Here is a 72,089-nt window from a genome sequence, read left to right as displayed (position 1 = left end):
CCCTTTGGATCTTCTTTTTGCCAAATTCCTGAGCTTATCATTGCCTCCTGTAGCCTCTGTTGATTAAATCTCACCCTTGCAAGTTCCTGCTCTTCAAATATCTTGCGAGCTTCATTGAAGGTTTTAATTTGTGGGTTGAGTAATGGGGGTGTGGAACAGAGGTAACTGAGCTTTTCTTGGGTGCATATATCATAGTCAAGTCTGTCTTTATGCCTGGCTTCCCTGAACATTCTGCTTTCATTGAAATCTTTGTGAAATGTATCATGTCTAGCATCCAACCTATGGAGAAGCTCCCTTTGCTGAGCTTGCTCTTTCCTTAGTTGAGCTTGTTCTTGTATTACTTTCTCCATGGCTTTTCCATATTCAACAGTTGAATTGTTGATGGCTTCATGCATCTTGGCATATTGTTCTTGTTGTAGTTCCATCATGTGTGCTTGGTATTCATTTTGTTGGTTCATCCATTGAACTTGAACCCCTCTTTGTTGATCCATCAATTGCCAAAGGTCCCTTTGTTGTTGAGCTTGTTCTTCTTGGCTTTTTTGAATTTGTGAATATTGCCCAGAAATTCCTTCTAAAGCGGCTTGGAGTTGATTCATGTTCAAGGTGTGGGATTCATCCATTTCTTGAGGCTCCTCCTCTTGTCTTACTTCTTTCCTTTTCTTCCTTCTTGCTAAAGGTTGCCTTTCCAATTGGGTTGTGGTGATAAATTCCAACCTTTCTCGGGTGAGAGGCTTTCCAATAGAGACCACATCAGTTTCTTCAAATTCTTCCAGAGGCACTCCAGCTTCTTCACATAGGCGCAGAATAGTGCTAGGATATCCTAGCCAGCTGTCTTGTTTGACCTTTTGAGCTATGTCAATGATGTTCTTGGCTATAATGTCTCCAACATTGATTTCCCCTCCTTTCATTATGCAATGGATCATTATTGCTCTATTCACCGTTACCTCAGAATTATTTGAAGTGGAGATCAATGATCTCCTCACTATGTCATGCCATCCTTTTGCTTGAGGTATGAGATCACCTCTCCGAAGTTTGAGTGGTTGTCCATGTGAATCAAACACCCAATCCGTGCCTACCCTGCATAAGTCGCTCACCACATCCATGTATTTTGGGTCATTTTCAACCCTTTCTTCATAGCTAGCTCGTTTGAACTGTTTTGCCTTGACCTTTAGCACCCTGTTGATGGTGTCCGGGCTAAAATCAACAGTCACACCTCTTACATAACTCATGTATGGTTCTTCATCATCATATTCTCTTATCACATTAGTGTAGAACTCATGGATGAGAAGCATGCTCACTTCTTGAGGTTGGTCACAAAGAAGCTCCCATCCCCTTTTTATGATTATTTTTTGTATCTCAGGGTATTCATCTTTCTTTAGCTTGAAAGGTAACTCCGGGACAACATCCTTGCTTGACATCCAACTAAAGATGCGCTCGTTGTGTTTGGATTTGAATCTTCTTTGATCAAATTCATCTTCTCTCCTATCCCTTGATGATGAGGCCATTGAGATTCACTTGCAAGGGTTGAATCTCCCCAACACCAAACTTAGGTGAATGCTTGTCCTCAAGCACAAGGAAAATGGTTGTGAATGGGAGAGATATATGACCACAACGTGACTTAGGCAAGCTAGAAAATGATGGTGAGGGGAGGTGGAGTGTTTCGGTTATGTAAGGGGATGTAGTGCTTCATGAGTTTTGTTGGGTAAAGATTAGGCCTAAGGCAAGAATATAGGAAACATGGAATGAGTTAGGGGTGTAGTGTGACTTCGGGTGATGAAATGAGGTTATGGGGGTAGAAGGATGAGTGAGGAAAAGTGAGGTTTGATGAATATGGTTGGAGTATTTAAAGTGAAATTTGGTCGGAATGCATGGTTCTAGTGGTTTCCGTGGTGAGATGCTCGGTCATAGCATGGGGAGCATGCTTCCTTGTGCCCAATGCATGTTGAGTTGTTTTTCCCATGCACAAAGTTCAAGCCTCATGTGACTTTCTTTCCTTGTGTATCCGTGACCTCACTCTCCAAGATTCCCCATCACTTCTTTCTTTCTTTCATTATATGCTTCCAAGATTCCCCATCACTTCTTTCTTTCTTTCCTGCAACAAAATTCCAAGAGCTTGAGATTCTTAAAGTGACATTACTAGCTAACAACTTATGATGCTATTCCTATGCAAAATTGACTAAACTAAAATTAAAATTTATGAATTGATTCCCTAATCTATTTTTTCTAGCATTAGTAATGTAAGTAAAGACACCAAACTTAGTTTGTGACTAAGTGTTCTATGGAATTAATTCCAAAGATAGCCATATCAAACTTAGTATTTTACCTACATTATATGCTATTTCACGTTTTTTTTTTTTTTAACTAAAATAGATGACTATACTTTTATGGTCTAGCATTTTCGTGTATGTATGGACACCAAACTTAGTTTGTGGCTAAGTGTTGTAGAACACACTTTTACCATTACTTCAAGATTGGCCACACCAAACTTAGTGCCTTGCATACACCATGTACTAGTCTACTTAATCATTATTGACTACTAAAGTATGAAAATAAAAGACTCCCTGTGCATGGGTTGCCTCCCATGAAGCGCTTTGTTTATTGTCCTTAGCTTGACACTGCAACTTCTTTGCTCATGTTAAGAGTTGCACACTCACTTCCTTGCTCCAAGGGCCACCAAAATAGTGCTTCACCCTATGTCCGTTAGCTGTGAAGGTTTGTTTTGAGGCTTCATCAAGTAATTCGACATAGCCATGAGGTGATACTTTGGTGATGGTGTATGGACCAGTCCATCTAGACCTCAGCTTCCCAGGGAAGATCTTCAATCTTGAATTGAATAACAACACCCTTTGGCCTGGTTCGAATGTTCTTTGAGAGATTCTCTTATCATGCCATCTCTTTGCTCTTTCTTTGTACATTTTGGCATTTTCATATGCCTCCAATCTGAACTCCTCAAGTTCATTGAGTTGTAGCAACCTCTTCTCTCCTGCTGCTTGAGCATCTAAATTCAGAAGTTTGGTGGCCCAAAAGGCCTTATGTTCAAGCTCCACAGGGAGGTGGCATGCCTTTCCATACACCAGCTGAAATGGAGATTTTCCTATGGGTGTCTTGAAGGCTGTCCTATATGCCCAGAGTGCATCATCCAGCTTCCTAACCCAATCCTTTCTTGTTGTTCCCACAGTTTTCTTCAAGATCCTTTTTAGCTCTCTGTTGGCAAGTTCAGCTTGCCCATTGGTTTGTGGGTGATATGGTGTGGCAACTTTGTGGGTAACACCATATTTGTGAAGTAGAGAGTTTAGTTGCTTGTTGCAGAAGTGGCTTCCCCCATCACTTATGAGTCCTTTGGGCACTCCAAATCTAGTGAAGATGTTCTTCTTGAGGAATTGCAAGACCACGTTGGTATCACATGTGGTGGTGGCTATTGCTTCTACCCATTTGGAGACATACTCTACTGCTACCAAGATGTATTTGAATGTGTAAGATGGAGGAAAGGGTCCCATAAAATCTATTCCCCACAGATCAAAGAGTTCCACTTCCAAAATGAACTTTTGAGGCATCTCATTTTTCTTTGACAAACCCCCTGTTCTTTGACATTCATTGCATTGACTCACAAACTCTCTAGCATCCTTGAAGATTGAAGGCCAATAGAAACCACTTTGAAGGACCTTTGCAGCTGTTCTTTCAGCTCCAAAATGACCACCATAGCTAGAGTTGTGACAATGCCATAGTACGTCCTTCATCTCACCTTCTGACACACATCTTCTTATCATTCCATCTGGGCATCTTTTGAACAAGAATGGTTCATCCCAGAAGAAGAACTTAGCCTCATGTAGCAGCTTCTTGACTTGTTGTTTTGTGTACTCTTGTGGAATGATTCTCCCCGCCTTGTAGTTGGCCATATCTGCAAACCAAGGGACATGTTGAATTTGCAAGAGGTGCTCATCTGGGAATTCTTCATTTATTAATGGAAGGTTGTCTTGGCATGCATCTTGTGGTACCCTTGATAAGTGATCAGCAACTTGATTTTCATTGCCCTTTCTATCTTTTATCTCAATGTCAAACTCTTGTAGGAGTAGCACCCATCTAATTAGCCTTGGTTTGGCATCCTGTTTTGACATAAGATACTTAATAGCAGCATGGTCAGTATACACTAAGACTTTGGATCCAATCAAATATTGTCTAAACTTATCAAAAGCATATACCACAGGTAGTAGCTCTTTCTCTGTTGTGGTGTAGTTTCTTTGAGCTTCATTCAATACCTTGCTTGCATAGTAGATAACATGAAGCTTCTTTTCCTTCCTCTGCCCCAACACAGCACCGATTGCAAGGTTGCTTGCATCACACATGAGTTCAAAAGGTAGTCCCCAACTTGGGGGTGTGATGATTGGTGCTGTGGTGAGCTTAGCCTTTAGAGTTTCAAAAGCATGTTTGCATTCATCATCAAAGATAAAAGGATTGTCTACCACCAGCAAATTGCTTAGTGGCTTTGCTATTTTGGAAAAATCTTTGATGAATCTCCTATAGAATCCAGCATGTCCTAAGAAACTTCTAACGGCTTTCACACTAGTTGGCAAAGGAAGTTTTTCTATAATTTCTACTTTTGCCTTGTCAACTTCTATACCCTTTCTTGAAATTTTGTGACCAAGAACAATGCCTTCGGGTACCATGAAATGGCATTTCTCCCAATTCAAAACTAAATTGGTTTCTTGGCACCTTTTCAAGACTAGGGTAAGATGATGCAAGCAAGTATTGAAAGAATCACCAAAAACAGAGAAATCATCCATAAAGACTTCAATAAATTTTTCTACCATGTCTGAGAAGATTGATAGCATGCACCTTTGAAAGGTAGCTGGGGCATTACACAGTCCAAATGGCATTCTCCTGTATGCAAAGACTCCAAAGGGACAAGTAAAGGAGGTCTTCTCTTGATCCATGGGGTCAACCACTATCTGATTATACCCAGAATATCCATCAAGAAAACAGTAATAGGCATGGCCAGCCAACCTTTCAAGCATCTGGTCAATGAAAGGTAGAGGAAAGTGATCTTTTCGTGTGGCATCATTCAGCCTCCTATAGTCTATGCACATCCTCCACCCTGTCACTGTTCGTGTTGGAATAAGCTCATTCTTCTCATTAACAATGACAGTCATCCCCCCTTTCTTAGGTACTACTTGCACTGGACTAACCCATGGGCTGTCAGATATAGGGTAGATGATCCCAGCTTTACACAACTTCAGGACTTCCTTTTGAACAACCTCCTTCATTGTGGGATTCAATCTTCTTTGGGGTTGTACCACTGGTTTGGAATTCTCCTCTAAAAGTATCTTGTGCATGCATACGGCAGGGCTTATGCCTTTCAAGTCATCAATGGTCCATCCCAACGCCTCTTTGTGAGCTTTCAAAACCACAAGGAGCTTTTCTTCTTCCTCTGCACTCAATGTGGAATTGATGATCACTGGGAAGCTGTCCTTCTCACCAAGGAATGCATATTTAAGATGAGGGGGTAGCGGTTTCAACTCTTGTTGTGGTGCCTCCTCTTTCATAGCTTCACTTGGTTCCTCTGATGCTTCCAATTTGTTCTCTTCTTGACCTTTAACATTCTGGACTTCCTCCTGTTTCACTTGATGGTTTGTGTCAAGTACCTCTTCAACCAACGAATCCATTACATCAATCCTCATGCAACTTTCTTTCTCAACAGGGTGTTGCATTGCTTTGAAGACATTTATGGTCATTTGCTCATCATGCACTCTGAAAATCATCTCTCCTTTTTCCACATCAATGATTGTTCTAGCTGTAGCCAAAAAGGGTCTACCAAGAATGACTGAATTGTTTCCCTCTTCATCCATGTCTAGGACCACAAAATCAGCTGGGAATATGAAGTTTCCCACCTTTACCAAGAGGTTCTCAACTACTCCATTTGGTATTTTGATGGATCTGTCAGCAAGTTGGAGTGACATCCTTGTGGGTTTAAGCTCTTCAATCATCATTTTCTTCATCATGGTAAGGGGCATTAGGTTAATGCTTGCTCCCAGGTCACAAAGTGATTTGTCCACGGCCATGCTCCCAATCGTGCAGGGTATGAGGAAGCTACCAGGATCTTTGAGTTTTGGAGGTAGCCCTTTTTGAATGATGGCACTACACTCTTGATTGAGAACCACCGTTTCTTTTTCTTGCCAACTTCTTTTCTTGGTGATCAATTCCTTAAGAAACTTTGCATATAGTGGCATCTGTTCCAGAGCTTCTGCCAATGGGATGTTGATTTCAAGTTTCTTGAAGATTTCTAAGAACCTTGGGAATTGTTGGTCCTTTGCTCCTTTATGTAGCCTAGTTGGGTATGGAAGCTTGGGTACATAGGCTTTTACTCCTTCATTCTTGTTTTCTTGTTGTTGATTCACACTCTCCTTGCTAGCATGGTTGCTTCCTTGAGTGGGAGGTTTGCCTTGTGGCTTGACAACCTCTTTGCCTTTGTTAGATGTTGAATCCTTTTCCTCATCCTGCCTTTCCACTTGTATCTCCTCTTTGGGTTTTGTTGCTTCTTTATTCGAACTTTCACCAACTACCTTGCCACTTCTTAACTGCAGAGCCTTACATTCTTCTCTTGGGTTGGGTATTGTGTCACTTGGGAGAACATTGGTTGGTCGCTCGGCTTGTTTGGCTAATTGTCCCACTTGTCTCTCAATATTCTTCATGATGACCTCATTTTCCTTGTGTCCCTTAGCTAACGCTTGAGTGGTTTGAGCAAGTGCTTGCAAGGTTGCTTCAAGACTTGAGATTCTAGTTTCATGATGGTCAATTGGGGGTATGATGGGGGTTGATTGTTGTTGGAAGTTGTTGGGTGGATTAGTGTGGTAATTTTGTGAGTTGGATGATGGTGCAGAGAAGTTGCTTTGGTGAGTTTGTGAGTTATTATGAGGGTGTTGATATGTGTTTTATGTTTTTCTATATTGGTTAGTGTTGTTGGCATGGTGATTTTGGTTATTTGTGTTGCGGGTGTGATTGTGGTTGTTGTTCTTTTGCCAATGGTTTTCACCCCACTTTAGATTGGGATGATTTCTCCAAGATGAGTTGTATGTATCACCATGAAATTCATCCTGAGAATTTGAAGTATTCTGCATGTATTGAACTTGTTCTTGTGGTTGTTCAACAGTGGTCCCTTCACCTTGGCCCTATTCAAGTGACGATTGATTTGTTGTGTTCACTGCTGCAAGTTGAAAACCATCCATTCTCTTTGTTATCATCTCCATTTGTTGTTGGATTTGTTGGTGCATTAACTTATTTTGTGCCAAAATAGCATCAACACCTTCAAGCTCCATTACACCTTTCTTTGGGGACGGATTATGCTGCCTCTCTGATGAGTAATAATATTGATTGTTTGCCACAATCTCAATGAGGTCTTGAGCCTCCTCGGCAGTTTTCATCATGTTGAGTGATCCTCCTGATGAGTAGTCTAGTCCTTTCCTTGCTTCTAAGTTTAAACCTTCATAGAAGTTTTGGAGTTTGACCCAGTCACTAAACATGCCAGGTGGACATCTTCTCATTAGTGCCTTATATCTTTCCCAGGCTTCATACAATGACTCCCCCTCCATTTGCCTGAAAGTTTGAACCTCTGTCTTCAACTTGATGATTCTTTGAGGTGGGTAGAACTTTGCTAGAAATCTGCCCATCAGGTCATTCCAATCATTGAGGCTTTCCTTGGGGAATGATTCTAGCCATTGAGTGGCTTTATCCCTCAAAGAGAATGGAAATAGTAACAACTTGTAGACATCTGGATGCACTCCATTTGTCTTCACTGTATTGCATATCCTCAGAAAAACAGATAGATGTTGATTTGGGTCTTCAAGAGGCCCCCCTCCATAAGAGCAATTGTTCTGTACCAAAGTGATGAGCTGAAGTTTCAACTCAAAGTTATTGGCCTGAACTGGAGGAGTGGCAATACTACTCCCACAATGTCTTGGATCAGGGATGGTATAAGAGGATAGCACCCTTCTAGGTGGTCCATCATTGTTGTTGACCCCTCCAGGAGGATTGTGCATCTCATCCTCCATGACTTGATCTTCTTCCTCTGACTCCTCTTCACCAACTATTCCCTTTCCTCTTTCTGCTCTTCTTCTCCTTCGGAGGGTTCTCTCGTCCTCAGTATTAAGTCTATTAGCTCCTGACATACACAAACAAACCAAAATCACAAGTGAACTATTCTAGAACTAGAGTGGAATTGGAGTTAGTGAAACAAAGTATCAAACAGTTAGTGGGCTTAACAAAAACACAAAAAAATTGCTTAATCTAAACCACCTTTCACTTAATCATTGTCAATCTTTTCCAATCCCCGGCAACGGCGCCAAAAACTTGATACGTAAAAATTTAATTTCACGTAATTTCCGGCAAGTATACCGGATCGTATCAAGTAGTAAAACTCACTTAGAGTGAGGTCGATCCCACAAGGATTGGTAGATTGAGCAACTTTAGTTAAATGGTAAATTTAGTCAAGCAAATAGGATTTTGATTTTATGAGTATTGTGACTTTTGAATATAATTGCAAGAATTTAAATGGCAATGAATTTAAGAACAAGAATATAGAAATAAAATGAAAGTAAATAACTGAAACTTAAATTGCAAGAAACTTAAATGACATCAAAGATAAATGGCAAGGAATTAAAGGGTGCAGAAAATTAAAGAACATAAGAGTAAATAGCAAGAATTAAAGGAACAAAATGTAGATGACAAGAATAATAAATTGACAGAATGTAAAAGGGAATTGGGTTAAGGGTAATCAACCAACTAGAAGCAAAAGAAATAAGAAGTAATGATAGAGAGAATCATTAGGGATCAGAGATGCTAGTTTTCATGAATTGATGTTAGTCAAATCCTTCTCAATCATGGGTATAGATCCATGGCAAATGGGTAATTGAATCCCAATCTCTTGGTGATTCAATTTCTCTCAACATAACCAATTGCCACTCTCGTGATCTAATTGTTCATGAGAAGAGATGAAGCTCAAATCTAATCCAGCCACACAACTCCCATAATCTCAACCAAGGAGAGTTACATCTCACATACTAACCAAGGTGTATTGATTAAACGAATCATGAAAGGATGAACTCTAAACTGAACTATGTGGCTCATTCCTCAAATTCACCACATAATTCATATAGATTAACCCCTCTCTCGATGGTGGTTGAATCTTTGAAGAACAAGAGTTCCCTCTTTAGATCAACCACTAGAATTGAGGAGGAAAAGATGAGTTCACCAATACATTCCAACAAGCAGAGCTCTTCCCCCTAATGAAAGTGGGGTTTAGTGAGTCATAGCTCCTGTTCATACCCTGACCGAGCTCTCCTAAACTCGGCTATACCACAGAAGGTCCGACCTCGTCCCAAAGGCCTACGCCTGAGGTCGGACCTCGGACCAACAAAGCAAAAGGCCCATCAAAAGGAGCGAAGCCCAAAAACCTAGAGGCCGAAAAGGCCTGGGAAAGGCGGTTCCACGAAGATAAAGATAAAACTCCCTAAAGATAAGATAAGATAAGAATATCTTATCCAGGGATGATCACGGCCAACTACTATAAATACACTGGAGCACCCAGGTATAACTCATACTCTAATTCTACTCGATATCTGCTTGGACCCATGCTAACTTAAGCATCGGAGTGTCATTGCAGGTACACCCCCCCGTCGTTCAGCACACCAAGCTCGGGTCACAGACCCCTACCTCGGACCTTGCCTGAACGACCGAGCTACACGTTTCAGGTAACCCACGGAACATTGGCGCCGTTGCCGGGGAACCTGGAAGTCATCCATGGCGGACGACCCTCCCAACAATAACCACGCTACATCAGAACAAGAAGAGGAAGTTGACACCGGAGAACGGCCGGACAGCCCTCTATCACCACGCACTCCAGGGGGAAACAAACAGAATCACCCAAAGACATCACTCCTAGACAAAGATCCACAAAATCCCGAAAAAGAAAAGAGTTCGGAGATTCTGGAAACAGTACAAGCGCAGCAAAACCGGCTGAAACAGCTCGAAGAAGACATAAAGAAGCAGAAAGAAACTGAACAAGATCTACGAAAGATAGAGGCCAACCTGAAAAATCGGACGGAACGCGGCACCACCCCCGAAGGCAATCATGATCCCTTTACGCAAGAGATCATGAAAGAAAAGGTACCGCGAAACTTCAAACCGCCCGATATGGACCTCTACGACGGCACCACCGATCCAAGCCACCACCTCAGCAACTTCAGAAGCAGAATGTACCTAGTCGACGCCTCCGACGCGATTCGATGCAAAGCCTTCCCTACCACTCTTACAAAATCGGCCATGAAGTGGTTCGACAACCTGCTGCCAGGATCAATCTCCAGCTTTGAGGACCTGACCAAAAAATTCTTAACAAGGTTCTCTATTCAAAAGGATAAGGCAAAACATGCCCCCAGCCTACTCGGGATCAAACAAGGCAACCAAGAAACCCTCCGAGAATACATGGAGCGATTCAACAAAGCCTGCCTGGACATACAACACTTGCCCACTGAAGCAGCCCTCATGGGACTAGCAAACGGCCTAAAAGAAGGACCGTTTAGCCAATCCCTATCCAAACGATACCCGACCTCCTTATACGAGGTGCAAGAGCGAGCAGAAAAATATATCAACATGGAGGAAACTTCCCAGATAAGGGACTCTTCCAAGAAGGAGTCAACCCATTCATTCCGAGATCGAGATCGGGAACAGAAAAAGAAAGAAGAATCCAGTTCGGACAGGCCACGGAAATACCACAGCTACACCCCCCTCCGAGTCGCCCTGGTAGACGTCTACAGAGAGGTGTGCCACACCGAAAGAATCCCACCACCCCGACCTCTAAAGCACAAGAGAGCAGGGAGAGATCGGTCCGAGTACTGCGAATATCACAGACTCTACGGCCATCCTACTGACGACTGCCACGACCTAAAGAATGTTATAGAAAAATTAGCCAGAGAAGGAAAACTCGACAGATACATAGCAGAGAAAGGAGAAGAGACCAGGAAGAGGAGACGAGGAGATAACGAAGATCGGGCCGAACCGACCCCACGAACCCCTGAAAGGCACGTACACATGATAAACGGAGGTTTCGCAGGCGGAGGAACATCCAGATCCTCGCGAAAGAGACACCTCAAGGAAATATATCACGTCCGAGAAGACAGTCCCCTGCCCGAGTTACCCACCATCTCATTCACCCGAGAAGATGCCCAAGGGATAATACCCGGGCACGACGATCCAATGGTGATCACCATTATTCTAGCAAACGCCAACCTACATCGAACCCTGATCGAACAGGGGAGCTCAGCAGACATCCTGTTCAAAACAGCCTTCGACAAGCTCGGACTTGAAGAAAAAGAGATAAAAGCCTATCCCACCGACCTGTTTGGACTAGGAGATACCCCGATCCGTCCCTTGGGATACATCTCGTTACACACTACCTTTGGAAAGGGCGAGCAAGCCAAAACATTAAATATCGACTACATTGTAGTCGACGTCACTTCGGCATACAACGCCCTCATCGGACGACCAACCTTAAACAGACTAGCAGCTATAGTCTCGACCCCACACCTCTGTATGAAGTTCCCTACCGCAAAGGGGATCGCTACCCTAAAAGGCGACCAAAAACTAGCACGACGATGCTAAACGAAAGCCTGAGCCTAAAAGGGAAAGAGGTCAACACAATAGAACTCGGGCGAGTCCAGGCCCGAGAAGATCTTCGGCCACAACCAGAAGGAGAAACCGAAAAGATCCAAATCGGGAACACACCCGAGAAAGTAACAAACGTAGGGGCAAACCTCGAAGCAGGCCTAAAGGAGGAACTCACAACTCTCTTAAGGGAGAATTCCGACCTCTTCGCCTGGAAAGCCTCCGATATGCCAGGCATAAGCCCCGGCCTAATGTGCCATAAGCTATCAGTATACCCGGGATCCCGACCTGTCCAACAAAGACGCAGGAAGCTCGGGCCCGAACGCATGCAAGCAATAGAAGAACAAGTACAAGCACTACTAGATGCAGGGTTCATTAGGGAAGTAAAATACCCCCTATGGCTCGCAAATGTGGTCCTAGTAAAGAAGCCCAATGGAAAATGGAGGATGTGCGTCGACTACACGGATCTCAACAAAGCCTGCCCCAAAGATCCATATCCACTACCAAACATCGACGCCTTAGTCGATGCAGCTTCGGGCTACAGATACCTCTCCTTCATGGATGCATACTCGGGATACAATCAAATCCCGATGTATGGACCTGACCAAGAAAAGACCTCGTTCATAACCCCAAAGGCAAACTACTGCTATATAGTAATGCCCTTCGGGCTGAAGAACGCAGGGGCAACCTACCAGAGGCTAATGAACAAAGTATTCTCAGAACACATCGGGCTACAGCTAGAGGTGTACGTCGACGACATGCTGGTAAAGACACAAGAAGACAAAAACTTGGTGGCCGACCTCAGCAGTATCTTCGACACCCTCAGGAAACACAATATGAGACTTAACCCGACAAAGTGCACCTTTGCCGCGGAAGCCGAAAAGTTCTTAGGCTTCATGCTGACTCAAAGAGGCATCGAAGCAAACCCGGACAAATGCCAAGCAATACTCAATATGAAAAGCCCGACGTGTGTCAAAGAAGTACAACAACTGAATGGAAGGCTAGCCGCCCTATCAAGATTCTTGGCAGGATCAGCGATAAGGTCACTACCTCTCTACTCACTCCTAAAGAAAGGGAAACCCTTCTCATGGACCCCGGAGTGCGAAAAGGCCTTCCAAGAATTCAAGGAATTCCTCGGGCGGCCACCAATCCTAACCCGACCTCTAAAAGGGGAAGAGCTCGTGCTATACCTCTCAGTCGGACACCGGGCAGTCGCCTCGGCGCTAATACGAGAAAATGAACAGGGGCAACACCCCATATACTTCGTAAGCAAAGCACTACAAGGGGCCGAATTAAACTATCAGAAAATAGAGAAATTCGCCTATGCACTAGTATTCACAGCTCGAAGACTCCGCCCCTACTTTCAAGCCCACACCATCAAAGTCCGGACAAACCAACCCATGAGACACATCCTACAGAAGACAGACATGGCAGGACGAATCCTACGATGGGCGGTGGAACTGTCCGAGTTCGACCTCCACTATGAAGCCCGGACTGCTATAAGATCTCAATATCTAGCCGACTTCGTCGCGGAATACACTGAGACCCCAGGAACCCCACTCTCATGGAATCTGTATGTCGACGGGTCCTCAAACAAAACAGGAAGCGGAGCCGGTGTTATACTCGAAAGCGATCAAGGAACACGGATAGAGCTATCCCTAAAATTCGAGTTCCAGGCCTCAAACAACCAAGCTGAATACGAGGCCCTACTAGCAGGACTAAAGCTAGCCGAAGAGGTCGGAGCCAAGAGAATCACGATCTTCAGTGACTCCCAGGTCGTCACCTCACAAGTAAATGGAAGCTACCAGGCCAAAGACCCTACTATGAAAAAATACCTGGACCAAACACAGGCGCAATTACGACACTTCCCGGAAATACAAATCCAGCACATACCTCGGGAGCAAAATGCTCGGGCAGACGCCCTCTCAAAACTTGCTAGCACCAAGCCCGGAGGGAACAACAGAAGTCTCCTCCAAGAAACTCTACAATCTCCGTCCGTGTTAAGGGAGGAAGAAATACTAAACATATCCGACCAACAACAAGGATGGATGACCCCCATACTCAGCTACCTGAAGTCGGGAACTCTCCCCGCCGAAAGAAGAGAAGCTAAAAGGCTTACAAAGGACGCCCAGAATTATACGCTAATCCATGACGTATTATACAGAAGAGGATTCTCAAACCCCCTCCTGAGGTGCGTCCCGACCTCAGAAACAAAGAGCGTCCTCGAAGAAGTCCACGAAGGCATGTGTGGGAACCATCTCGGAGCTCGGGCCCTATCCAAGAAAATAGTCAGAGCCGGATTCTACTGGCCGACCTTGCAAAGAGACGCGGCGGAGTTTGTGAAAATATGCCCCCCTGCCAAAAGCATGCCAATTTTCACAAAGCGCCACCCGAAGACCTCATAAGCATCACTGCACCATGGCCCTTCGCAAAGTGGGGACTCGACCTACTCGGCCCGTTCCCACAAGGACCGGGCAGGTCAAATACCTCATAGTAGGGGTCGACTACTTCACAAAGTGGATCGAGGCTGAACCCTTAGCCACTATTACGGCCCAGAAAAGCCGTAAATTCCTATACAAAAACATTGTCACGAGGTTCGGAGTCCCCTACTCCATCACAACAGACAATGGAACACAGTTCACAGACACAAGTTTTCAGAACTTAGTGGCCGACCTAAAATCAAACAACAGTTCACGTCAGTCGAACACCCACAGGCCAATGGACAAGCAGAGGCTGCAAATAAAGTCATCTTGGCCGGATTAAAACGAAGACTCCAAGAGGCCAAAGGGGCATGGGCCGACGAACTCCCCCAGGTATTATGGGCATATCGGACAAGCCCACACTCTACAACGGGAGAATCCCCATTCCGACTAGCTTACGGAATGGAAGCAATGATTCCCGTCGAAATAGACGAAGGATCACCCAGAGCCGTCTTCTACAACGAAGGAGGCAACCCTCAGGCACAAAGGGAAGAACTCGACCTCCTCCCCGAGGTCCGAGAAAGAGCCCGAATCCGAGAAGAAGCCTTAAAGCGGCGAACGGCCCTCAGATACAACCAAAAGGTAATAAAGCGAAGCTTCTCCATTCACGACCTGATCTTAATCCGAAATGACATCGGAACACAAAAGTCGGGAGAAGGAAAGCTAGCCGCAAATTGGAAAGGGCCCTACAAGGTAACAGAAGTCTTAGGGACAGGCTACTACAGGATATCCGACTTAGAAGGCAATGAGCTGCCCAGAGCCTGGCACGCCTGTAACTTAAGACGGTACTACAGCTAGAAAAACTTAACCCAAGGTGTACTCTTTTTCCCTACAAGGGTTTTTTAATGAGACACCCGGTTAAGTAGGACACCCGACCTAGTCAAAGGGGTAAACACTTTGTAAATACTCTTCTTTTTTAATACTAATCAAATTTCTTTATTTTCTCTTCTTCGTGATGAAGCATATCCTAGAAAAGTACCCACCAAGGCGCATTAATTTATGCTCGGCAAAACGCAAAAAATCATTTGCCAAAAGGCCATACAAGGTCGGCAAAGATGAAGCGACGAGGTTCAAATTAATGTGAGAAGTTATAAAAGTAACTCTGAAATGGCTCGAAAAGCCAAATAGAAAAGAGGTTACAAAAATAACTTAAAGGGCCGACCAAACGACGAAGTCGGACCTGACTAAAGGAGGTACTCAAAGGATCCCGAGGTCCGAGAATAAACTCGGACCCAAGAAAGAAAGCCTTAAAACGGCAAAAGAACCAGGACTTCGAGAAAACGCTAGCTAAAAAGTTGTTACCCAAAAACAACTAAAAAGCAAAAAAGCGAAAACGAGAAGCCAAAACGCTAGCTAAAAAGTTGTTACCCAAAAACAACTAAAAAGCAAAAAAGCGAAAACGAGAAGCCAAAACGCTAGCTAAAAAGTTGTTACCCAAAAACAACTAAAAAGCAAAAAGCGAAAACGAGAAGCCAAAACGCTAGCTAAAAAGTTGTTACCCAAAAACAACTAAAAAGCAAAAAAGCGAAAACGAGAAGCCAAAACGCTAGCTAAAAAGTTGTTACCCAAAAACAACTAAAAAGCAAAAAAGCAAAAACGAGAAGCCAAAACGCTAGCTAAAAAGTTGTTACCCAAAAACAACTAAAAAGCAAAAAGCGAAAACGAGAAGCCAAAACGCTAGCTAAAAAGTTGTTACCCAAAACAACTAAAAAGCAAAAAAGCGAAAACGGGAAGTCAAAACGCTAGCTAAAAAGTTGTTACCCGAAAACAACTAAAAGGCATAAAAGCGGAAAAAAAAAAAGCCAAAACACAGAAGCATGGCATAATAAAAGCTACAGAGTAGCTAAAGTAAAAAAGATGTCCAAAATGTTTGCAGAACACATCCAAAAAACAAAGAAGCCCACAGGCCGGGCCAACCACCAAAAAAGATCACAGAGGATCAAGGACCTTCCCGGTCTCCGCATCAACAGAAGGCTCCGGAGGGACCATCGAAATCGGGACCGCAGGAACAGCACCATCCCCCCGGCTTGGAACTTCCACACCAGATCTATCCTCGGCCAAAGGGGAAGTCGGGTTCACAACCAGAACCTCGGGATCGGACGCTGGAGCCTGGGGGTCGGACACCGGAACCTCATCCTCAGCAGGAGCAGGAACAATCTTTCCCTCCACAACCATGTTATCAGTACTGAACAAGCTCAGATCCAGGTCGGGAGCAAGAACCCGGACCTGATCCCTCAGATTCACAAACATAGCATCCATACCCTTGGCCACATTATCCTCCAGCTCATAAAAATCATCTCGAGCAGACTGCAATTTTTCCTTTGCCTCCACAAGCTCGGCATACAGCTTAGTGTAGTTCTCCGTCGCCACCCTCGCCATCTCCTCAGACGTCCTCGCCGCCGCCACAGCCGCAATAGCCCTAGTCTTCTCTACCTCCAAAGAGGCCTCCAGCTCAGTAATCCTAGCATCCTTCAGTTGACTAATTTTATCAAGGTCAGACCGTGCCTTCTCAAGTCGGGAGCTGGTCGCCCCAAGGGGAGCTTTCTTGAACTCCCGAGCAATGGCGGCATGAAGACTAGCCATCCGAACACAGCTCCGCGCCATATACTGAAAGTGATGCTCCATAGACGCATCATCAGTAGAAATATAGGTTTGGGGAGAATGTGCTGCTCAACCCAACCAAGAGCGTCAAAATCCTTGTCATTAAAGCCGGCAAGCTCTCGGGAGGTCTTCTGTTTCTTGGGGGGAGGACCCGAGGTCAAGGACGGGGAAAGCTGACCGGGTCCGGAGGACGGAGGATCCTGAGTTATAGCTCGGAACTGAGGGGTTGGAATAGTCTTCGACCGAGTCTGAACACCCACGGTAGTCTTCTGCGGGGAAGGTCGGGCAGAAGCCTCAGCCTCAATATTCCGAGCTGCAGCGGACTTCTTCGACCGACGAAGAAACTTCATAGAATCAGCCTGAGAAGACATCTCTGCAGAAACAAAAGAAAGAGACTATCACAAACAGAAAAACCAAAAACGAAGCCAAAATACGAAAAAGGAAATCTCAAAGAGAGGTCGGGAACTACCTAACTCGGAACGGAGAAGGCTTGGATCTCCCAACATTTTCTTCGTATCCAAGTGAGGTGCCCGACCCCATAGACTGCTCAACACACCAACAAAAGCCTGTTCCACCTCATCTAAACTCTCAAAAGTGTACTTAACCGACACCACATTCTCTTGCCAACAAAGAGGAAAAGAAGGCTCCCCACTCTCATCTAAAAAGAAAGGTCGGACATCTCCAAAAGCCCGAACTTTGAAATAATAGTTCTTGAAATTATGAAACGACTCATCATACAAAGTACAAAACTTCTTTCCGGCGTTTGCCCTAAAAGAGACCCAAGACACCTTCCCTCCACCCGAGCCCGGCTTCGTCAACACAAACAGATAAGAAAAAAGGGAAACAGAAGGAGAGACGCCCAAAATCTGACACAAAAGTTGAAACAGCTTTAAAAATGCCCAAGAATTCGGATGGAGTTGCGTAGGGGCAAGGTTACAAGACCAAAGGACCTCGGATTCTAAGTCGGTGAAAGGAAGTCGGACACCTAGCTTAGAGAAGAAACAATCGTAAGCATAGAAGAAAAGTTTCTCGGAACTCTCTAAAGGCGGGAAACATACCCTCTCCTCGGACTCCGGGGCTACTAGCTCATAATCTCGCTCAGACTCCCTGTTCTCACAAATACTACACTCCCTACGGAACCTAATCAAGTACTCAGAATCTACAACAGACGGGACCCTTAGAGGAGCAGGATCTACCCAACCTAGACCACTCGGAATCTTGGTCGACATTGCTTGAAACACCTTTCGAGACATAAAAAATCTTGCCTACAAAGAAAAAATACAACAGCAAGGCAAAAATCACACAAAGGCAGAAAAAACCCATTTCAGCAGAAGCAAGAAAACAAAGTTCTTTTAGGGAAAATACAGCAACCCGAATAGGCAAAGTAATCAGAGAAAAGAGCCCCCACCACACAACATGCAAACAAACAGTGGCGGCACCTCTTTCCGGGGCAACCCAAACATAGAAGAAAAGAAACAGAAGCATACGTACACAGCAAAAGTGAAAGACGAAAACAAACCTGGAAAAGAAAGGAAGACGACGGCGAGCTCCAACGCAAAAAGAGCGAGAACGGCGGCACAGAAGAAACTCCAAAAAGAACGCACAGAAAAACTGGAGAGAAGAACAGAGAGAAAAAAGGAAGGTGCTCGAAAAGAAAGCGACGAAAAAACTCAGAAAAGGAAAGGAATAAACGAAGAAAAATGAGGAAAGGGGCAAATATATAATGCCTCCACAGAGCGCCGCACGGAAATCGAGGAAGAAACGGTAACAAGCAATAAATGCTGAAACGACCGTTTTTTCAAAATTCAAAACTACTATGCCCGAGCTCGACCTCTCCAAAGGACGAACTCGGGCAGGGGCACTGTTCATACCCTGACCGAGCTCTCCTAAACTCGGCTATACCACAGAAGGTCCGACCTCGTCCCAAAGGCCTACGCCTGAGGTCGGACCTCGGACCAACAAAGCAAAAGGCCCATCAAAAGGAGCGAAGCCCAAAAACCTAGAGGCCGAAAAGGCCTGGGAAAGGCGGTTCCACGAAGATAAAGATAAAACTCCCTAAAGATAAGATAAGATAAGAATATCTTATCCAGGGATGATCACGGCCAACTACTATAAATACACTGGAGCACCCAGGTATAACTCATACTCTAATTCTACTCGATATCTGCTTGGACCCATGCTAACTTAAGCATCGGAGTGTCATTGCAGGTACACCCCCCCGTCGTTCAGCACACCAAGCTCGGGTCACAGACCCCTACCTCGGACCTTGCCTGAACGACCGAGCTACACGTTTCAGGTAACCCACGGAACAGCTCCAATTTCAACAACAATTGCCATAAACCAAAATTAAACTCAGTGTAAAGAGAAGAAGAAGAAGAGTAAGGAAATGCTTAAAGCTTAAGAAAATGAAGAAGAGAAGTTCCAAGAAGAACCAAAAATGCTTTCCGGGTATCCTCCCGGAAGTACCAAAAGAGTTCTCAAAATAAAAGTGCTAAGAGTCTGAAATTCTAAGTGTCAAAAAAGTCCCCCCAAAGTACAAACTCAATCTCTATTTATACTAGTCCTAAAACTCTTTCAAAGATCTTGAATTGGGTTAGCAATATGGGCTTCCTCTTTGTTGAATTCTTGGCTCAATTGGAAGAAGTGTTGCTAGCCTTGGGAAGGAAGAGTTCATTCATCATGCTTCTGGCCCATTGGCTTGGCGTTTTTGTCAATAACGCTGGCCTTAATGCACGTTGGCAATGTGCATCACAATTTCCTGGAAGTGAAGTTTGAGACTTGGGCGTTGCTAGCCCAAGTTGTTGCTAACAACTTGCTTTTCCTCTTCTTGGCTCTACTTTCATGCTAAATGTAGCCCAGAATTTGAGTGTCAACCTTCTGCTTCAATATGGACTATTATACATCATTGGAAAGCTCTTGATGTCTTCTTTCTATTGCCACTAGAATCACCTCATTTGGACTTTCCTACCTCAAGTTATGCTTCCTCAAAGAAGGTAAGGTCAAGCTGCCAAGTTGTTGCCAAAAACGCACCTTCACTCCCAAGTTGGCAACGTGCCCGTGCCTAGCCTCCCAAGGCAGGGACTTGGGACTGGCGTTGTTGCAAAACACGCCTTCTTGCTAGCACGTTGGCAACGTGCTCGTGCCCCCCTCCAGGGCTCATCTCTAGCCTTCTTGAATTTCAACTTCATGACCTTGTTTTTAGGGCCTAAAGATGACTCTGGTTTGGCTTCAATTTTGGACTCCACCATAGACTATTATATATGGTTGGAAAGCTCTGAATGTTAGCTTTCCAACGCAACTGGAAGCATTCAATTTGGATCTCTGTAGCTCAGGATATCTTCCATTGAAGGAGGTAAGGTCAGGCTGTCTTGTTGGAGTTGTTGTGGATAACGCCCCTATATTCCAAGTTGGCAACGTGCTCTTCACCATCCAAAGCTTCCTGGCGTTGTTACCAAACACGCCAATGCTTTCTTGGCGTTGGCAACGCCCTCGATGCTCTTTCCTAGCTCCAAATATTGCTTCCCACGTTGCCATTGAACACGCCTATAGAAGCTGGCGTTGGCAACGTGGTTGGCACTATCCCCTGGCGTTGGCAACATGAATGGCGCTCCTCCCTGGCGTTGGCAACGTGAATGGTGCCTCTCCCTGGCGTTAGCAACGTGAATGGTGCCTCTCCCTGGCGTTAGCAACGTGCATGGTAGCATATTCTGGCGTTGGCAACTTGGCTGGCAGCACATTCTGGCGTTGGCAACTTGGCTGGCAGCACATTCTGGCATTGTTGATGAACACTCCTTCTCTTCAGCACGTTGGCAACGTGCTCGAGCCTTCCTCAAGGCTCCATATTTGCTTCCTGGCGTTGCCTTGAAACACACCAATGATAGTGGCGTTGGCAACGTGGTTGAGCTCCAAAACTTGGTGCCAAAGTTGCTTGGCGTTGCCTTGAATAACGCCTATGGTTCTTGGCGTTGGCAACGCCCTCGAGCTCCTCTTCAAGGCTTCATTCTTGTTGCTCGTGTGCGTTGTCCATAATAACTCACTCCTTTCTCCAAGTTGGCAACGCCAACTTCTCTTCCAAGGCTGCCTGGCGTTGCCTTCAACAACGCAGCCTATTCCTCAAGTTGGCAACGCCAACTTTGCTTCTCCAGGGCTGCCAAGCTTGCTTCACAAATTGGCGTTGGCAACGCCCAAATTTGCTTCTCCAGGGCTGCCTGGCGTTGTCCTCAATAACGCACCCTATTCCCAAGTTGGCAACGCCAACTTTTGTTCTTCAAGGTTGCCTGGCGTTGTCCTCAATAACGCCCACTATTTCCAAGTTGGCAACCCCAACTTTTGTTCTTCAAGGTTGCCTGGCGTTGTCCTCAATAACGCCCACTATCTCCAAGTTGGCAACGCCAACTTCATCTTGCCCAGCTTGCATCATTCTTGCTTCCATGCTTTCTTGTTTCATCACCTATCATCAACAAGGGAAATAGCTTCAAAGTCTTACCAATTCATGCAATAATTTCATGAGATTCATTCATACTCATTCATATATACATTCCTTAAATCAATTGCATGAATTTGGCTAGAATCAACATGTTCCTTGGTATTCTCATGCATGAAGATAAAACTCATAAAAGGACTTATTTATTTAGAGAAAATGAGTGAAATTAAGCTAAAACCAACTAAACTAACTAGCTAATATAGTAAATATGCACTTGCATCAGATTCATTCCTTGTTCTTTATTTCTTTCTGTTTTTCGGTTTTTAATGTTGTGTTTATCTATGTTTTGTGTCTTTATTTCATGATCATTAGTATGTAACCATGCCTTAAAGCTATGAATAAAATCCATAAATCCTTCACCTCTCTTAAATGAAAAATGTTTTAATTCAAAAGAACAAGAAGTACATGAATTTCGAATTTATCCTTGAATTTAATTTAATTATATTGATATGGTGACAATACTTTCTGTTTTCTGAATGAATGCTTGAACAGTGCATAAATTTTGATCTTGTTGTTTATGAGTGTTAAAATTGTTGGTTCTTGAAAGAATGATGAACAAAGAGAAATGTTATTGAGAATCTGAAAAATCATGAAATTGATTCTTGAAGCAAGAAAAAGCAGTGAACAAGAAAAAGCTTGCGAAAGAAAAAAAAAGGCAAAAAAAATAGAAAGAAAAAGAAAAAGCAAGCAGAAAAAGCCAATAGCCCTTAAAACCAAAAGGCAAGGGTAAAAAGGATCCAAGGCTTTGAGCATCAATGGATAGGAGGGCCCAAGGAAATAAAATCCAGGCCTAAGCGGCTCAACCAAGCTGTCCCTAACTATGTGCTTGTGTCATGAAGGTCCAAGTGAAAAGCTTGAGACTGAGTGGTTAAAGTCGTGATCCAAAGCAAAAAGAGTGTGCTTAAGAGCTCTGGACACCTCTAATTGGGGACTCTAGCAAAGCTGAGTCACAATCTGAAAAGGTTCACCCAGTCATGTGTCTGTGGCATTTATGTATCCGGTGGTAATACTGGAAAACAAAGTGCTTAGGGCCACGGCCAAGACTCATAAGTAGCTGTGTTCAAGAATCAACATGCTTAACTAGGAAAGTCAATAACACTATCCAAAATTCTAAGTTCCTAGAGAAGCCAATCATTCAGAAACTTCAAAGGAAAAAGTGAGATGCCAAAACTGTTCAGAAGCAAAAAGCTACAAGTCCCGCTCATCTGATTATAATAAATATTCATTGATATTTTGGAATTTATAGTATATTCTCTTCTTTTTATACTATTTGATTTTCAGTTGCTTGGGGACAAGCAATAGTTTAAGTTTGGTGTTGTGATGAGCGGATAATTTATACGCTTTTTGGCATTGTTTTTAGGTAGTTTTTAGTAAGTTCAAGCTACTTTTAGGGATGTTTTCATTAGTTTTTATGTTAAATTCATATTTCTGGACTTTACTATGAGTTTGTGTGTTTTTCTGTGATTTCAGGTAATTTCTGGCTGAAATTGAGGGACTTGAGCAAAACTCTGAAAAAGGTTGACAAAAGGACTGCTGATGCTGTTGGAATCTGACCTCCCTGCACTAAAAATGGATTTTCTGGAGCTACAGAACTCCAAATGGCGCACTCTCAACGGCGTTGGAAAGTAGACATCCAGAGCTTTCCAGCAATATATAATAGTCCATACTGTATTCGGAAATTGACGACGTAACTTGGCGTTGAACGCCAAGTACATGCTGCTGTCTGGAGTTAAACGCCAGAAAAACGTCATGATCCGGAGTTGAACGCCCAAAACACGTCATAACTCGAAGTTCAACTCCAAGAGAAGCCTCAGCTCGTGGATTGATCAAGCTCAGCCCAAACATACACCAAGTGGACCCCGGAAGTGGATTTATGCATCAATTACTTACTCATGTAAACCCTAGGAGCTAGCTTATTATAAATAGAACTTTTTACTATCATAATCTCATCCTGGATTGTATTTTGAATCCTGTGATCACGTTTTGGGGGCTGGCCATTCGGCCATTCCTGAACCTTTCACTTATGTATTTTCAACGGTGGAGTTTCTGCACACCATAGATTAAGGGTGTGGAGCTCTGCTATACCTCAAGTTTCAATACAATTACTATTACTTTTCACTCAATTCTCTCTTATTCTTATTCCAAGATATACGTTGCACAACACTTTGATGAATGTGGTGATCCGTGACACTCATCATCATTCTCACATATGAACGCGCGTGATTGACAACCACTTCCGTACTACCTTAGGCCGGGCGCATATCTCTTAGATTCCCCAACAGAATCTTCGTGGTATAAGCTAGATAGATGGCGGCATTCATGAGGATCCGGAAAGTCTAACCTTGTCTGTGGTATTCCGAGTAGGATCCTGGGAATCCGGAAAGTCTAACCTTGTCTGTGGTATTCCAAGTAGGATTCCGGTATTGAATGACTGTGACGAGCTTCAAACTCCTGAAGGCTGGGCGTTAGTGACAAACGCAAAAGAATCAATGGATTCTATTCCAACCTGATTGAGAACCGACAAATGATTAGCCGTGCTGTGACAGAGCATTTGGACCATTTTCACTGAGAGGATGGGATGTAGCTATCAACCAAGGGTGATGCCTCCAGACGATTAGCCGTGCAGTGATAGCGCATAGGACCATTTTCCCGAGAGGATTGAAAGTAGCCATTGATGATAGTGATGCCCTACATACAGCTTGCCATGGAAAGGAGTAAGAAGAATTGAAGGAAGAGCGAGTAGTGAAGTAGAGTTTCAAGAGGAACACATCATCTCCATACACCTATCTGAAATTTCCACTATTGATTTACATAAGTATTTCTATCCCTTTTTATTTTCTATTTTATTATTAATTTTCGAAACCATAAACCAATTTAATCTGCCTAACTGAGATTTACAAGGTGACCATAGCTTGCTTCATACCAACAATCTCTGTGGGATCGACCCTTACTCACGTAAGGTTTATTACTTGGACGACCCAGTACACTTGCTGGTTAGTTGAACGGAGTTGTGAATTCAAATAGAGACAATTATTAAATTTCATACAAGTACAAAGACAATAGATCACAATTTCGCCCACCACTAAGCATTTCCCCCGAACCATTGTAAGTCAATTCCTTGGGTTTGGGTTCATGCTTTTATCATGGTTCCAAGTGATACATGCATTTGCATAGAACTCTTGAACCGTTAAGATTCTGACTTGTTGAATTGGATTGGAGAGAACATCCAATCCTCTTCCTCTAATCTCTTGTTGGATCTCCGGATATTTGCCCTTTTTGAGCTTAAAAGGGGCCTCAGGGATCACCTTTTTCTTTGCCACAACTTTATAGAAGTGGTCTTGATGGGCTTTTGAGATGAATCTCTCCATCTCCCATGACTCAGAGATAGAAGCAATTGCCTTCCCTTTCCTCTTTCTTGAGATTTCTCTGGCCTTAGGTGCCATCAATGGTTTTGGAAAAACAAAAAAGCTATGCTTTTACCACACCAAACTTAGAATGTTGCTCGCCCTCGAGCAAAAGAAGAAAGAATAGAAGAAGAAGAAGAAGATATGGAGGAGAGGGAGAGAGGTATGGGTTTCGGCCAAGGGGAGAAGAGAGGGTAGTGTTGTGTGAAAATGAAGAAGGATGGAGGGGTTTAAATAGTGGAGGAAGAGGGGTTTGGGTTCGCTCATTTAGGGTGGGTTTGGGTGGGAAAAAGATTTTGAATTTGAAGGTAGGTGGGGTTTATGGGGAAGAGTGGATGGATGTGATTGGTGAAGGGTATAGTGTTATTGGATTGTGTGAGGAAGAGAGAAGTGGGGTAGGTGGGGATCCTGTGGGTCTACAAATCCTGAGGTGATCCTATGGGGTCCACAGATCTTGAGGTGTCAAAGATTTCTCATCCTTGCACCTTTTAGGCATGTAAAACACCTAAATGTAGCCTGTTTCTAGCGTTTAACGCCAGCCTGATGCTTGTTTCTGGCGTTAAACGCCAGCTTGGTGCTTGTTTCTGGCGTTAAATGTCAGACAGATGCTTGTTTCTGGCGTTTAAACGCTAGACAGTTCTTCCTCCAGGGTGTGCTTTTTCTTCTGCTGTTTTTGATTCTGTTTTTGATTTTTCCAATTATTTTCTGACTCCACATGATCATAAACCTAATAAAACATAAAAGAACAATAGAAATATAAATAAATAAAAATTGGGTTGCCTCCCAATAAGCACTTCTTCAATGTCAATAGCTTGACAGTGAGCTCTCATGGAGCTTCACAGATGTTCAGAGCATGATGAGGGCCTCCCAACACCAAACTTAGAGTTTGAATGTGGGGGCTTCTCAACACCAAACTTAGAGTTTGGTTGTGGCCTCCCAACACCAAACTTAGAGTTTGATTGTGGGGGATTTGTTTGACTCTGTATTGAGAGAAGCTTTTCATGCTTCCTCTCCATGGTTTCAGAGGAAGATCCTTGAGCTTTAAACATAAGGTAGTCCCCATTCAATTGAAGGACTAGCTCTCCTCTGTCAACATCAATCACAGCTCCTGCTGTGGCTAGGAAGGGTCCTCCAAAGATGATGCATTCATCCTCATCCTTCCCAGTGTCTAGGATTATGAAATCAGCAGGGATGTAAAGGCCTTCAACCTTCACTAACACGTCCTCTACCAATCCATAAGCTTGTTTTATTGACTTGTCTGCCATCTCTAATGAGATTCTTGCAGCTTGTACCTTAAAGATCCCCAGTTTCTCCATTACAGAAAGTGGCATAAGATTTATACCTGACCCCAGGTCACACAGAGCCTTCTCAAAGATCATGGTGCATATGGTACAAGGTATTAAGAATTTACCAGGATCTTATTTCTTTTGAGGTAAAGTTTACTGAACCCATGTATTTAGTTCACTAATGAGCAAGGGAGGTTCATCTTCCCAAGTCTCATTACCAAACAACTTGGCATTCAGCTTCATGATAGCTCCTAGCTATTGAGCAACTTGCTCTTCAGTTACATCTTCATCCTCTTCAGAGGAAGAATAGTTCTCAAAGCTCATGAATGGCAGAAGGAAGTTTAATGGAATCTCTATGGTCTCTATATGAGCCTCAGATTCCTTTAGGTCCTCAATAGGGAACTCCTTTCTGTCTGGGGGACGTCCCATGAGGTCTTCCTCATTGGGATTCATGTCCTCCCCTTCTTCTTTGGATTCAGCCATTTTGATAATATCAATGGCCTTGCACTCTCTTTTTGGATTCTCTTATGTATTGCTTGGGAGAGTACTAGGAGGAGTTTCAGTGATTTTCTTACTCAACTGACCCACTTGTGCCTCCAAGTTTCTAATGGAGGACCTTGTTCCATTCATGAAACTTAAAGTGGCCTTAGATAGATCAGAGACTATGTTTGCTAAACTAGAGGGGCTCTGCTCAGAATTCTCTATCTGTTGCTGAGAAGATGATGGAAAAGGCTTGCTATTGCTAAACCTGTTTCTTCTACCATTATTAAATCCTTGTTGAGGCTTTTGTTGATCCTTCCATGAGAAATTTGGATGATTTATCCATGAGGGATTATAGGTGTTTCCATAGGCTTTACCCATGTAATTCACCTCTGCCATTGCAGGATTCTCAGGATCATAAGGTTCTTCTTCAGAAGATGTTTCTTTAGTACTGTTGGATGCATTTTGCAATCCATTCAGACTCTGAGAAATCTTATTGACTTGTTGGGTCAATATTTTGTTCTAGGCCAATATGGCATTCAGAGCATCAATTTCAAGAACTCCCTTCTTCTGAGGCGTTCTATTACTCACAATATTCCTCTCAGAGGTGTACATAAATTGGTTATTTGCAACCATGTCAATGAGTTCTTGAGCTTCTGCAGGCATTTTCTTTAGGTGAATGGATCCACCTGCAGAATGGTTCAGTGACATCTTAGAGAACTCAGATAGACCATTATAGAATATATCCAAAATGGTCCACTCTGAAAGCATGTCAGAAGGACACTTTTTGGACAACTCCTTGTATCTTTCCCAAGCTTCATAGAGGGATTCACCATCTTTTTGCCTTAAGGTTTGAACATCCACTCTAAGCTTGCTCAGCTTTTGAGGAGGAAAGAACTTGGCCAAGAAGGCCGTGACTAGCTTATCTCAAGAGTCCAGGCTATCTTTAGGTTGTGAGTCCAACCATGTTCTAGCTCTGTCTTTTATAGCAAAAGAGAAAAGCATCAGCCTGTAGACTTCAGGATCTACTCCATTAGTCTTAACAGTATCACAGATCTGCAAGAACTCAGTTAAAAATTGATAGGGATCTTTTGATGGAAGTCCATGAAACTTGCAGTTTTATTGCATTAAAGCAACTAGTTGAGGCTTCAGCTCAAAATTGTTTGCTCCAATAGCAGGGATTGAGATGCTTCTTCCATAAAAATTAGAAGTAGGTGTAGTATAATCACCAAGCATCCTCCTTGCATTATTGTTGGGTTCGGCCATGTCTCCTTCTTTTTCGAGATTCTCTGTAAGGTTTTCTCTGGATTGTTGTACTTTAGCTTCTCTTAGCTTTTTCATTAGAGTCCTTTCAGGTTCAGGATCTGCTTCAACAAGAATGTCCTTGTCCTTGCTCCTACTCATATGAAAAAGAAGAGAACAGAAAAGGAAGAGGAATCCTCTATGTCACAGTATAGAGATTCCTTTATGTGAGTAGAAGAAGAAAAGAATAGAAGAAGGAGGAGAAACATAGAGGAGAAGAGAGGGTTCGAATTTTTAGATGAAGAGAAGAATTAGTAAATGAATAAATAAATAGAAGGAGGTGAGAGAGAGGAGTTTTCGAAAATTGTTTTTGAAAAATGGTTAGTGATTTTCGAAAATTAAGAGAAGAAATAAAATTAAAATTAAAATTTGAAACAATTAGTTAATTAAAAGAATTTTGAAAAAAAGGATGGTGATTTTCGAAAATTAGAGAAAGAAAAGTAGTTAGGTGGTTTTGAAAAAAGATAAGAAATAGTAAAACAAACAAAAAGTCAATTAGTTAGTTAAAAAAAATTGAAAATCAATTTTGAAAAGATAAGAAGTTAGAAAAGATTTTGAAATTGATTTTGAAAAAAAATATGATTTGAAAAGATATGGTTGAAAAAGATTTGATTTTTAAAATTGATGACTTGACTAACAAGAAACTAAAAGATATGATTCTAAAAATTAAAGATTGAACCTTTCTTAACAAGAAAGTAACAAACTTCAAATTTTTGAATCAATCACATTAATTGTTAGTAAAATTTTTGAAAATCATGAAATAAAGATAAGAAAAAGATTTTGAAAATCAATTTAAAAAAATTTTCGAGAATAACAAAAGGAAAAAGAAAAGATTTGATTTTGAAAAAAGATTTTGAAAAGATAAGATTTTTAAAATTGAAATCTTGACTTGACTAATAAGAAACAACTTATTTTAAAAATTTTTGACTAAGTCAACCCAAAGATTTCGAAAATTATGAGTAAAATAAGGGAAAGATATTTTATTGATTTTTTAATTTTTAATGAGATGAGAGAAAAACACAAATATGACCCAAAACATGAAAATTTTGGATCAAAACCAAATGCATGTAAGAACACTATGAATGTCAAGATGAACACCAAGAACATTATGAAGATCATAATAAACATCAAGAACTTATTTTGGAAAAATTTTCAAGAAAAGAAAAAACATGCAAGACACCGAACTTAGAAAATTTTCATGTTTAGACACTATGAATTAAAAAATGCATATGAAAAACAACAAAAGACACAAAACAAGAAAATATGAAGATCAAACAAGAAAATATGAAGATCAAACAAGAAGACTTACCAAGAACAACTTGAAGATCATGAAGAATGCAATGCATGAATTTTTCGAAAAAATGCATAAATTTTAAAAACATGCAATTGACACCAAACTTAAAAATTGACTCAAGACTCAAACAAAAAACACAATTTTTTTTTTATTTTATGATTTTATAATTTTTTTGTATTTTTCGAAAATTAATTGTGGAAAAATAAAAAAGAAGAAAAATTTTGAAAGATTTTTGAAAACTTTTTGAAAAAAAAATAAGAAGAAAATGACCTAATCTGAGCAATAAGATGAACTGTCAGTTGTCCAAACTCAAACAATCCCCGGCAACGGCACCAAAAACTTGATAGGCAAAATTATGACTCATACTTTTCACAACTCGAACAATTCCTAGCACTGGCTCCAAAAACTTGATGCACAATACTATGGTTCACACACATTCTTCACAACTTCCCACAATTAACCAGCAAGTGCACTGGGTCGTCCAAGTAATAAACCTTCCGTGAGTAAGGGTCGATCCCACGGAGATTGTTGGTATGAAGCAAGCCATGGTCATCTTGTAAATCTTAGTCAGGCGGATTCTAATGGTTATAATGGTTTTCGAATATAAAGATAAATAAAGAATTAAATAGAGATAGAGATACTTATGTAATTCATTGGTGGGAATTTCAGATAAGCGCATCAAAATACTGTGTTCCTTCTGAAATTCTGCTTTCCTACTGCTTTCATCCAATCATTCTTACTCTTTTCCATGGCAAGCTGTATGTTGGGGGATCACTGTTGTCAATGGCTACCGTCCGTCCTCTCAGTGAAAATGGTCCAGGTGCGCTGTCACCGCACGGCTAATCATATGCCGGTTCTCGATCATGTATGAATAGGATTTACTATCCTTTTGCATTGTCACCACACCTTACAGTCGAGAGTTTGAAGCTCGTCACAGTCATTCAATCCCTGAATCCTACTCGGAATACCACAGACAAGGTTTAGACTTTTCGGATTCTCAAGAATGCTGCCAATGGATTCTAGCTTATACCACGAAGATTCTGATTAAGGAATCCAAGAGATATTCATTCAAGCTTATTTGCATGTAGAACGAAAGTGGTTGTCAGGCACACGTTCATAAGTGAGAATGATGATGAGCGTCACATAATCATCATATTCATCAGGTTCTTGGGTGCGAATGGATATCTTAGAATAAGAATAAGCGTTAATTGAATAGAAGAACAATAGTACTTTGCATAAATACTCGAGGTACAACAGAGCTCCACACCTTAATCTATGGTGTGTAGAAACTCCACCGTTGAAAATACATAAGTGATAATGGTTCAGGCATGGCCGAATGGCCAGCCTCCACAAAAGTCTAAGATAGCATAAAACTGATCAAAGATATAAACACAATAGTAAAAAGTTCTATTTATACGAAACTAGTTACTAGGGTTTACAGAAATAAGTTTAAGTGCAAAAATCCACTTCTGGGGCCCACTTTGGTGTGTGCTTGGGCTGAGCCTTGAGCTTTCACATGTAGAGACTTTTTTTGGAGTTAAACGTCAAGTTGTAACGTATTTTTGGCGTTTAACTCTGGTTTGTGACGTGTTTCTGGGGTTTTACTCCAGAATGCAGCATGGAACTGGCATTGAACGCCAGTTTGCATCATCTAAACTCGAATAAAGTATGAACTATTATATGTTGCTGGAACGCTCTGGATGTCTACTTTTTAACGCAATTGAGAGCGCGTCATTTGGGTTTTTGTAGCTCCAGAAAATCCATTTAGAGTGCAGGGAGGTCAGAATCCAACAGCATCTGTAGTCCTTTTTCAGCCTCCTATCAGATTTTTGCTCAGGTCCCTCAATTTCAGCCAGAAAATACCTGAAATCACAGAAAAACACACAAACTCAATGTAAAGTCCAAAAATGTGAATTTTGCATAAAAACTAATAAAAACATCCCTAAAAGTAGGTAGATCCTACTAAAAACTACCTAAAAACAACGCCAAAAAGCGTATAAATTATCTGCTCATCACAGTTCCTTTGGGGAAGTGGCCGAACCCCCTTCCTTTGGTTGTCCCATCAGTTACCTCCAACATTCCCTTCAATTTCCTTGCAAGACAAAAGAAAAGAGAGATTAGTTTGAATTGTGGCGGAAAAATAGGAATGGGAATCTAACTATTTTTTTTATTATTTTTTTTAATTTTTGCTTTTGACTAACTAAGTGCCATTCATGAATGCTAACCAACCGACCAACTAAGTGTTCATGCATGCAACATTGGTGACACCAAACTTAGTTTGTGACCATGTGGTGTAAAAAGATTTGATTAAGGCTCTAAGATTGACATAATATGAATTGTGTTCATGCCCTCTTAGTGTGCCTTGAACACCAAACCTGTTGTTCACTATATGTTGTATACAAGAATTCATCTAACTGTTTGTCAAAATTGATTTGGAATTCATGAACTTGCTTTATTAACTACTATTAAAGATTTAAAGGAAAGGATATAAAACATGGGTTGCCTCCTATGAAGCGCTTCTTTAGTGTCATTAGCTTGACGTTTAGCCTTTGTTAGGGTGGTTGGTAATACTTCAAATCTTCCCCTCTTGCAATAAATCTGTCTCCATTGGCTTTATTAAGAAGCTCCACATGTTCTAAGGAAAGAATTTTACTGATGGTGTACACTTGAGGCAAATGAGATGGGATGGTGGGGAGATGAGGTGGAATAGGTGAAAAATAAGCAGAGATCACTTCATCTCCTAGAGAGAAATCCTCTGTAGGGATCTTCTTGTTCCTCTATCCCCTTGGGGCCTTTTTCCTTGTTTCCCTTGATGTTGCCTTGCTCCTTGTGGTCTTTTTTTCCAAGAAGATTTTGTTGCTGGTCTCATATGACTCTGGTGGGTCTAGCTCCTCTTGGGTTATACTTGGCTGTTGTTCCTTCTGACCATATTGCTTGTCAACCAGAGGGATTCTCAGGTGTATTATTTGTGCTTCCGTGCTTGTTTCTTCCATCAGTGCCTTATTGTGCTTTTCCCTTGATTCTTTATTTTCTTGATCTGCTTCTTGTGAGGGTTTGAAGACATTGAAGGTGAGTTGTTCATCATGTATCCTCAATATTAGCTCTCCTTGCTCCACATCTATAAGCGCCCTGGCTGTGGCTAAGAATGGTCTCCCTAGGATGATGGGATTGATGTGATTCTCTTCCATCTCCAAGATAACAAAGTCTATGGGAAGGAAGTAGTTCCCAACCTTCACTAACACATTTTCAACCACTCCTATTGCCTGTTTTTGAGTTTTGTCAGCCAATTTGATGATTACGTCCGTGGGTGTTAGCTCATTGATTTGAAACTTTTTCATGAGGGATAGAGGCATTAGGTTGATGCTTGCTCCCAGGTCACAGAGTCCCTTATCAATCATTGTTTCTCTTATAGAACAGGGGATGTGAAAACTCCATGGGTCCTTCCTTTTTGTAGGTACCCCTGTTTGGATGAGAGCACTGCACTCCTTATTCAGCACTCACTACAAGAAAAATACCCATTCAGCCACACTTTTTTTAAGCTACATTTGAAAAGCGTAGCCTATTCTATGAATAGGCTACACTTTTCTCCGTGTTGCCTTTTTATAAGAGAAAAGGATACACAATTATGGCATCATTTAAAAAGTGTAGCCTTAAGTATTATAGAAATCACTTATAAAGCGTAGCCGTAGGTTGATATCTATAGGTTCACTTTTTGTATCAAAGGAGACGCTTTTAGAGGATAACCTATTTGTTAAGTTTTGGGTGCCTTTTAAAAGTGATGCCTAATGTATCTAGTGCAAAAAAATTTAACACAACTTACAAACACTTAGTAATTTTTTGTTTCCTTTTCACCAAATCACATACCACACTCTAGGTCTGCATACAGCCTTCTTCTCTCAGCACCACAAGACGCAGCGCACCCTCGGTCCCCCTCACGGCTCACGAACGGTGTCGCCATCTTTCCTCTCTCAGCCCTCTCTCTGCCGCGCCTCTAACCATCTGCCATCACCCTTTCCCTCTCAACCCTCTATTTGTCTCTCACCAGCACCGTCATGGCTTCCGTCACCACTCACCAGCCTCAGAGTCACGACGATGCTGCGCTGCTTCTCTTTTCTCGATGATAACAAGTTGACGACCCTCAGCGACAACGAACGCGAAGTGCGACGGCGCTTCTCTGACCCTCAACGACGACGACTAGTTTTCCTGTCTCGGTCACGACGGTGTTGTCCCCAGTCGTCCTCTTCTTCTCTGCCGCTAGTCTTCTTCTTCTTCTCTTTTTTGACCTCTGCTCAAGCTCAGGTAAATAATTATTGTTCTGATTAGGGATTTTGATGATTAGAACTTCTGATTAGGGATTTTGATTATTGTTCTGATTAGGGATTTTGATTATTGTTCTGATTAGGGATTTTGATGATTGGAACTTCTTATTAGGGATCTGCGATTATTTGTTTTTTAATTAAGAAGCATCATGTTCTATTTTTAATTTGTTTTTGGTTTTGATGTTTCCCAATTATTTTCAGGTTTTCAGGTACTGTGGCTGTTGGGTTAAGGGGTTGTTGGTTTATGGACTACTCTGGCTGAGGATCATGATGCGGAACAGGCCAAGGATTTGCTTCGGTGCTTCAATGTGTGTTATATGATTGACATTGGATTACTCGATTTTCTCTGACTTGAAATTCTCTTGTTGATATTTTTGTGATCTTTGTTTCAGGAAAGTGCCATGAATGGCAGGCACAAGGTTGAGAAAAAAGGTTTAATATGTTACTCCTCTTGATTTTGAAGTTCTTTGATCCCAGTTTCTTCAACTTTTGTAAGTTAAGCATTCATTTCCTGCTTCCATCATGTTAAGCTGTGTTTGATTGTTTTGCAGTGTTACTTGATGTATATATCTCCTCACTGTTATAAATTCCTTCATTGATAATATTTTAAGTTCTTGCTTTCTTATCATCTTGTACTTTGTTCAAGAGTTGTTGCAGTTGGGAGCTCCTGAGATTGTTCCAGATTATCCAATTCTTTCTGTTGACGACCTAGCAGATCAAATAGCCGAGGTTCTCAACTTTTTTGGGTGAGTAAGTTCAAGCTTAATCTGTAATTGATTTCCATTTATACTAATTAATAGTTTCAAGTACTGTGTAGTTTCAATTCTTATTATTAGGTCTCAAGCTAAATTTGTTGGATTCTTGATGAACTCAAAATAAAATAAAATATGACTGTGAAAGTCTGATCCCTTAAATAATGTGTGAATCACCTGGAAAATGTTTTGCTTCAACTGATGGATGGCTTCATCGTTTTCTCTTTGGAAAATGTATAGGTAATAATTGAAATTGAAGAGTTCATAACAAATCTGTACTATTTTTTTGTTGTTGCTTTCTAAGTGTTTGTGAAATTGTTTGTGTGTGTGTGTGAGTGAGTGAAATAAGGACTTGTTCTGAGTAGTTTTCTTTTAGGAAGTGTTTGGATAACTATGGTTCAAATTTGTTGAATTGTTTGTATGTAGGGATGAGCAAGGAATCTGAAGCATGCTGTTGTACTTTTTGATTCTTTGGCTAGGAGGAGGGATATCCATGGGGATTCAATTAATAAGGCTCAATTGAAGGACTTTTGGGACCAGATTTCTGACCAGAGTTTTGATTCCAGGCTCAGAACCGTCTTTGACATGTAACTAATTCATTACCTCTTTACTTAATTTTAGAACTAGGAAAAGAAATTGGTTGGTATTTTCTTTAATTCCCACCATTAAGTATGTTAACCTTCATTTGGAATAATGCAGGGTTGATAAAGATGCAGATGGAAGAATCACCGAGGAAGAAATTAAAAAGGTTTATATGAATTTTCTTTTTAAATTCATCAACAGAAAAATTAGAATGAAGATAATGAAGTAGTTTTTATCGGCAACTTTTTTTCCTTTCCTAGCTTTGCATTTTGTTCCCATGAGAATAGGAGTTTCCTTGATCACAAATGATCAATTCCATTTTCAGATCATTTGCCTTAGTGCCACAACAAACAAACTCTTAAACATACAGCAGCAGGTTGAAGAATATGCAGCTTTGATCATGGAAGAACTAGACCCTAAAGAGACGGGATTTATCATGGTATTTACATCATCCTATTTCAGATCATTTTGGTATAAAACTTATCAAAATTAAGTAAAATTAATCACTATTATAGTTTCACATACAGATAAGTACTTATATTTCAAATCATAACTCATAAGTATGAAGTTGATTTATATTTAAGATGATGAGAGGGACCGATTTCACTTGTATTTAGGAAATTAGATCAAATCCATAAGAAAAATTTGACATAGACCAAAATCATAAATAGCTAACTCTAGAAGTGACTAGAAATTTATTTGAAAAGAAATTTAATTTGGGGGTTTTAGGGTTATAGGTTCTTTTTTGGGTACTGATTCACCAAAAATAGATTAAGCCAGAGGATTCATGTTTGGTCCATCAATTGCATTGCTGATATTGGTGCAAAATTGATATATCCGTCTCAATTCATTTTTAATTTACAATTTAGGTTGATAATTCTCATTTTACTGTTTGAAGCAATGCCGTTTTCTCCTTTTGCACTTGAAATTAAGCTGATTGGCATGATTTTGTGAATTTTGCATTCAGCTTTAATGAGAATAATAAAAAACCAACAAGTTGAGAAGAGAAAAAGTAAGTGATCAATCAAATAAATACTATGGTATTGTATCTTATTTATTTAATTTAATGAGCAGGCTTATTATCTTATGAATCTACTCTGAATTCTGTTTGAGTGAACATTTTTATTTTACTGTATGAATAGTACATGATAGGAGTTAAAGTTAATTTTTTGCGTTTATGTTGCTTGCTTCGTTTGAATTTGCTTTTTGATTTTGCATCTTGCTTCATTTGCCCGAGTATCCTGCTTCAGCTCCTATTTTGCAGGTATCTAGATGTATTACTACTGATTTGCTAAATATATCAGATTAGTTTACATTTAGAATTGTTTCAGGTTCTCTGTGTCCTACTACTTCAGAATGCTGGGCCGAAATCTAAGGATGTCTCTGCATGTTCCTCTTTTGTAAAAAGGAGAGATTAAGCATCAAATTCTAAACAGTATTATCAAGAATTCAGTAAGATTAATAGAGATCAAAAGCAACTAACTTATCGTGTGACCTACAAGTCATGGTAGCTGCCTCATTCATTGGGGTACTAGTTTATGCAATAGCTGCTATTTTTGTAGTATGTCAGTTCAAAACTAACTAGTATTTTGCTACTAAGTAAAGGGAATATTTGCACTGACAGAGACACAATACACAATACACAATGCACATATATATATCCAAATCAGTTAGATATATCTATGTTTATGAGTTACAAAATATAAATCTTAACTTGTTTCTAAATTCTTGTTAACAAGTATAGACTTTTTTGACCTGTCCTTCTCTTGTGGTTTTTCTGCTGATATATAATTCAGATTCAGCTTTTATCTCAGTTAAAGTAAGTAATCAAACAAGTTCTCCTGGTTCTATTCACAATGATAATTTAGATAAGGTGAGCTTTTTATAGCTCTTTTATTCTGTTTCTTCTGAACTTCCATCTTTGGTTAATAAATTGCTTACTCTCTTTTATTTAGTGAAGCTTTCATGGCCCAAGACATTGGTCAATAAGTGGTTGAATATATCAAGTGCAAAACTGATAACTTTCAAGCAGATGATGATATTGATGATGATGTCCTTTATCAAGGTAATTGACCAATTTTTCACATGGCTTCAATGCAATCTAGGACTCTAGAATTGGGATTCTTAGCTTTCATTTAAAAAGATTGTTTTTTATTTACTTTTTAAATGGCTAGACTAGTTAACTATACATATATCTTTTCAATAATACACCCTCAATTCTGTTTAGCTTTTGTGAGCAATGTTCTTTTCTTTTCTTTCTTTGTTTATTTAATTTACCCTTAGTTATGTTATTTTCCAGCTTCCATGGTTTTTCCTACCATTATTGGTACCCCCAAAATCCTTACATGCTTCTCTTTTTGAATTATGATAATCTGCAGCTGTAAGCAGGGCAATAACTGCTTGGAAATTAGTTATTGCTGGGAATGAACAAGGAAATGAATAAGGAAATGAACACTGATACAATTGTTAAGGCCAAGAGTTTTCTTCATGGTGATGAAGATCAGCATGAAAAAGATGTGTTTGAGAAGAATTTGAAGGTGCTTCAGAATATTTTTTAGTCATTATGCCGAGATTAGAAGATTAATGATTTTTTGTTTGTTAAGTTCTTTTCGGATATAGAGTGCAAACTTTGTATTTTAATTGATATGTGATACAAGTTTCATGTGACTTAAATTATCTCTTCTTAAGATTATGTCTTTGAATTGTGTAAAGATGATTTTTATTATTTAAAAAATTATTTAGTATAATTATGTGTTTAATTTTATTTTATAATATTTAACTCATTTAATTAAAAATGTAAAATTATATATGTAATAATATTATTAAATATTATGTTGTATAAAAAATTATTAGAATATTATATACATATAGAAAATAAAAAAAAAACAATGAAGGACCTAAGGTTACACTTATATAGAGTAGCTATGGTTATACAGAAAATTAAAAAAAAAAGGACTTAGGGCTACACTTATATAGAGTAGCTATAATATACAATGCGGCTACGTTTTACAAGTGATGCAGTAGGGTTGAAAAGCGTAGCCTATTCTGGTAAAAATGGAAACTAAAAAGCGTAGCCTTTGGTCCTGGACAGCATCACTTGAAAAGCGTAGCCTATTCCCAAACGCCAAAAGCGTAGCCCTTGGTGCTGAAAAGCGTAGCCTTTGAGAATAGGCAACGGCCGAATAGGAATCACCCCAAAAAGCGTAGCCGTAGCCCAAAATGCGTAGCTGTAGCCTAAGGCATCATTTTTTTTCACTTTTGGCTACACTTTTCAAGTGTACCTAAATGGGTGTTTTTCTTGTAGTGACTATTGTTTGCCCACCCTTCAGTGAAAACTCTTTTTGGTAAGCAGCTCCTTTATGTACTTGATGTATGAGGGCATCTGCTGGAGAGCCTTAATGAACGGTATGTTTACATGAAGAGATGCAAACAAGTCGAGGAACTTTGATTACACTCTCCTTTCTACACCACCCTTGAGCCTTTTGGGAAAAGGTGCATATGGGTTTAGAGTCTCCTCTTTTTTTAGCTCCTTCCTGTGTGTGGGATTGGGTGCTTGATTTCTCTCTTAATACTTTTCCTTTGGATTGTCTTGAAAGTGTTCTGTTTGTGTGGTTACTTATTCCACACTCCTCTCATCACTTATAGTGATCATCTTGTATTCTTCCCATCTTACTTTCTTTGTTTCTCCTCTTGGGTTCTTCTCTGTGTCACTTGGGAAACTATCAGTAGGCTTAGGAATCTGTTGAGATAGATATCCCACTTGGGATTCCAGCCTCTTGATGGTGTCTCCCTGGTTTTTTATATTGGCTCGCACTTCATTCTTGAACACTCTGTTGTCTTGGACTTTCTTACATATGCCTTCAAGTAGAGTCTCAATTCTGGAGAGTCTATCTTCGGATGGTGATGGTGGGTTGAGGTTAAGAGGTTAAGAGTGGTCATGTTGGTTTTGATATGGATGTTAAGAAGGGTAGTTAGGTGGGTGTTGGTATGGTCTCTGTGTTGAGTGTTGGTAGGTTGCATTGTTGTTGGGATTGTGGTTGTGGTGTCTCTGGTCTTAGCCTTGGTCTTGTTGATTTCTCCACCCAAAATTAGGGTGGTTCCTCTAACCAGAATTATAAGTTTTGGAGTATGGATCATGGGTCTGCCTGGGTGAGTTCCCAATATAGTTGGCTTGTTCCCAATCGCCTTCTTCTCCTATATTCACTCCTTCTTGAGCTGGTGATGAAGTGGTAATTGCTGCAACTTGGTTCTCTTCCATCTTCTTGGTAAGATCGGCTAACTACTTGGTGATCATCTTATTTTGAGCCATCAGTGCATCCATATGGTTCAGCTCTATCACTCCTCGAGTGTTGCTCCTTTCAGAAGCATAGAAGTAGTCATTCTTAGCTACAGTCTCAATGACATCTATGGCTTCTTCAATGGTTTTCTTCTTGTTTAGAGACCCCCCTGATGAATGGTCTACGGCCTTCTTTGATTCGTAAGAAAGACCTTCGTAGAAAATATGCAGTTGAACCCATTCGTTGAACATGTCTGGTGGGCACCTTCTTGTTAAGTCCTTAAACCTCTCTCATGCCTCATAGAGAGTTTCATCATCTTGTTGCCTAAAGGTTTGTACCTCAACTCTCAACCTGTTGATTCTTTGAGGAGGGTATAATCTCGCCAAGAATTTGTTCACCACATCTTCCCAATTTCGTAAACTCTCCTTCGGGAAAGATTCCAACCATTTAGATGCCTTGTCCCTAAGTGAAAAGGAGAACAAAAGCAGTCTATAGGCATCAGGATGAACACCATTAGACTTCATAGTGTCATATATTCTTAGAAAGGTGGTTAGATGCTGATTGGGGTCTTCTTGGGCGCTTCCTTTGAATCAACAGTTGTTCAAAACAAGGGTGATGAGCTGGGGTTTTAATTCAAAGTTATTGGCATGTATGGTTGGCTTTTGGATGCTACTTCCGTAATTTCCTGGGTTTGGATTGATGTATGAGCCTAGAACCCTTCATTCTGGCCCAGCATGATTCACAGGGCCTTCTTTGGCATGGTTGTGAGCTTCTCCTTCATGGTTGTTTTCAAGGTTCTCCTCCATGTTTGTTTCAAAGTACTCCTCCACTTCCTCAGCACCAACAACTCTTTTCCCTCTTGCTTCCCTCCTTCTTCTAAGGAAGGTCCTCTCAGGTTCAGAATCAAAGGAAGTTGAAGCTCTGCTTCTTCTCCCTGTCATACAACTAACAAAGCACATAGCAAGAAAGAAAATGAAGAAGTTATTCTTGTTAGAGTGGCTGTTAGTGTGAGTGGTGCAATTTATCAAACAGTTAATGGATTAGTGAACAAAATTGTAAATAGCAACAAAAAAAGAAAACAAAGAGGGGAGAGGGGAGAAAGTAAGAAAATAACTGAAACCGAAGGTAAATGACTAGATAAAATAAACAAGCAAAAGAAAAATTCTCAATCTAGTGATCTTCCAACTTAATCATTGTCAATACAAAATCAATCCCCGGCAACGGCGCCATAAACTTGATGTACAGAAACTTGTCTCTCAACAAATTTCCCTTCGGCAAGTATACCGAATTGTCGTCAAGTAAAAACTCACAATAGAGTTAGGTCGAATTCCACAGGGATTAATTGTTCAAGCAACTTTAATTGGAAGAATGTTCTAGTTGAGCTAAGCAGAAATTGAGTTGAGAATTGCAGAAAATTAAATGGCGGGAAAGTAAATTGTAGAATCTTAAATGGGGATTTGGGGAGATGAACATAAAAATAAATGGCAGAAAGTAAAGAGAATGGGTAAGATCAGAAATAGGGGATTCATTGAACTTAGGAGATGTTGCATTCTTCGGATCAAGTTCATTCTCATCTCTTCCTCAATCAATGCATTCATTGATCTCCTTGGTAATCTTAGGTGATTGGATCCCAATTCCTTGGCAACCCAATCTCTCTAAGCTTTAACAATTGCCCAATTCCTTGATTTAATTGCTCATGGGAAGAGATGAAGTATGGTCACTGATTATACCACATGTATTTCCAAATCAAAGTGTTAGGAGGATTATATTTCACTATATCCGTCCGAACTCCAATTTGGTCCAACATGAGAAAGCATTTCTAGCATGATCCCCTCATCCCTTTTCCAAGGCTCAGAGGAGATCCAATTATGGAGAGTTTCTTTTCCAAGACAACTAACCAATTGATTTAAGATCGAAAGCTTTCTAGTAAATCAAGAGAAAAGAAAGAAGAATAAGAATGAAAACTATAATTAATCCATCAAATTACAACAGAGCTCCCTAACCCAATGAAAAGAGGTTTAGTTGTTCATAGCTCTGGAAATGGAAGATGATAGAGAAGAGTAAATTCTCAAGTAAACTAGAAATTGCAGGAAAAGTAAATATACAGAGTGTAGTTCTTCAAAATGCCAAGCCCCTTTCTAGTTCAAAACTACTCCTATATATACTACTCTTCTTGATCTTCTAGTCAGCTCTTCAAGTCTTGGATATGGGCCTTTGATCTTGAGTTGAAGCAGTTACAATCTTCAGTGTGCTCAGCTTTGCTTGCAAAAAAAGTGTGAGTTAGGCATGGATGGACGTTAGTTAGGACGTTAGTGGTGTTAACGTTAAGTGAAAATGTGGGTTCGAGAACGTTAGTGATGATAACCTTGTTCACTAACGCTCCAAACCAAATTGATCCTCGTTAACTTCAACGTTAGTGGCACTAACGTGACCACTAACGTTGCCTCTTAGTCCTTCGCAAACGTTATTGGCATTCACCTTTACCAATAACGTTGCCTCTCAGTCCTTCGCAAACGTTATTGGCATTCACCTTTACCAATAACGTTGCTCTTTGCTTCTTTTCCACACGTTAGTGATCCACGTTAGTGTAACTAACGTAGCCCTTAACGTTGGCATGCCCAAGCTTCGAGAGCGTTAGTGACACTTACCTTTGTTACTAACGCTTCAAACGCCCCTTCTTCCCACGTTAGTGTCTCATGTTAATTGCATTAACGTGACCACTAACATGGTGCTGATTTCCATCTCCAACGTTAGTGACAAATGTGAGTGTCACTAACGTTGGCCTATCATTCCTTGCTCCATGTTACCCTTCACGTTAGTGGTCTTAATGTGACCACTAACGTGGGCACTATTGGCTTAGCCCAACGTTAGTAACAAAGGTGAGTGTCACTAACGTTGGCGATTGCTTTCTCCTCCCACGTTAGAGTTCACGTTAATTGGATTAACGTGACTCTTAACATGGCTAAGTGTGCCCTTTTGGAACGTTAGCGGTATTCACTTTTACCACTAACGTTGGAGTTCCCCTTTTCCTCCACGTTAGCTACCACGTTAATGTAATTAACGTGGCAACTAACGTGGGCTATGATGGCTTCGAAGGCGTTATTGGCGATCACTTTTTCCATTAACACTGCAAGCTTATTCCCATTCCACGTTAGTAGTCACGTTAATTAGATTAACATGGCTGCTAACGTGGCTCTTTCTTGCTTCCTTTGTCCTGAAATCAAGCAAAAAAAGTGCATCAAAGCTCTGTTCCAAGTCATGAGATCATGCATTATCCATTTTATCATTAAATTCATGCATGATTCTCTTGAAATAATGTAAAGTTCAAAATGTTTGCTTGGATCAAGATGTAAGTGTATTTTTATCCAAAACTTGCTTATTTACTAAGAAAATGCATGAAACTACCCTAAAATACTAAAGAAAAGGTCAGTGAAACTGGCCAAGATTCCCTGGCATCAGGAGGTGATTGGGAACAAGCCAATTATGTTAGAAATTAATCAAGACAACCCTATGATCCACACTCCAAAACCTACAATCCTGGTTGGAAGAACCATCCAAACTTTAGGTGGGGAAACCTGCAAAACCAAACCCAAGATTATAGGCCTCAAAACTCCAACCATTACAATAATTCCACTTACCAACACTCCAATCAAAGACGATATCAAGCCCCACATAACACTTCTTTCTAGCCTCCATATCAAGCACAAAACAATCATCCTCAACCTCTAATTCCCAACCTATCATCACAAGCACCATCTGAGGATAGAATCTCCTAGATTGAAGCCTTTCTTGAAGAATTTTGCAAGGAGTTTAAGAATAACAAGGCATTCAAGGAGGAAGTAAGATCTAACATGCAAAACCAGGAAGTTGCCATCAAGAAGCTTGAATCACAAGTATCTCTCTCAGCGAATTCTTAAGCCCACAAATAGCTTTCCAAGTGATACTGAGAAGAATCTAAGAGGAAAAACAAAGAATATGAGATGGAAAGCGTGTAAGGCAATCACTCTAAAAAGCAGAGAGACCTTGGAGGAAGAAGCTATCAGGCTAAGATAGCATAACAAAGGGTCCCCAAAGGAGAAATTGGAAGGGACAGAATAAGGCATTAACCCTGCACAAAGGGAAGATCCAATGGAGAAGGAAGCCTTGAAATCATATATGCCAAAAGCACCATTCCCTCAAAGGCTCAAAGGTGGTGCTAAAGAGAAAAAGTATTCTAGGTTTCTGGATACATTTAAGTCTCTTCATATCAATATTCTATTCATTGAAGCCCTCCAACAAATGCCCTCATATATCAAATGCATGAAGGAGTTGCTAACCAAGAAGAATCCCTTAAAGGGTGGGCAGATAGTAGTGATGACTAACGAGTGCAGTGCCCTCATCCAGAAGAATTTGCCCACAAAGAAGAAGGACCCAGGGAGTTTTCACATCCCTTGTGCTATAGGGGATACAATGATTGACAGAGGGTTTTGTGATCTTGAATCGAGCATAAATTTAATGCCCCTATCTCTCATGACGAAGCTGCAAATCAATGAGTTGAAATCCACAAACATAACCCTTCAACTAGCTGACAAAACCCAAAAACAAGCACTAAGAGTGGTTGAAAATGTGCTGGTGAAGGTAGGGAGGTACTTTCTCCCTACAGACTTTGTTGTTCTTGAGATGGAAGAAAGCTATCTTCGTCCAATCATTCTGGGGAGACCATTCTTGGCCACAGCTAGAGCACTCATAGATGTTGAACAAGGGGAGTTAATATTGAGAATACATGATGAACAACTCACATTTCATGTCTTCAAGCCCTCACATGAATCTGAACAAGATAACAAAGACCTGAAGGATGATCATAAGGAAGCATTCTTGGAGGAAACAAGTAGTGAATCACAGGCAGAGCCTCTGAAGACATCCTTGGTGAAAAAACAAGAAGTCCAAGTGGTACAGTAATCAAAGAAGTCTAAGGAGGAGCTAAAACTATAAGATTCAAAAGGGACAATCAATAAGGACCCTCCTGACACAAGAATCACTAAAGCACCACTTGAAAGAGATAAGAGAATTGGGAAGAAGGTGCCAAGAGGATGGAAAAACAAAAAGATCCCTACAAAGGACTTCTCTCTAGGAGACAGAGTGATATCAATCCACCAGCCAATAATCTCACCTCATTTTCCTATAATTCCATCTCAGCTGCCTCAAGTGTACACAATCAATAGAATCCTATCCTTGGAGCATGTAGAAATTCTCAAAGAATAACATGGATATAGATTCACCATGAGAAAAGAAGACCTAAGACATTACCAACCTCCCTGACAAAGGCCAATCGTCAAGCTAATGACGTTAAAGAAGCACTTCATGGGAGGCAACCCATGCTTTATATCCTTTTAGTTTATGTCTTGATCGTAGTTAATAAATTAGTACTCATGAAAATCAATTCAAAATTGACAAGCACTTAATTGAATTCTTGCGTAAGACAGATAGTGGACAATAAGTTTGGTGTGCAAGGCACCTAGGATGATACATGGGATTTATATCATGTATATCTTAGGAGTCTAATCAAATTCCCTTGCACCACATGATCACAAACTAAGTTTGGTGTCCATCAATGCTATACGCATAACTCATAAGAAGTCAAGATTGATTCGAATTCATGAGTAACACTTAGTTTGTTTTAGTTGGTTATTTAATGAAAATTTAAAAATTAGTTAGTCATATATTTCATTTTTTGCCACCACCATATGAGTTTAAGTTTTGTTTCTTTTATTGTTTTGCATATAAAAATGAAGGAAGAAATGGATGGACATGACAAGACAATGCAACGGGGGAGTTCGGCCACTTTATGAAAAGCTAGGCACATGTCCTTGAATGATGTTCCTTGGGAAGTGTTACCATGCAAGCATTGGATAAGTGAAGGTGTCATAGCTTCCACCCTTGAAGACCGAACCTAACCACCTTATAAAGTGGTGATCCTTGTGCTCATGCTACTTCACATGCAAACCATCCATTCTCACCATACAAGATTAATCTCTACCCTTCATTTACCAACCATCTTGCAAATAAATAGCTCCCACTCTAGGTGACCAAACCTCATATTAACTCCCACACTCCAACTATTCTACACTTTATCTTTGCGTCCCTTTCATTGCAAGTTACTTGTTAACCCCCTTCATACACTATACCCTCCATAACTCCCGACACTTACATCTTCTCTAGTCAACTCCTCATCCATGGCAGCATCAAGTTCAAAGAGACGAAAGGAAAAAGAGTCTGTTGAAGACATCCCCTTTAATAAGTGGAGGTTTAAGTCCGTGTTCCATGAAATCCAACGCGGATGGATGGAACCCAAGAAAATATTGCCCGAGCATGCTTTTCAATTCAAAGATGATAAATGTCCAGAGATAAAAAAAAGATTGAAAGAAGGAGGTGGCAATTGCTCGCGGACCCACTCACAAAGATAAACGTAACTCTCATCAAGGAGTTCTATGCTAATGTGGTGAGAGAAGACACCACAAAAGTTCCTACTTTTAAGAGCTATGTGAGAGGGACCGAAATTGATTTCAACCCCAACGCTATCATGAAGGTTCTTCAGTTGAGATCAAAACCTTTTGAAGATGCTAGTTATCATTCAAGAATGAGTGATGACCCTGATTGTGAGGAAATTATGAATGACATATGTGTTGTAGGGGCTGATTGGGTGAGGTACTCAGACAAAAAGCCAAGGTATATTAGAAGAGGATACCTTGTCCCCGAAGCCAAGGGTTGGTTTGAGATCGTAAGGAGATCTATCCTCCCTGCCTCAAACAATTCAGAGGTTAATATTGCTCGAGCCACCATGGTACATTGCATAATGAGGGGTGGGGACATAAAAGTTCACGAGATTATAGCTGGAGGTATCCAAGAGATCACGGAGAAGAATGACCCGGAGGCCTGGCTGGGGTATCCGAGCACCATTCTAATGCTGTGTATGAAAGCCAAAGTTGTTTTTGAAGATAAAAACCCAATGTGGTTGATTGTTGGAAAACCAATCACACCTCAGTGCATGAATTATGTTTCACCCTCTTAACAACAAATAAGGCCTCAGAGAAGGAAGAGAGTGCTTCAAGAAGAAGCACAGTAAGAGGAGCAATAACAAGAAGAACCTCAACAAGAAAAGCAATACACTTCAGCCACCCTAGACATGAGCTACATCCAAGAAGCTCTTGATGGTCTAACAAGACAATATGTGAAAAGTCAAGAGCAACAAAGGCACTTCTAATTCTAGCTAATAAATCAGCAAAAGGAGTTGCACAAGCAACTGATAGAGCAGCAAAAAGAACACTACTCCCAACTTTCTCAAGCTATCAACCAAGTGTCTGAAAAACAAAACCAACAAGAAAGGCGAATCCAAGTGCTCAATCAGCGTCAGAATATTCATATGAAGACCTTTAATAAGTATAAGGTTCTCAATGAAGGGGAGCATCTAGACAGGGTTGAGTACGACATGAGTACTCAAGCTAGACTTAACTATGTGGTTGACTATCTACCTCACTTGAACCTGGGAATCCAGAAATATGATTACATTCATGAAAGGCTGGAAGCAAAAGAAGCAGAAAGAGCTAGGTGCAATGAAGCTAAGCTGAGGAAGAAGATGGAGGATACTGGAATTCGGAAAAGGCTGAAAGAGAGAGGAGGAGCAAGCAGCCAACAAGAGGGAGAGCAAGAAAGAGAGAGGAAGAAGAAAGGAAAGGAATCCGAAGAGTGAAAGCTGGTGGAGTTCTTTTCTTTTTTAGCTTTGAATAAGGAAAATCATGTATGAAATAGAACATGCTTCCATATTTAGTTTAGGAATTTCAATTCAGTTTTTGCATTTAGTTTCCTTGAGTTTATCTTTAGCTTGTTAGCTTAGATGCTTAAGCCATTGCATCATATCTTAAATTGTATGTTGTGTTCTTGAGTTCAATAAAAGAAAATGTAAGAAAATGTTGTGAAAAAGAAGAGTGAAGTCCAATGTTAAAGAATAAAGTCCTAATTTGTGGTGGTATTTGATAGCTAAGATGTTCATTAATAAGGTACAAAGCTAAAATATCTCTTGAATTATGAGCTTAATGTGCATTCCATGAGACTTAGATGAATAATAAGATCCTTGAAAGAAAAAGAGAATGAAAAAGAAAGAAAAGAGCAAGCAATAAAGCTAGGCACCAATAGTTTGAAGCCTGAGGCATGTGTCTGTGGTGTTTTTCTGCAAGGATATGCTTTGATGAGTAGGTTCTGAGGAGTGCTTCATCGCTTGATAACTTAGGTTAACTAACCTGGGATTATCAACTGAAAGTCCACTATCAAGGGCAACCTTGTCACAAAACATTTAGTAACCCAAAGAGGTGCTAGACACCAAGGTCTCATAAATGAAGAACAAACCATGTGCCTGTGGTGTGTATATGCTGAGGAGAGGCTTAAGTGAGTAGGTCCTTGGGGGTGCTTCAACACCTAGCACCTTGAACCAACTGGTTCAGGAGTGTTGGCTGAAAGCTTATCATAAAGAGTTGCCTCAACACAGAGCACTTAACTAAATAAAGCATTAAGCTTTTAAAGAGAAAAAGAAAACAAAAACAAAGCAAAGTTAAGGATCAAAGAATAAGAGTCTCATAGAAGGCAATAGAGTGAGTATTCAAAAGCATACTATGGCCTAGAAACCATCAAGAAGATGAACCTAAATTGTCATCCATGAGACTCCATGAACCAAGGTTTTGAATTCTCTGAATAAGGACTTATATCTCTTTGAATTCTCATTCATTCTTCTTATGTTCTATCACTTGCTTGAGGACAAGCAAGATTTAAGTTTGGTGTTGTGATGACAGGGCATCTTGGCTAGTTTCACAAGCCATTTTGAGTATGTTTTAGGTTAGTTTCATGCATTTTCTTAGGCAATAAGCAAGTGTTTGGTTGAATATGCATTCATACCTTGATTCAATCAAACATTGTGAATTACAAACAATTTTCATAAGAATAGTGCAAGGATTGAATGACAGAATGAAAGATGCATCATCTCATGATTAGAGCAAGACTTTGATGCAATTTGTTTGATTGATTTAAGGAATGAAAAAGTAGAGAAGACCCATGTTAGTGCCACTAACGTGGGCACTAACGTAGAAGAAAGTAGCAGCTTGGGAAGTTAGTGGTGAATTTAACACCACTAACTTGATCAAAGCAAAGGAAGAGCCACGTTAATACCAATAACATGGGCATTAACGTGGAAGAAGGAGGAAGCTTGGGAAGTTAGTGGTGAAGTTAACACCACTAACTTGATCGAAGCCAAGGAAGCCCACGTTAGTGGCCACGTTAATGGCACTAATGTGAGTGATGAGCGGATAATTTATACGCTTTTTGGCATTGTTTTTAGGTAGTTTTTAGCAAGTTCAAGCTACTTTTAGGGATGTTTTCCTTAGTTTTTATGTTAAATTCACATTTTTGGACTTTACTATGAGTTTGTATGTTTTTCTGTGATTTCAGGTAAATTCTGACTGAAATTGAGGAATTTGAGCAAAACTCTGAAAAAGGCTGACAAAAGGACTGCTGATGCTGTTGGATTTTGACCTCCCTGCACTCGAAATGGATTTTCTGGAGCTACAGAACTCCAATTGGCGCGCTCTCAACGGCGTTGGAAAGTAGACATCCAGGGCTTTCCAGCAATATATAATAGTCCACACTTTATTCGACGAATGACGACGTAACTTGGCGTTGAACGCCAAGTTCATGCTGCTGTCTGGAGTTAAACGCCAGAAAAACGTCATGATCAGGAGTTGAACGCCCAAAACACGTCATAACTCGGAGTTCAACTCCAAGAGAAGCCTCAGCTCGTGGATTGATCAAGCTCAGCCCAAACATACACCAAGTGGGCCCCGGAAGTGGATTTATGCATCAATTACTTACTCATGTAAACCCTAGGAGCTAGTTTATTATAAATAGGATGATTTACTAATGTATAAAAAATCTTTGGTCTCAGTTTTGTTTTATTCTTCATCCTAAGAGGCTATTGATCACGTTTAGGGGGCTGGCCATTCGGCCATGCCTGAACCTCTTTCACTTATGTATTTTCAACGGTGGAGTTTCTGCACACCATAGATTAAGGGTGTGGAGCTCTGCTGTACCTCAAGTATTAATGAAGTTCTATTTTCTTTTATTCAAATCTCTCTTATTCTATTCCAAGATATTCATTCGTACCCAAGAACATGATGAATGTGATGAGTTAGATAACCCTCATTATCATTCTCACTTATGAACGCGCGTGATTGACAACCACTTCCGTTCTACATGCAACAGAGCTTGAATGTGTATCTCTTAGATTCCCCAACAGAATCTTCGTGGTATAAGCTAGATAGATGGCGGCATTTATGAGGATCCGGAAAGTCTCACCTTGTCTGTGGTATTCCGAGTAGGATCCTGGGAATCCGGAAAGTCTCACCTTGTCTGTGGTATTCCGAGTAGGATTCCGGTAATGAATGACTGTGACGTGCTTCAAACTTGCAACCTGCTGGGCGTTAGTGACTGGTGCGCGAAATTGTGAACAATACTTTTTCACAACTCAAATAATCCCCGGTAATGGCTCCAAGAACTTGGTGCGCCTAATACCATGGCATTACACAACTTCGCACAACTAACCAGCAAGTGTACTGGGTCGTCCAAGTAATAAAACCTTACGTGAGTAAGGGTCGATCCCACGGAGATTGTTAGTATTGAAGCAAGCTATGGTCATCTTGTAAATCTCAGTCAGGCAGACTCAAATGTATATGATGATGATAAACGAAAATAACAGAAAAGGTAAAGATAGAGATACTTATGTATATCATTGGTGTATGAGCTTCAGACAAGTGTATGAAGATGCCTTCCCTTCCGTCTCTCTGCTTTCCTACAGTCTTCATCCAATCCTTCTTACTCCTTTCCATGGCAAACTTGTGTAGGGTCTCACTGTTGTCAGCAGCTACCTCCCATCCGCGCAGTGAAAGCTAATGCAGAGCACTCTGTCACAGTGCCGCCAATCACCGGTTTGGTTCCCTCCCCTACCGGAATAGAATCACTCTTTTGCGTCTGTCACTAACGCCCAGTAGGTTACAGGTTTGAAGCACGTCACAGTCATTCAGTCATTGAATCCTACTCAGAACACCACAGACAAGGTTAGACCTTCCGGATTCTCTTGAATGCCGCCATCAGTTCTTGCCTATACCACGAAGACTCTGATCTCATGGAATGGCTGGCTCGTTTGTCAGACGAGCACTCGGTTGTCAGGCGATCAACCATGCATCATGCAATCAGAAATCCAAGAGATATTCACTAAAGCCTTGAATGCTTGTAGAACAAGAATGGTTGTCAGTCATCTTGTTCATAGGTTGAAGAACAAGTGATATCTTAGATAAAGAACAAGCGGAGTTGAATGGAAGAACAATAGTAATTGCATTAATACTCGAGGTACAGCAGAGCTCCACACCCTTAATCTATGGTGTGTAGAAACTCCACCGTTGAAAATACATAAGAACAAAGGTTAGGCATGGCCGAATGGCCAGCCTCCCAAAGGTCTAAGATAGCATAAAACAAAGATAGCTACTCAGATCTCGTCTCTTCGACTCTCTGACTCTCTGTCATACAATAGTAGAAGGTCCTACTTATAGAAAACTATTACATAGATGAGTAAATGACATAAAAATCCACTTCCGGGCCCACTTGGTGTGTGCTTGGGCTGAGCAATCAAGGAAATTCGTGTAGAGACCCTTTCTGGAGTTAAACGCCAGCTCCCATGCCAGTTTGGGCGTTTAACTCCAACTTTTATTCCTGTTCCGGCGTTTAACGCTGGAATTTCTGAGGCCGGATTGCTTCGCGAGTTTGGGCCATCAGATCTTGGATAAAGTATGGACTATTATATATTGCTGGAAAGCCCTGGATGTCTACTTTCCAACGCCGTTGAGAGCGCGCCAATTGGGCTTCTGTAGCTCCAGAAAATCCACTTCGAGTGCAGGGAGGTCAGAATCCAACAGCATCTGCAGTCCTTTTTGGTCTCTGAATCAGATTTTTGCTCAAGTCCCTCAATTTCAGCCAGAAAATACCTGAAATCACAGAAAAACACACAAACTCATAGTAAAGTCCAGAAAAGTGAATTTTAAATAAAAACTAATAAAAATATACTAAAATCTAACTAAAAGATATCAAAAACATACTAAAAACAATGCCAAAAAGTATACAAATTATCCGCTCATCACAACACCAAACTTAAATTGTTGCTTGTCCTCAAGCAACTGAAAATCAAATAAGATAAAAAGAAGAGAATATGCAATGAATTCCAAAACATCTGTGAAGATCAGTATTAATTAGATGAGCGGGGCTTTTAACTTTTTGCTTCTGAACAGTTTTGGCATCTCAATCTCTCCTTTGAAATCCAGAATGGTTGGCTTCTTTAGGAACTCAGAGTCCAGATAGTGTTAATGATTCTCCTAGTGAAGTATGATGATTCTTGAACATAGCTATTTATTGAGTCTTGGCTGTGGCCCAAAGCACTCTGTCTTCCAGTATTACCACCGGATACATACATGCCACAGACACATAATTGGGTGAACCTTTTCAGATTGTGACTCAGCTTTGCTAAAGTCCCCAATTAGAGGTGTCCAGGGTTCTTAAGCACACTCTTATTTACCTTGGATCACAACTCTTATTCTTTCTTTTTCTTTCTTTTTCTTTCTTTTTTCGATTTTTTTTTTTTTTTTTTTTTTGAATAGCTTTTTCTTGCTTCAAGAATCATTTTATTGATTTTTCAGATCCTCAGTAACATGTCTCCTTTTTCATCATTCTTTCAAGAGCCAACATTCATGAACCACAAATTCAAGATACATATGCACTGTTTAAGCATACATTCAGAGAACAAAATATTGCCACCACATCAAAATAATTAAACTATTATAAAATTCAAAATTCATGCAATTCTTCCTTTTTCAATTAAGCACATTTTTATTCAAGAAAGGTGATGGATTCATAGGACATTCATAACTTTAAGGCATAGACACTAAGACACTAATGATCATAAGACACAAACATGGATAACATAAAGCATAGAATTCGAAAAACAGAGAGATAAAGAACAAGGAAATCAAGGAATGGGTCCACCTTAGTGATGGCGGCTCTTCCTTGCTTTTGAAGGTCCTATGGAGTGCTTGAGCTCCTCAATGTCTCTTCCTTGTCTTTGTTGTTCCTCCCTCATGATTCTTTGATCTTCTCTAATCTCATGAAGGATGATGGAGTGTTCTTGGTGCTCCACCCTTAGTTGTCCCATGTTGGAACTCAATTCTCCTAGGGAGGTGTTCAGTTGCTCCCAATAGTTGTATGGAGGAAAATGCATCCCTTGAGGTGTCTCAGGGATCTCATGATGAGAGGGCTCCCTTGTGTACTCCATCCTTTGTTTAGTGATGGGCTTGTCCTCATCAATGGGGGTGTCTCCCTCTATGTCAACTCCAACTGAATAACAGAGGTGACAAATGAGGTGAGGAAAGGCTAATCTTGCCAAAGTGGAGGTCTTGTCCGCCACTTTATAGAGTTCTTGAGCTATAACCTCATGAACTTCTATTTCTTCTCTGATCATGATACTATGGATCATGATGGCCCGGTCTATGGTCACTTCGGACCGGTTGCTAGTGAGAATGATTGAGCGTTGTATGAACTCTAACCATCCTCTAGCTACGGGCTTGAGGTCATGCCTTCTTAATTGAACCGGCTTTCCTCTTGAGTCTTGCCTCCATTGTGCGCCCTCTTCACATATGACTGTGAGGACTTGGTCCAACCTTTGATCAAAGTTGACCCTTCTAGTGTAAGGATGCTCATCTCCTTGCATCATGGGCAAGTTGAACGCCATCCTCACACTCTCCGGACTGAAATCCAAGTATTTCCCCCGAACCATAGTAAGATAATTCTTTGGATTCGGGTTCACACTTTGGTCATGGTTCTTGGTGATCTATGCATTGGCATAGAACTCTTGAACCATCAAGATTCCGACTTGTTGAATGGGGTTGGTAAGTACTTCCCAACCTCTTCTTCGGATCTCATGGCGGATCTCCGGATATTCACCCTTTTTGAGTGAAAAAGGGACTTCGGGGATCACCTTCTTCAAGGCCACAACTTCATAGAAGTGGTCTTGATGCACCTTTGAGAGGAATCTATCCATCTCCCATGACTCGGAGGTGGAAGCCTTTGCCTTCCCTTTCCTCTTTTTAGAGGTTTCTCCGGCCTTTGGTGCCATAATGGTTATGGGAAAACGAAAAAGCAACGCTTTTACCACACCAAACTTAAAATGTTTGCTCGTCCTCGAGCAAAAGAAGAAAGAAGGGAGTAGAAGAAGAAGAAATGAGGAAGAGGGAGATGGAGGTGTATTCGGCCAAAGGGGGAAGAAGTGGTGTTTAGGTTGTGTGGAAATGAAGGGTGGATGTGAGTGGTGAAGAGAAAGATGGGATTTGATAGGTGAGGGGTTTTTGGGGAAGAGGTGTTGAGGTGATTGGTGAATGGGGGAAGAGAGAGTGATTGTAGGGTCCTGTGGGGTCCACAGATCCTGTAGTAGGGTCCTGTGGGGTCCACAGATCCTGTAGTGTCAAGGAAAAGGCATCCCTGCACCAATTGGCACCAAAATCCACGTTTTGGGCCAATTCTGGCGTTAAACGCTGGGCTGGTGCCCATTCCTGGCGTTTAACGCCAGGTTTTATACCTTTACTGGCGTTTAACGCCAGTTTGGTGCCCCTTTCTGGCGTTAAACGCCCAGAAAGGTGCCAGACTGGGCGTTAAACGCCCATCTGCTAGGCTGACTGGCGTTTGAACGCCAGCAGCATCTTCCTCCAGGGTGTGCTGTTTTTCTTCCTGTTTTTCATTCTGTTTTTGCTTTTTTCATTATTTTTATGACTTCTTATGATCATCATCCTACAAAAAAGATAAAATAACAAAAGAAAATAATTAATTATAAATCATTGGGTTGCCTCCCAACAAGCGCTTCTTTACTGTCACTAGCTTGACAGAGGTCTCTCATGGAGCCTCAGAAATGCTCAGAACCGTGTTGGACCTTCCCAACACCAAACTTAGAGTTTGAATGTGGGGGTTCAACACCAAACTTAGAGTTTGGTTGTGGCCTCCCAACACCAAACTTAGAGTTTGACTGTGGGGGCTCTGCTTGGCTCTGTTTTGAGAGAAGCTCTTCATGCTTCTTCTCCATGATGATAGAGGGATATCCTTGGGCCTTAAACACCATGGATTCTTCATTCACTTGAATGATCAACTCTCCTCCATCAACATCAATCACAGCCTTTGCTGTGGCTAGGAATGGTCTGCCAAGGATGATGGATTCATCCATGCACTTCCCAGTCTCTAGGACTATGAAATCAGTAGGGATGTAATGGTCTTCAACCTTAACCAGAACATCCTCTACAAGTCCATAGGCTTGTTTTCTTGAGTTGTCTGCCATCTCTAGTGAGATTTTTGCAGCTTGCACCTCAAAGATCCCTAACTTCTCCATTACAGAGAGGGGCATGAGGTTCACACTTGACCCTAAGTCACACAAGGCCTTCTTGAAGGTCATGGTGCCTATGGTACAAGGTATAGAAAACTTCCCAGGATCCTGCCTCTTTTGAGGCAGTTTCTGCCTAGACAAGTTATCCAGTTCTTTGGTGAGCAAGGGAGGTTCATCTTCCCAAGTCTCATTTCCAAATAACTTGTCATTTAGCTCCATGATTGCTCCAAGGTATTTAGCAACTTGCTCTTCAGTGACATACTCATCCTCTTCAGAGGAAGAATACTCATCAGAGCTCATGAAAGGCAGTAGTAAGTCCAAGGGAATCTCTATGGTCTCAGTTTGAGCCTCAGATTCCCAAGGTTCCTCATTGGGGAACTCACTGGAGGCCAGTGCACGCCCATTGAGGTCTTCCTTAGTGGCGTTCACTGCCTCTTCTTCCTCCCAGAATTCGGCCATATTGATGGCTTTGCACTCTCCTTTTGGATTTTCTTCAGTGTTACTTGGGAGAGTGCTTGGAGGAAGTTCAGTAATTTTCTTGCTCAGCTGACCCACTTGTCCTTCCAAGTTTCTAATGGAGGATCTTGTTTCATTCATGAAACTTTGAGTGGTCTTTATTAGATCAGAGACCATGGTTGCTAAGTCAGAATTATTCTGCTTAGAACTCTCTGTCTGTTGCTGAGAAGATGATGGAAAAGGCTTGCTATTGCTAAGCCTGTTTCTTCCACCATTATTATTGAAACCTTGTTGAGGTCTCTCTTGATTCTTCCATGAGAGGTTTGGGTGATTTCTCCATGAAGAATCATAGGTATTACCATAGGGTTCTCCTAGGTAATTCACCTCTTCCATGGAAGGGTTCTCAGGATCATAGGCTTCTTCCTCAGATGAAGCATCCTTAGTACTGTTTGGTGCATTTTGCATTCCAGACAGACTCTGAGAAATCAAATTGACTTGTTGAGTCAATATTTTGTTCTGAGCCAATATGGCATTCAGAGCATCAATCTCAAGAACTCCTTTCTTCTGACCAGTCCCATTGTTCACAGGATTCCTCTCAGAAGTGTACATGAATTGGTTATTTGCAACCATTTCAATCAGTTCTTGAGCTTCTGCAGGCGTCTTCTTCAAATGAAGAGATCCTCCTGCAGAGCTATCCAAAGACATCTTGGATAGTTCAGAGAGACCATCATAGAAAATACCTATGATGCTCCATTCAGAAAGCATGTCAGATGGACATCTTCTGATTAATTGTTTGTATCTTTCCCAAGCTTCATAGAGGGATTCTCCATCCTTCTGTCTGAAGGTTTGGACTTCCACTCTAAGCTTACTCCATCTTTGTGGAGGAAAGAACTTTGCCAAGAAGGCATTGACTAGCTTTTCCCAAGAGTCCAGGCTTTCTTTAGGTTGAGAGTCCAACCATATTCTAGCTCTGTCTCTCACAGCAAAAGGGAATAGCATCAGTCTATAGACCTCAGGGTTAACCCCATTAGTCTTGACTGTGTCACAGATTTGCAAGAACTCAGCTAAAAACTGATGAGGATCTTCCATTGGAAGTCCATGAAACTTGCAATTCTGTTGCATTAGAGAAACTAATTGAGGCTTAAGCTCAAAGTTGTTTGCTCCAATGGCAGGGATTGAGATGCTTCTCCCATAGAAATCAGGAGTAGGTGCAGTAAAGTCACCAAGCACCTTCCTTGCATTGTTGGCATTGTTGTTGTTTTCGGCTGCCATGTCTTCTCCCTTGAAGAATTCGGTCAAGCCCTCTAAAGAGAGTTGTGCTTTGGCTTCTCTTAGCTTTCTCTTCAAGGTCCTTTCAGGTTCAGGATCAGCTTCAACAAGAATGCCTTTGTCTCTGCTTCTGCTCATAAGAAATAGAAAAAGAAGAAGAGAATGTGGAATCCTCTATGTCACAGTATAGAGATTCCTTGAAATGTCAGAGGAAAAGAGAAATAGTAAGAAGAAGGAGAAGGAGAATTCGAATTTTAATAGATAAAATTCGAATTGTGCATTTAGAAGGAGTAGTACTCCATAAATAGAAGGATGTGGGAAGGAGGGAAGAGAATTTTCGAAAATTCAATTAAAAAAATTTGAAAACATTTTGAAAAATGTTAATTGATTTTCGAAAATCAAAGTGGAAAAGAGATAAAGTGATTTTTGAAAAAGATTTTGAAATTAGAAATTAAAAAGATTTGATTGAGAACTATTTTGAAAAAGATGTGGTTAAAAAGATTTAATTAAAAAGTTATGGGTTTAAAAAGATGTGATTGAGAAGATATGATTTGAAAACATTTTTAAAAGATATGATTTGAAAACAATTTGAAAAGATATGATTTGAAAATTGATGACTTGCCTAACAAGAAAAGATATGATTGAAACATTTAAACCTCTCTCAACAGAAAAGGCAACAATCTTGTGATGTTCAATCAAATCATTAATTGTTGGTAAGTATCTTTTTAAAAGGAAAGAAATTGAATTTGAAAACATTTGATTGAAAAGATTTGATTTGAAAAAGATTTGATTTGAAAAACTAAGAAAAATTGATTTTGAAAACAAAATCTTCCCCCTGGCACCATCCTGGCGTTAAACGCCCAGAATGGTATACATTCTGGCGTTTAACGCCCAAAATGCACCCCTTTTGGGCGTTAAACGCCCAACCAGGTGCCCTGGCTGGCGTTTAAACGCCAGTCTGCCTTCTTCACTGGGCATTTTTGAATGCTCAGCTTTTTCTGTATAATTCCTCTGCAGTTGGTTCTGAATCTTCAATTCCTTGTATCATTGACTTGAAAAGACTCAAATTAAAAATATTTTTTGGATTTTTCTATTAATCAAAATGCAACAAGAATCAAATAACAATGCATGCAAGACACCAAACTTAGCAGTTTGTGCACTACTGACACTAACAATATGAGAATGCATATGAGACACACAAAATACTTCAAGTCAATAGAATTCAAAGATCAAAACAAGAAATATATGCATGAATTCGAAAATTATAACAAAAACATGCATTTGACACTAAACTTAAGATGAGACTCTAGACTCAAACAAGAAACATAAAATCTTTTTGGTCTTTTTATGGTTTTATAAATTTTTTTTGTGTTTTTCGAAAATTAAGTGGAAAAAGGCATCAAAATTCTTAATGAGAATTCCAGGAATCAGTGCAATGCTAGTCTAAGACTCCGGTCCAGGAATTAGACATGGCTTCACAGCCAGCCAAGCTTCCAAGGAAAGCTTCGGTCCAAAACACTAGACATGACCAAAGGTCAGCCAAATCTTAGCAAATCACTGCTCCAAGAGCAAGATTGATACGAAATCAACAAGCTCTTGTGGTGATAAGTTGAAACCTCGGTCCAATCAGATTAGACATGGCTTCTCAGCCAGCCAGATTTCAACAAATCATCATGAAACTCTAGAATTCACCTTCAAGAATTTCGAAAAAAAAAATACCTAATCTAAGCAACAAGATGAACCGTCAGTTGTCCAGCCTAAACAATCCCGGGCAATAACACCAAGAACTTGATGTTGTTGCCGGATCTTGGCATCTGATGTTACCACAAGCTTGCTCAAAACATGAACAATCCCCGGCAACGGCGCCAAAAACTTGGTGTTGTTGCCGGATCAAAATATGGCACTGTTATTGCAGGGAACAAATGCGAAACTGTAGTTAGGACATTTAATTCCCCGGCAACGGCGCCAAAAACTTGGTGCGCGAAATTGTGAACAATACTTTTTCACAACTCAAATAATCCCCGGTAATGGCTCCAAGAACTTGGTGCGCCTAATACCATGGCATTACACAACTTCGCACAACTAACCAGCAAGTGTACTGGGTCGTCCAAGTAATAAAACCTTACGTGAGTAAGGGTCGATCCCACGGAGATTGTTAGTATTGAAGCAAGCTATGGTCATCTTGTAAATCTCAGTCAGGCAGACTCAAATGTATATGATGATGATAAACGAAAATAACAGAAAAGGTAAAGATAGAGATACTTATGTATATCATTGGTGTATGAGCTTCAGACAAGTGTATGAAGATGCCTTCCCTTCCGTCTCTCTGCTTTCCTACAGTCTTCATCCAATCCTTCTTACTCCTTTCCATGGCAAACTTGTGTAGGGTCTCACTGTTGTCAGCAGCTACCTCCCATCCGCGCAGTGAAAGCTAATGCAGAGCACTCTGTCACAGTGCCGCCAATCACCGGTTTGGTTCCCTCCCCTACCGGAATAGAATCACTCTTTTGCGTCTGTCACTAACGCCCAGTAGGTTACAGGTTTGAAGCACGTCACAGTCATTCAGTCATTGAATCCTACTCAGAACACCACAGACAAGGTTAGACCTTCCGGATTCTCTTGAATGCCGCCATCAGTTCTTGCCTATACCACGAAGACTCTGATCTCATGGAATGGCTGGCTCGTTTGTCAGACGAGCACTCGGTTGTCAGGCGATCAACCATGCATCATGCAATCAGAAATCCAAGAGATATTCACTAAAGCCTTGAATGCTTGTAGAACAAGAATGGTTGTCAGTCATCTTGTTCATAGGTTGAAGAACAAGTGATATCTTAGATAAAGAACAAGCGGAGTTGAATGGAAGAACAATAGTAATTGCATTAATACTCGAGGTACAGCAGAGCTCCACACCCTTAATCTATGGTGTGTAGAAACTCCACCGTTGAAAATACATAAGAACAAAGGTTAGGCATGGCCGAATGGCCAGCCTCCCAAAGGTCTAAGATAGCATAAAACAAAGATAGCTACTCAGATCTCGTCTCTTCGACTCTCTGACTCTCTGTCATACAATAGTAGAAGGTCCTACTTATAGAAAACTATTACATAGATGAGTAAATGACAAAAATCCACTTCCGGGCCCACTTGGTGTGTGCTTGGGCTGAGCAATCAAGGAAATTCGTGTAGAGACCCTTTCTGGAGTTAAACGCCAGCTCCCATGCCAGTTTGGGCGTTTAACTCCAACTTTTATTCCTGTTCCGGCGTTTAACGCTGGAATTTCTGAGGCCGGATTGCTTCGCGGGTTTGGGCCATCAGATCTTGGATAAAGTATGGACTATTATATATTGCTGGAAAGCCCTGGATGTCTACTTTCCAACGCCGTTGAGAGCGCGCCAATTGGGCTTCTGTAGCTCCAGAAAATCCACTTCGAGTGCAGGGAGGTCAGAATCCAACAGCATCTGCAGTCCTTTTTGGTCTCTGAATCAGATTTTTGCTCAAGTCCCTCAATTTCAGCCAGAAAATACCTGAAATCACAGAAAAACACACAAACTCATAGTAAAGTCCAGAAAAGTGAATTTTAAATAAAAACTAATAAAAATATACTAAAATCTAACTAAAAGATATCAAAAACATACTAAAAACAATGCCAAAAAGTATACAAATTATCCGCTCATCAGTGACAGACGCAAAAGAATCAAGGGATTCTATTCCAGTAGGAGCGGGAACCAACCGGTGATTAGCCGTACTGTGACAGAGTGCGTGAGCATTAGTTTTCACTGCGAGGATGGGATGTAGCCATCAACCATGGGTGATGCCTCCAGATGATTAGTTGTGCGAGTGACAGCCGCATAGGATATTTTCCCGAGAGGATTGAAAGTAGCCACCGCTGATGGTGAACCCCTATACAAAGCTTGCCATGGAAAGGAGTAAGAAGGATTGAGTAGAAGCAGTGGGAAAGCAGGCGTCCCTGAGCCATACAGCATCTTCATATACTTAACTGAAATTCCTATGCCAATGAATCTACATAAGTATTCTATCCCTTTTATTATTTCTTTTTATTAATTTTCGAAAACCCATAATCCAATTTTAATCTGCCTAACTGAGATTTACAAGGTGACCATAGCTTGCTTCATACCAACAATCTCTGTGGATTCGACCCTTACTCACGTAAGGTATTACTTGGACGACCCAGTACACTTGCTGGCTAGTTGAACGGAGTTGTGAAAATAAACAGTGCCCTAAGAGTAAACTCATCAAAGTATAAAGAACATTTGATCACAATTTCGTCCACCAGTGAGCCATTAACGTGGAGAATGGAGCAGCATGGGAAGTTAGTGGTGAAGCTAACACCACTAACTTGATCGAAGGCCAAGGAAGCCCACGTTAGTGGCCACGTTAATGCCACTAACGTGAACCATTAATGTCGAGAATGGAGCAGCATAGGAAGTTAGTGGTGAAGTTAACACCACTAACTTGATCAAAGCATAGAAAGACCACGTTAGTGGCCATGTTAGTGCCACTAACGGTTGGGTTAACGTGACTCAAAGGGGTTGGGGATGTTAGTGACCATGTTAGTGTCACTAAGGTCTTAGAGCCAGGAATTTGTACATCACGTTACTCACATTAACGACCTGACTAACGTGAATGCTGCCCAACTAAAACTCTTCCAGCAAGCTGAGCAAAGCCCAATGAGTTAGTTAACTGCTTCAACTGAGGCCAAGGGCTCACATCCAGAGACTTACAGACTTAACTGAGGATCAGAGAAGTAGTATATAAAGGGGTAGTTTTGAACTAGAAAGGGGGATTGGAACCTGAGGGGATCCAGGATTGTAAACACCCATAATTCACTTTTTTCTGTATTTAGTTTTACTTTCAATGCACTTTACATTCCATTTTCAATTTCCAGAGCCATGATCAACTAAACCCCACTTCATTGGGGGAGGGAGCTTTGCTGTAATTCAATGGATCAATCGTAGTTCTTATTCTTCTTCTTCCTTTCATTCTCTTTGATTTGCTTGAAAGCTTTCGATCTTCATCTAATTGAGCAATTGTCTTAGAAGAGAAATTGTTCATACTTGAATTTCCTCTAAGCATTGGAAGAGGAATGAGGAAATCATGCTAGAAATGCTTTCTCTTGTTAGACTAGGTTGGGGGTTGGATGGATATAGTGACATGTAATCCTCCCAATACTTTGATATAGAAAAACATGTGGTATAATAAGTGATCGTACTTCAACTCTTCTCATGAGCAATTAGATCAAAGAATTGGGCAATTGTTCAAGCTTAGAGAGATTGAATTGCTAAGGAATTTGGATTCAATCACCTAAGATTACCAAGAGATCAATGAGTTGTATGGATTGAGAAAGAGATGAGAATGAACTTGATCCAGAGAATACAACATCTCCTGAACCCAATGAGCTTCCCCATTCTTATCTTCCCATTCTCTATATTCTGTTGTTTACTTTGATGTTCATCATCCCCATTCTTATTTACTATTTTGCAATTTACATTTTGCCATTTACTTGTATGCAATTTACATTCAATTATTTACTTTCTTGTCATTTACATTTCTTGTTATTTACGTTTCCTGCCATTTAAATTTTTGCAAATCTCAACCTAATTCTGTTTAGCTCAACTTGAACATTCCTCTGATTAAAGTTGCTCAACCAATCAGTCCCTGTGGGATTCAACCTCACTCTATTGTGAGTTTTTACTTGACGACAAATTCGGTATACTTGCCGAAGAAAATTTGTAGCGATACAGATTTCATGCTATCATCGACATTTAGTGGTAATTCTTGGGTTTTTAATTGACTCTTGTTTCTACCAACACTAGCTTTTTACTAAGTTAATTAGTAAGTTTGCTAGGACTTCTGCATTAAGGTCAATTATGCTTGCTTGACTTACTCCTCGATATTAGGTGTTGACGAAATGATATTAACTAATCATAATTGTCATGGTTGTGGTTATGACAATGATATGATTCCTTAATTCTCATTCCCAAGTCAAGGCTCTTTTATGCATTTATCATATTTTCACTAATTTCGATCTTGTTTTCTTCTAAATTGCATCATTTTCCTTTTGATCCATTGTTAGTTTTTTTAATCTTTAGTTCTTTTAATTTTCCGTTTCTATAATTGAAAACCCTTTTTTTTCGCAACAAAAAATGTGCACATCAAATTGCATAGTCCGAGGGAGACGACCTGGGATTTAAAACTCCCGATTATTTGTTTTGGATTGTGACTGCTCTGAGGGTTACCTGAAACTGAAGGTCGATCTCGAACGAGATCTGTGGTCGTGGTCAGAGCTGACGTGTCTGACTTGTTGGACTTGGCGGTGCTGCTGGTCCTTCGTCACCGGATGGTGGTGGTACCTGCAAGAGACTCCGATGCTTAAGCCAGCATGCGCTTTAGACAGGTTTTTAGTAGAATCAGAGTATGAGTTATACCTGGGTGCTCCAGTGTATTTATAATAGTGTGGAGTGACCTTTCCGGAGATAAGATTGTTATCTTATCTTATCTTTGAGTGAAGTCATCTTATCTTTTTAGGGGAACCGCCTTATCTTTCTAGGCTTTGGCTGCCTTTAGATTTGGGCCGTGTTCCTTTGTTTGAGCCTACTTGGGCCTTTGTAGTGATTTAGCCAAACTCTTTGGGAAGAGGTCAGGTGATCCTGACCTGAAGAGGTCGGTCGACTTCATCTTCTACCAGCCCGGGTCCAACAACTCGACCTAGGGCATGAACAGTGCCCCTGCTTGAGCTTGGTCTTTCTTCTGAGGTTGTGCCTTTTGGTCGACTTTTGACCTCTTTTGGAGAAGCTAAGCTCAAGCATTCTTTGTTGGTTTTTGTAGAACTTCCCATTGGTAGCTTTAAATGCAGAACGTTTCTCGTTATTATAGCGCGCATTTTGCACTTTCTTTGGGAACGTGCGAGGGTTTTAAAACCCAATAACTCCCCCTTTCGCCGTTTCCTTTGCTTCCCACTTCTCATTTTGTTTTGAATTTTCAAAGAGCCTCTCTCTTCCATTTCTCTTCTCCTTGCTTACTGCAACTTTCTCCTTTCTCCTTACTTCCTGTGTTTCTGTGCTTTCGTGCTTTCCTTTCCCTTTCTCGAGAAGATGATCGTTATTTGTTGCTTCAGCCTCTTTATTGTTCCCTCATCGCTGTAGGTTAGTTTTCTATCTTCCTCTTTTTCTTTCACGCCATCCCTTTTATATTTTTGTTTGCTTGATCATGAAGAGCTTTGATCTTTGTGTGGATAACATCTGAAGTTTTGAGTCTCTTCTGCATCGTTGTGCCTGTAATACATGCTTTTGAGGGTTTCTTCGATTTGTATGAATTGTTGTTTTGTCGGAGAATGATTCGATCATTTTTCTGTTTGTCGTCTGAGGTAGTGGACTGTTGATTTCAAAAAGGTTGGGTCTTTCTTGATGATTTCTGCGTAGTATGTTTGATGTCGCTGGCTTTATGTTTTGTATGGCATGGATGATTTCCTTTACGGGATCCCTTTTGCTGATAAATCGTGAAAGATGGTAACTTTAATGTCTTTTTGTGATTTTGTGGCTTTCTCTTCGGAGTGTCGCTGAAGAGCTGAAGATTGATGGTTTAGAAGTTATAGTAAATTCTCGTTGTAAGTATAGTTACTAAACCAAGCAATCAACCTTTCTTACAAAAGTTTTGGTTATCACAAGTAACAAACCCCTTTGAAATTGATAACCGAGTATTTAAACCTCGGGTCGTCTTCTCAAGGAATTGCAGGGAGGTATGTTCTTATTATTGATTATGAAAAAGTGTGTTTTGGGGTTTTGGATTAAGGTAAAAAGTTAGTTGAATGACAAGTAAAATAAAATAATAATAACTATAAAATAAACCTTTGGCAAGATACAAGAACTGGAAGTCCTATCCTTATCAATTGTGATGAGAATTGGATTTTAATCCCACTTAGTTAACCTTTACTAAACAAAGGAAGGTCAAGTGGACTAATTAATTTGGTACCTAAAGACCTAGTCTTTCCTTTGAAAAGGCTAGAGTTATTAGAACTCAAATTAATTAGCAACTCCCAATTTCAACCACTGCTTTATTTGACAGCTCAAGCGTCACCAATTACTCAACCAAAGCCAAAAGGGAAAATTCAAATTATTTATATTATAAATAAAAGAAACAAATCATAGATCTGAAAATACCTCAAATTATATTAAATATAAAATCAATCCAAACATAAAGAGTTCATAAACTAAATTGAGAAAATAAAAGGAATATTAAACCTGTGATTGAAGAAGGTGAATTCCTAATCATAATCCTAATCCTAAGAGAGAGGAGAGAACCTCTCTCTCTAAAAACTACATCTAATCCTAAAATTATGAATTATAAGAGCCTGATCATGAATGGATGCATTTCCCCACTTTATAGCCTCTAATCTGTGTTTTTGGGTCGAAAACTGGGTCAAAAATAGCCCAGAAATCGCCTCGTGCATATTCTGGTACGTTCAGGTCGCGGGCAAGTGACGCGGAGGCGTTGCCCACGCGGCTGCGCGGATTGAAGTTCGCAAATGCAACACGTCTGCGTGGATCACACGTTCGCGTCACCTAGCGTCAAGGCAACTATGGCATATTATATATCAAATCGAAGCCTCGGACGTTAGCTTTCCAACGCAGCTAGAACCGCGTCGTTTGGACCTCTGTATCTAAAGTTATAGCCGTTTGAGTGCGAAGAGGTCAGGCTGGACAGCTTAGCAGTTTCTCCAACTTCTTGTATTCCTTCCATTTTTGCATTCTTCCTTTCCATCCTCTGAGCCATTCCTGCCCTATAATATCTGAAAACACTTAACATACATATCAAGACATCTAATGGTAATAAGAGAGGATTAAACATAGGGAACTTAAGGCCAAAGAAGCATGTTTTCAATCAAAGCACATAATTAGGAAGGCAAATGTAAAATCATACAAATAGTATGAATAAGTGGGTAAAGAGTTGATAAAATCCACTCAATTAAGCACAAGATAAACCATAAAATTGTGGTTTATCAACCTCCCCACACTTAAACAATAGCATGGCCTCATGTTAAGCTCAAGAGAAACTATAAAGATGAAGAGGAATGGTAGGATGTATGAAATGCAACCTATCTATATGAATGCAATTACATGCAAAAATGTTTCTACCTACTTGGTTAAAAATAAATAAGTTCTCCAAGACAAACATAAATCAGATTTCACTAATTCAAATCATATAAAATAAAGACAAGTAAACTTGTAAGAAGATAGCTCATGAAAGCAGGGAACATAGAATTAAGCACTGAACCCTCACTGGTAGTGTATATCACTCTAATCTCTCTAGCGTATAGGGTAATCACTCTACTCTTCTCTAGTCATGCTTTCTAAAACTTTGTTCTTCATCTAATAAATCAACAAATATTTAGCATACCAATGCAAACGTCATGAGGTCTTTTCAGGGTTGTAATGGGGCTGAGGTAAAGGTAAGGGTATATATAAGGCTAAGTGAGCTAGTAAAGTGAATCCTTGAGTAGTCTAAGATCTCACCTAACATATATATACTCTATAAAAATTTTAAAATTATACTTAGCTTCCCATAATTTTTCCACTTCTTATCACATACTCATGTACCAATTTTATTTTGATTTTACTTCCATGTGCATTGATTTCTCTACTAAACTTATTATTGGGGTAATTTTGTCCCCTTATTCATAATTTTTTTTTTAATCATAAAAGCAAACATAACTTATCAATGCACATGGATTTTCCATTATTTTTTTCTATTTTGGTTTTTTTTTTCATGAGTAGGTTCCCAAATTCCCAATATTCAAATAAATTAGAAACATGATACATTCCCTTATTAACCCATGTTCCCACAGTTTTCCCACACTTAAATTATACACAATATCTATCTTAAGCTAACCAATGATTCAACTTGGGATTTTTATTTTGTTTTTCTGCTTAAGACTAGTAATGTGGTTATGAAATAGAAGGGGGTTAAAAAGTTCAAAATGGCTAACAAGGGTGATGTAAAAGGTAGGCTTATTTGGGATAAGTGAGCTAATAACAAATAATGGCCTCAATCATATGCAAGCATGTAAATACACTAAATAATGGACATATAGAATGGAACAAAGCAGATATTGCAATTATAGAGAAGGAAACACACAAGAATAAAAATTTATGGTTAAATAATGTAACCATATAAATAAGCTCAAAATCTCACAGGTTGTGTGTTCTTTGTCTCAAAAACCATGTTCCAAATACAACTTCAAACAAGTGTAACAAAAAATTTTATTCAAATTAGTGAAATGCTATAAAAAGTTTCTTGCAAAAGAAATTATTACTTTAACCAAGTGGTAAAATATGCAAAAATCAAACAAATATGCAAATGCAACAATGAACTATCAAATAAAATAAAACATTGGTGTTGAAATAGGAAATAACTAACCCATAGAGATCGGTATCGACCTCCCCACACTTAAAGATTGCACCGTCCTCGGTGCATACTAAGATGTGCAGGTGGACGGGTTGTTTCAACTGATGCTTTTCTCCAAAGATTGTGCAGATGGACTTGTCTTCTCTCCCCATGTAAACGTCTTCCGCTTCCCTTCTGGGTGGCCATCCTGAAAAAAAATAGGAAAGAAAAGTAACCCAGAAATAAAGATAAGAAAATAAATGAAGTATGGTTGGGTTAATGCCAAATGATAAGGGTCTCATTTACATGGAAGCTTCAACATGTACATGAGAAAACAATAGAAGCCATGGCATGCCAGTGGGACAAAATGTACAACAATGGGGAAGAGAGTGGGTAATGAAAGACAATGTAAGTTCATGCCAATGCAAAAGGAATACAGGTATAAAAGATTGACATTGACAGAAAATTAACATTACCCAACATTGTAAAACAAGTCACTAAGCATCAAAATGACACCAGAAAAGATGCAACAGTTAACATCAAAGGAAAAATAATAAATTTAGAAAAGAAAAAAAATATGCACTAAATTAAAATGCAATGAATGAAATATGCAAATAAATTAAGTAAAATAAAACGAAAGATAAGAAGAATGAGAAGGGAAAGAAGTGAGTAAGAAAGGAGGGGGGAAAAATTAGGATTGGGGAAGAAAAGATAAGATATTTGGCAAATTAGGATAAGCTGTGCGGCGCAAGCGACGCGGACGCGTGGGGCACGCAGTCACGTGACTTGCGCTTTAAGTTAATCGACGCGGTCACGTCGGTCACGCGGTCGCGTGATACATGTTATGCTTCTAGCGCGAGTGCAGCCTCGCGCCTGCACAACTCTCTGTTCGAATTATTTTATTTGTCAAATTTGGGGTGACGCGACGCGTGGGGCATGCGATCGCGTGAGTGGGCTTTAGAAGGGAATGACGCGGACGCATGAGCCATGCGTCCGCGTGGGTAGAATTGTCCGTTCAGCACCAATCCAGCACCACTCTCGCACAATAATTCGTTGTGCACCCTTTTTACGTCGAAAATCAGGGCACGCGGCTGCGTGGGTCACGTGGTCGTGTGGGAGGCCATTATTCCCATGTGACGCAGACGCATCGGCGACGCGGTCGCGTGGGTCGATTTGTGCCACTGGCACGCCTCCAGCCACGCTCCAGCGTGACTCTCTGTTCGTTTTTATTTTCTCCCCTCTCCTTGCGACACGGACGCGTCGCTGATGCAGTCGCGTCGCGTGGCATTTCTTTTTAATTAAAAGTATGCAAATGCAGATGCACGAAATGTGCTGATAAAGAGAAGAGTTATTGAATAGAAAAACTAAAAATAAAGAAAAGAACGATCATACCATGGTGGGTCGTCTCCCACCTAGCACTTTTAGTTAAATTCCTTAAGTTGGACATTTGGTGAGCTCCCTGTTATGGTGGCTTGTGTTTGAACTCATACAGAAATCTCCACCAATGTTTGTATCTCCAGTAACCTCCGGGGTCCCAAACTAAGCATGTAAAGCCCTTAAGAAGCTTCAAACAGATTCTTAGGCTCCCGGGGTAACAAGTGTCAGAGCAGATTCCAGGATCCCAAATCTTGCTTTTACACCCATCTTTGTCGGGATCTGTATTTTTCCAACTGGGTGATAAGTAATTTGAATTCTCACTGCAGCTACCAAATAGCTTCCTAGACCCATTCAGTTGAGCTTTACACCAACCTTTGCGTTTAAACTTAAAGCTTCCAACCATGATGAACCTTGCAGGAAAATTCTTACCACTGGCCATCTTCCTTTTACTCTTAATGTTACAAAGAGCTCTAAGTTGACCATCCGTCTCCAGTAGCCCATATTCAAGTGGAATTAGAAAGTTAAGGGATATGAATTTTACCCACTTGAATGTTGTGAAGGATGATGGCAACTTAGGGGGAGGTATTTTTAATGAAATTGCAAACTCCACTCCCTTGTTCTCTTCTCTGATAATTACCACCTCCTTGCAAGCTTCTTCAATTTCAACCTTTTCCTCTTGGTAGCTTTCTTCCAATTCAATCTCCTCTTCATTGCTTCCCAAGGGCATGGGAGGTTGTGCTTCTTCTTCTTGAATCTCCATCTCTTGATCAACCTCTTCCAAGTCTTCAATTGTGATATGCCTTGGAGGTTGTACACCCTCCTCAGCATCAATTTCGAACGTCTTGGAAGGGGGTTCTATGACTGGACTTTCCCATGGAGGTTCTGCATCTCCTAAGTCTTCAACCACTTCTTCTTCTTCAATGATTCCGACTTCCTCAACTTGTTCTAGTACAAAGTCATGCTCCGTACTGTTCACTGGAGTTTCTAGTATCTGCTTCATGCTATGTTCTTCATTAGATTGTCTACATGAAGCCATGGGGGTTCCTTGAGTGTTCGAACGTCGGGAAGCTAATTGATTTATCGCTTGCTCCAATTGATGAAGGTTTGCCTGAAATCGATCCACTGTTTCCTTGAAATGATCCTTTGTCTCTTGATGCGCTCGGCTGTCATAAATAGGATCATAGTGCTCTTGGATTGATGGATATGGAGATGGTGAATATTGAAGTGGTGGTTCTTGTGAGTAATTGGATTGGAATTGGGGTGGTTCTATATATGGTTCACATGGCTCATAAGGTGGTTGATATGGTGGTTGAGGGTTAGGGTCATATGGAGGTGAATAGCGGAAAGGGGCTTGTGAGTATGGTGGTCCAAAGTCATGTTGAGGAGAGGGTTCATAGGCATATGGTGGTGGTTGTTGATAGTCCATTGGAGGTGGTTGTTACCATGAGGGTTGATCAAATCCTTGTAGCTCCTCCCATCTTTGATTGTTCCAACCTTGATACCTATTCTCATTGTAATTTCTTCTTCCTGCAACATAATTGTAACCAGACTCATAGCCAAAGGGGTGAGAGTTCATAGTAGTGAGAGAAAATAAAAACAAAAACTTACAAAAAGAAAATATTTTGAAAAAGAGATGATTTAAAAAAAAAATTGAATTTTGAAAAATAAGATAAGATAAGATAAAAATTTTAAAATAAAAATCTGAAATTTTTTTTAAATATTTACAATAACCAATAATAAGGCACACGTTTGCAATTCCCCGGCAACGGTGCCATTTTGAAAGAACTGAAGATTAATGGTTTAGAAGTTATAGTAAACTCTCGTTGTAAGTATAGTTACTAAACCAAGCAATCAACCTTTCTTACAAACGTTTTGGTTGTCACAAGTAACAAACCCCTTTGAAATTGATAACCGAGTATTTAAACCTCGAGTCGTCTTCTCAAGGAATTGCAGGGAGGTATGTTCTTATTATTGGTTATGAAAAAGTGCGTTTTGGGGTTTGGATTAAGGTAAAAAGTTAGTTGAATGACAAGTAAAATAAAATAATAATAACTGTAAAATAAACCTTTGGCAAGATACAAGAACTGGAAGTCCTATCCTTATCAATTGTGATGAGAATTGGATTTTAATCCTACTTAGTTAACCTTTACTAAACAAAGGAAGGTCAAGTGGACTAATTAATTTGGTACCTAAAGTCCTAGTCTTTCCTTTGGAAAGGCTAGAGTTATTGGAACTCAAATTAATTAGCAACTCCCAATTTCAACCACTCCTTTATTTGACAGCTCAAACGTTACCAATTACTCAACCAAAGCCAAAAGGGAAAAATCCAAATTATTTATATTATAAATAAAAGAAACAAATCATAGATCTGAAAATACCTCAAATTATATTAAATATAAAATCAATCTAAACATAAAGAGTTCATAAACTAAATTGAGAAAATAAAAGGAATATTGAACCTGTGATTGAAGAAGGTGAATTCCTAATCCTAATCGTAATCCTAAGAGAGAGGAGAGAACCTATCTCTCTAAAAACTACATATAATCCTAAAATTATGAATTATGAGAGCCTGGTCATGAATGGATGCATTTTTCCACTTTATAGCCTCTAATATGTGTTTTACGGGCCGAAAACTGGGTAAAAAATAGCCCAGAAATCGCCCCCTATGTATTTGGTGCACAAAATTGTGATCATCAATGGCGCCATCAACATGGTACGCTCAAATGCAATCTCAACTCTTTATCACAACTTCGTACAACTAACCAGCAAGTGCACTGGGTCATCCAAGTAATAAACCTTACGCGAGTAAGGGTCGATCCCACGGAGATTGTTGGTATGAAGCAAGCTATGGTCATCTTGTAAATCTCAGTCAGGCGGATTCAAATGGTTATGGAGGATGAATGATTAAAAGATAAATAAAATATAAAATAAAGATAGAGATACTTATGTAATTCATTGGTGAGAATTTCAGATAAGCGTATGGAGATGCTTTGTCCCTTCCGTCTCTCTGCTTTCCTACTGTCTTCATCCAATCCTTCTTACTCCTTTCCATGGCAAGCTGTATGTTGGGCATCACCATTGTCAATGGCTACAGTCCCATCCTCTCAGTGAAACTGTTCAACGCGCTCTGTCACAGCACGGCTATTCATCTGTCGGTTCTCGATCATGTCGGAATAGAATCCATTGATTCTTTTGCGTCTGTCACTAACGCCCCACAATCGTGAGTTTGAAGCTCGTCACAGTCATTCAATCCTTGAATCCTACTCAGAATACCACAGACAAGGTTTAGACTTTCCGGATTCTCAAGAATGCCGCCATCAATTCTAGCTTATACCACGAAGATTCTGATTAAGGAATCCAAGAGATAAACATTCAAGCCTTGTTTGCATGTGGAACGGAAGTGGTTGTCAGGCACACGTTCATAAGTGAGAATGATGATGAGCGTCACATAATCATCACATTCATCATGTTCTTGGGTGCAAATGAATATCTTAGAACAAGAATAAGCTGAATTGAATAGAAGAACAATAGTAATTGCATTAATACTCGAGGTACAGCAGAGCTCCACACCTTAATCTATGGTGTGTAGAAACTCCACCATTGAAAATACATAAGTGATAATGGTGATCATTGGCTTCGGCCCCAGAGAGGGAACCAGAAGAACCAAGATGAAAATCAATAGCAAAAGGTCCTATTTATAGAGAATTAGTAGCTTAAGGTTTACAAAAATGAGTAAATGGCATAAAAATCCACTTTCGGGCCCACTTGGTGTGTGCTTGGGCTGAGCATTGAAGATTTCATGTGTAGAGACTTTTCTTGGAGTTAAACGCCAGCTTTTGTGCTAGTTTGGGCGTTTAACTCCCACTTCTGTGCCAGTTCCGGCGTTTAACGCTGGGCAGTCTTGAGCTGATTTGAAACGCCGGTTTGGGCCATCAAATCTCGGGCCAAGTATGGACTATTATATGTTGCTGGAAAGCCCAGGATGTCTACTTTCCAACGCAATTGAGAGCGCGCCAATTGGGCTTCTGTAGCTCCAGAAAATCCACTTCGAGTGTAGGGAGGTCAGAATCCAACAACATCTGCAGTCCTTTTCAGCCTCTGAATCAGATTTTTGCTCAAGTCCCTCAATTTCAGCCAGAAAATACCTGAAATCATAGAAAAACACACAAACTCATAGTAAAGTTCAGAAAAGTGAA

The 72,089-nt window shown here is 40.5% G+C and overlaps 1 protein-coding gene and 3 non-coding genes across 4 annotated transcripts; all 4 read left to right on the top strand.

Moving 5' to 3' along the window:
* The first annotated feature begins 27,148 nt into the window (after nt 1-27,148).
* LOC130953182 (small nucleolar RNA R71) lies at nt 27,149-27,256 on the top strand. The gene has a single exon (XR_009075355.1). It is a non-coding gene; the product is annotated as a small nucleolar RNA R71 (small nucleolar RNA).
* An 11,902-nt stretch (nt 27,257-39,158) lies between these two features.
* LOC130953443 (small nucleolar RNA R71) lies at nt 39,159-39,262 on the top strand. The gene has a single exon (XR_009075612.1). It is a non-coding gene; the product is annotated as a small nucleolar RNA R71 (small nucleolar RNA).
* Nucleotides 39,263-43,037: 3,775 nt separating this feature from the next.
* Nucleotides 43,038-43,847, top strand: LOC130949597 (uncharacterized). The gene has a single exon (XM_057878271.1). The coding sequence runs from the start codon at nt 43,038-43,040 to the stop codon at nt 43,845-43,847; it is 810 nt and encodes a 269-aa protein (XP_057734254.1).
* Nucleotides 43,848-55,612: 11,765 nt separating this feature from the next.
* On the top strand, nt 55,613-55,716 carry LOC130952851 (small nucleolar RNA R71). The gene has a single exon (XR_009075027.1). It is a non-coding gene; the product is annotated as a small nucleolar RNA R71 (small nucleolar RNA).
* The last annotated feature ends 16,373 nt before the right edge of the window (nt 55,717-72,089 follow it).

Source organism: Arachis stenosperma, chromosome 9 (genome assembly GCF_014773155.1).
Source record: "Arachis stenosperma cultivar V10309 chromosome 9, arast.V10309.gnm1.PFL2, whole genome shotgun sequence".
In the NCBI taxonomy this organism is placed as follows: domain Eukaryota; kingdom Viridiplantae; phylum Streptophyta; class Magnoliopsida; order Fabales; family Fabaceae; genus Arachis; species Arachis stenosperma.
This window is presented reverse-complemented; position numbering and strand designations above follow the sequence as displayed.

Bases quoted from the DNA above. Each gene is read 5' to 3' on its own strand.
- LOC130949597 (XM_057878271.1), top strand. From the start codon at position 43,038: ATGGAGAAGGAAGCCTTGAAATCATATATGCCAAAAGCACCATTCCCT.